The following is a 72089-nucleotide window of genomic DNA, read 5'->3' as shown; positions in this document are numbered from 1 at the left end:
CTGTGTGGGGTCTTCTGGTCCTGGGCATTGAATTTGGGACCTGAATGCTGTCCTAGAGCTTTTTTCTTAGGGCTAGCACTCTTCCTCTTGATTCACAGCTTCATTTCTGACTTTGTGATGGTTGATTGAGATAGTTTTTGGGACTCTTCTGTCTGGACTGGCTTTAAACTATGATCTTCATAGCTCAGTCTCATGAGCAAGTAGGAGTATAGATGTCAGCCTCTTGTAGCTTGCTAAGAAACTAGATGTGTTTGTGTGTGTATGGTGTATGTGTGTGAGTGTGAGTGTGTGTGTGTGTGTGTGTGTGTGTGTGTGTGTGTGTGTGTGTGTGTGTGTGTGTATGTGCATGTTGGAGAAACTTTTTCAGAAACTTGCCAAGGCTGGTATTAAATTTGGAATCTTCCAACTCAATTCTTGAGTAGCTTCAATTTCTATTGGCATGTTATTAAAAGCCACCAATTTGGCTTGTTTTTGAATGAATTTCTTCCCAGTACTTGCTGACAGGATATATATGTAAAATGTATGTGAAAAGCAATAACCTGCAGGAATTGCCAGTATTTAAGCAGTCATCATGTGTCTTGAGAGTTGAACAAAAATGGTTTTGAAGTTAATCACCTCTGTCTTCTTACACCTGGGATGCTGAGTTTCAGGAATCATTATTTCATGGTGTTTGAGACCAGTTTGGGCAAAAGAGCATAAACACAAATAGTAAGGGAAATACATGAAAAACACAAACAGGGCTTGGTGGTGGTGGCTCATGCCTGCAATCCTAGCTATTGGGGAGGCTGAGACTTGAGGGTTGTGGTTCAAAGCCAGCCTGGACAAAAATGTCTGTGAGATTCATCTCCTTTGAACCACCAGAAAACATAAGTGACCCTGTGTTTCCAAGTGGTAGAACTCTATCTAGCCTTGAGCAAAAGTGGTCAGGCACAGTACCCATGTCTTGAGTTCAAGGCTCAGGCTTGACAGGAAAAACCACATCCAAATCAAAGTAAAACAAAGTATCAAACAAGGTAAAATGGCATGGTAGACATCAAATCAATACATTTAAACTCATCCTGTCATTATATTTCTTTAAATATCTCATAATGTTATAGAGCTTGTTATAGATGTTAATTGTCCTAAAAAGGCAATTTAATTTATATACACATAGTAGAAAATGCTTAGAAAGAGTCTGACAGTTTCCATATTCATTTTCAAATGTTAGCTCATATCTTCAACACTTAAGAACTATCATCACAATAGTCTTAAAAGTAATAACCATTACAATCCAATTATATCATTTTAGTATTACTATTACTGTTATCATTATTATCATCATCATGAATACCTGTATTGAAGAGGTAACTAACACTTTGTATATATTATGCCTGAGCTGTGACAAAGAGGTACATCCCCAGACCCAAACAGTTCTTTTACATGTAGAAAACTCAACTGCCAAAGCTAATTTAGATAACTACAGAAGTAGAGATATGGAGATGGTATTTTGCTTTTTATACTTTTTTGTTTCTGAGTTTTAGTGTATAAACAACTGACTCTTAGTAACAATGTGTTGTATTAGCCGAGAAATTATTATAAAGATAAAATGCATCTGTTAGTTGAAATCTATTTCTAAAGAAACAGACTACTTGGTGAAAAAAAATTGATGTGGGTCTTTTTAGTATCATAACTATGATCCTAGGTGTTCAGGAGGCTAAGATCTCTGGGTTGCAATTCAAAGCCAACCAGGCTAGGAGAGTCCCAGAAACACTGATCTCCAATTTCCTACTGAGAATCTGGAGGAAGAGCTGTGGATCAAGTGGTAGATTGCTAACCTTGAACTCAAAAGTTCAGGGGCAGCAACTAGACCCCTCAGGTGGACCTGTTGCAACAATGAGAAGTACAAATTGTCATGTCAAAAAGGAGCTTTACAATGTCGGTGGGGGGGGGAGGGGGGGAGGATTGGGTGGGGGTGGAGGGGGAGGCTGGGAAGGGATGTGAAGGGTAAACAAAGGAGGAGGCTGCAATGCTTGGTAAGAAATGTATGCATTATCTTGCCCATGTAATTGTAACCCCTCTGTACAGTATGTTAACAAATAAAATAAAATTAAAAAAAAAGACTCAAAACTGACATAACAGAAAATCCATGAAGTTTAAAAATCAGAATAAAATAGAACAAGGAGAGTGCTGTTTCACAGCTCTCTGTATACTTCTTTTCTTAGCATGTATATGTTAGAATTCCTTCCAAAATTTAATTTCTTATTCAGAACTGTTAAGGCAAGGCTCAGTAGCTGTAAACCTAACTACTAGGGCAAAGAGAGTATTTGAGGCCATCTCACCTAGATGTGAGACCTCATCTGAATGAAATGAATCCCATGTAGTGGATCAGCCTTGACATCCCAGATACAAGGGGAGCATTAGTAGGTGGATCAAGATTCAAGGGTAGCCTGAGCTAAAATTCCTTAACAAAATAACTGACAGAGAAAAGGCTAAGGACTTGGCTTCAACTTTTGCCATGCTCTGATACCCAGGTATGAACTGAGCTATGAACAAAGGAACTGTCAGCATCATCTGTAACTGAAAATGTCCACAACAAAGCCAACTGACCAACACCAACCCCTTGTCTGAAACTGCTCTTAATAATGCTCTGTTATACCCTTAGTTTTCTTTCTAGTCCATGAATGTAATCTTTGGCTCAAACTAACTTCATTGTGTTTCCTCTAAGTAGACTTCACAATATGCTTTCTTATTGTTTTAAAAATCTTTGGTTCTCTTCAACATTCCATTTCAAACCATTGCTTTCTTTAAAAAATGTCTCCATGCTGTTCATCCCTTAGGTTCTTTCCTCATGTATCCTTATCTGTTACTTTTCTGTCTCCCTTCCCTTTCTGTTGAATGCTTTCTTCTAGTATATCTGCCTATCTTCTCTCCTTTCTCCCTATCTTGCATTTTCTGTTGATTTAGAGATGAATCAAAATAAAAAATATTTACAGAGACATCAAAAGTATTTTTGAAACAGTCATACATGTGAAGCCTTTTGTGGACATATTAGTGGAAACAGACAATTTCAGATGAAGTACATCATCTTGCCCACATAGGTTTCTTTCTCAACTAATTTGGTTAAAATGACACTGGGAAGAATTCCATGGTCTCCTTCTGTCTTTTTTTATTGTGAAAATATCATATAGAGGGGATACCATTACATGGGCAAGGTGGTCTCCTTCTCTTTACCCACAAACCTTTCAAGACTACGTATTAGAAATATGAAAGGATCAGAGTATAGGCACATCTTTCTCCTCATGTGGCCTGTGAAGCAATGTATTTTGTGAGAGACTGAATCTACTGGATATGTCACCTACATAGTATACATCACAGCCAGAAATGAGGTAGTTGTCCAGAACTCAAATCAGGATCTCTTTTTGTTACCAGAAACTGGATTCTTCTACTAAATCAAGGGAACAGGAACATCTGAGGGGAAACCTTCATGAGTTTCCCTTCATACCTGACATTGTGAAAGAAGAGATCACATAAGGGATGAGGAGGAGATTTCAGGAGAGGAAGTGTGGGTACCCCAAGCAAGGAGAGCACTTGTCAAGTAGGAAGCTCACTGATGCTCCTTGCTTTCTACTGGTTACTTGCAATGATCCAAGTTTGTTTACAGACAACTCTGTGGAAACCCCAAGATTCTACTAGGTGGTGATAGGCTAGGTGGGAGAATGATGTCATCTGTTAGAGCAGTTTAAGGGCATGAAGTAGCCAATCACAAGATGTGATTGTGAACCAGAAAAGGGGATTGGGTAAGACCTCTAACAGCTCCTGAGTGGTTGAGCACTGGGGAATTGAGGTCTACAAGTCAGATATGGCATATACTTTCCAATCAATTCTTAGGTTGAGGACATCATCTGATTCTTTCGTGTTTGTGAATAAAATTTTTATACGTTGTTCAATATATTGTACATCCTTATAGTGAATATTACAATTAGATCTTCCATATGCAATTAATATTGTTGGGGAAGAAGGAGAGGGACTTTGAGATTGAAAATAACTAATAAGAATAATGAAACTTTAAAAATAAGTCTGTGTCTCTATTAAGAAAATTTCAGCATGTGCCAAGGAGCCCTAGAGCTTCTCCTATTCATTTCTGTAATGTTTTCATGGTGTCTGCTTTGACTTCGTGGTCGTTGATCCATTTGGAGTTTCTTCTGGTGCAGGGTGGTTTATAAGGATCTGGCTTAAGTTTTCTACAGGCGTTTAACCAATTTTGCCAGCACCATATACTGAAGAGGCTGTCTTTCCTTCAGGGTATGTTTTTAGCTTCTTTATCGAAGAGTTGGTGGGTATAGGTGTGTGGGTTCATTGGGTCTTCAGTTATTCCATTTTTCCTCAGGTCTGTTCTTATGCCAGTACCAAGCTATTTTGTTTACTATGGCTTTGTAGTGGAGTTTGAAATTTGGCATTTATATTTCTCAAGAACTGCTCTTTCTGCTAAGGATCGTTTTTGCTATTGGGGTCTTTATTGTTCCATATGCATTTTTGGATTGTTTTGAAATTTTCTTAATTGAGGCCCAGAAACATAAGAAATCAAAGAAACGTTGGACAAATGGGATTACCTGAAACTACAGAGCTTCTGCCTGACAAAGGACATAGCTAGCAAGATCAATAGAAAGCCCACGGATTTGAAGATCTTCACTAGCCATACAATGGAAGAGGGTCTCATATCTAAAATATACTTAGAAACTAAAAATTAAATACCCCAAAAACAAATCTCCAAAGAAACAAATGCCTGATAAATAAGTGGGCTAAAGACCTAAAGAGAAACTTCAACATTTCTTTTACATCCAAAACAACTTCCTTTTTTTCTTTCTTCTGTTTTTTAAATGTTTTTTTTTTTCTTACAACAATAGTGTTCAGATAAACCTCTGAACACTACAGCTACAAGAGTAAGGTAATGTGTACATTTTGTATCAAGTGTTGTTACCTCCTTTGTTTATCCTCTTACATCCATCCTCTCTCCACCTCCCCAATTCCTACCAACCTCCCAATGTGTAAAATTAATTTTCAACATAGTCTTATACATCTCATTGTTCCAATGGGTAAGCCTGTATTTTATTGCAGCCTTTTGTTATTTCCCTTCTTCTGCCCAAATTAGTAAAATGTATGTAGAGGAGGAAGGGCACCAACATCAAATACAGGGGTTATACAGTGGGGGTAGCACATACAAAAGAAGCACAAAAAATCATATAGTTCATGTTCACAATAGCTAGGATATGGAAGCAACCAGATGCCCCACCACAGATGAATTGATCCAAAAATTGTGGTATCTATACACAATGGAATATTATGCAGCCATTAGAAATGACAAAACAATGGCATTTGCAGGGAAATTGATGGAGCTAGAAGAAATCATGTTGAGCAAGGTAAACCAAGAGCAAAGAGACAAACGGTACATGGTCTCCCTGATAAGTGGATGTTAAATCCAAAATGTTAGGTGATATGACAAAATTAACAGGACTTAGGAAACAAAGAATTTCCACTCATCTGGTCAAACCACTGCTAAATAACCCCATGCTGCTGATCACATGTATGGTGTATATGTGTACACCATTATGTGTTATAGACCATGATAGACAATTTGCTCCAGGACAGTTAGAATGAGTTTGTGACTTTAAATAAGCATCATTATCCCACAATACTGTGAAATTTGGGAAATTATGTGATCACTTAATCACACACATACACACACACACCACCACCACCACCACCACCACCACCACCACCACCAGCAGAAAACTAGAAGTGGCACTATGGCTCAAGTGGTAGAGCATGAGCCTTGAGCTGAATTGCTCAGGGATAGCTCCCAGGCCTAGAGCTCAAGCCCCATGACTGACAGAGAGAGAGAGAGAGGGAGGGAGACAGAGACAGGGAGACAGAGAGAGAGATCTTTCATGTGATTGTTTCTAAAATATTTATAAGATTATGTCTTTGTTGCTTTGTATGTCCTTCCCCCATGGTATAACCTCTGCTTTCACTATATATGATGTTGGTATATGTGGAGGGGAAGAGAAAAAACAAATAGTTAAAACAGGGATACAGGAGGACCCATTGCAACAATGAGATGTACAAATCGTTATGTCGAAAAATGAACTTTACAACTTTGGTGGGGGGGAGGGGGTGGGGGGAGGATACGAAGGGATGGGAAGGGAAAAGGAGGCTACAATGCTTGATAAGAAATGTACTCATTATCTTATCCATGTAATTGTAACTCCTCTGTACAGTATTTTCACATCAAAAATAATTTAAAAATTATATAGTTCAATTGAAATACAGTAAAAACAATAGCAAGAAAGAAAAAAGAGTTCTTTCCTTTTCTTGGGTTCATTTCACTTAACATAAGCTTATATGGCCATATGTACATAGCTTTTGACCTTTTCTGCTTGTTCAAGACTTATACTAGTTATTGCAAATAAGGGAAACCATGAGACCTATGTTTCTTTGGGCCTGGCTTACTTCACTTATAACTCTCTTTTGTATTAAAAATTGTACAGTTTAGCCCTTTTGTTCTGAAACGTCTATCCACTGTATACATTTAAAGGATAAAAGTCACACAAATGAATATTTAAAGACTTTCTTATGTCAAAAATCTCATTTATGCCATTGGTTAGTATGCTTGTCTTGTATAGATTGTTTTTCAGAGGTTCTATTTTGTCTATGCACTTTGTTTTATTTTTATAGAATCCAAAACTATTGAATCATAGTGTGTGAAAGGGTGTATTTATAAATATAATAGATATAAAATGTATCTATATATAGTTTTGCATAGTTATATGTACAGTTATATACAGTAGTTACAAGATAGATAGATAGATAATAGATAAATAGATAGATAGATACCTCTACATAGTGTCATAACAAATTTTGGCTGAGAACTACATTTTAATTTACAACTCTCTTTGGGAGACATGGTCATAAAAGTGCCATGGACTTGGTTGCTGGTCTGGCTTTGGACTTTTGTCCTGGTATCTTAGCCCCCTGTGTAGGTAGCAATATAGGCATTTCCAATTGTGATCTGTAAAACTTCGCATTTTGGTGGAGTGATTTAACCAGGTTTGAACTGGCATCTTAGCACTGATGCTTAGATATTTTGTTTGCTTTCTTTTTATTGTGAAAATACCGTACAGAGAGGTTACAATTACATGGGCAAGGTAATGAGTCATATCTTATGCTGTTTTATACCCCTTGAGCAATAGCTACACTTCCAATGACATGTGACTATTAGTTTGTATTTTCATATTTATATTATCTTTAAGTAGTTGTACAAAGGACTTGCCATTCATCAAAGCAATGTTTGCAGAATGATTAACAAACTTTGCTTCTTTCCTATTCTGCTACTAATTTTATAAGAAAAAAACAGTAAAAAATAGGCAAAAAGAAAAATAAATGTCTTTCAGCACAGACACTTTTTGAGATGGTGCTGTATCAAAAGGGTAAGGAACACATTTTGTGTCTAGCCCACCTCTGTCAGGATTGTGTGTGCTACTGGTTACTACTTCTCCTGTGACTTCTCTTCACACCTTGGACTGTGATAAAGTGAGTGAGTTTCAGATCATTTGAGTAAGAGCAACAATGTTTGGAAGAAATCTTTTCTGCTCAGTAGTATGGCAGCAAGAGCTGAACACAGGAAGCATTTACCAGATGTTGGCTACAGGATAGGAATCCATGAGTGATTTCTAAAAGTGATGACAGAGGGACATGCAAGGCAGGAGGCCAATTCTGATGCCCCAGATATTTTCTTTAGCCTTGCCCCTAAGACCATAGAGCATCATATCCCAAGTTAAGAGGGTAGAGTGTCCCAACATAGGAAGGAAGACCTGACACATACTCAGAGCTGCAGGATGTTTAGTGGCCATTGGGTTGAGTCTTTTCCTGGCTTTACTTGTCTCAGTGGATAAAATAGTAATGGTCCCTGTCTGTCTATCACAGTTGCACATATTGTATCTGAATGCTCTACTTGCAAGTAGATGTGCTATGGTTACCAGTCAAGCACCAAGTTAATTATTTTTCTTTATACTTATAGCCTCTGAATTCTAGGCTGCAGTCTCACCTATTGTGAGGTATTTCTGTGTGTTTGCATGTGCTCCCTCAGGTACTAGAGTATGGATTGGGAACATGAGCTCTCTGGATTGAGTCTACTGCTGCAGTTGTGGAACCATATCTGTATTCTACTGGGATGCCCTTCTGTATTTCATTTTCATCAGAGCACCTGGGACTTACCTTGGTATCACTTAAGCAGACTTTCTATTCTGGAGGGCCTCTCTTCTTTTAGGATTTTGTTTGCTTGTTGGTTTGATTTGTGACAGACTTGTGGTTTCAAGTTCTGGGTCTTGTCCCTGAATTGGTTTTCTTAAGACTAGTGCTTTGACATTTGAGCCACAGTTCCAATGCCTGGTATTTGCTGGTTCTTTGGAGATCAATGTCTCATGGACTTACCTGCACACACAGACTCTGTTGGAATAGTGATCCTCAGATCTTAGGCTCCTGTTCAGCTGTGATGATATAGGTGAGTCCTTGCCCACTCCTCCTCCAATGCCTCACTTTTATGTTTCAAGACAAGTGACCCTTAATCCCTATGGTATTGGACCCTATGCTATGGGTCCTTATAACAACAAAGGACTGATTGCTGTAAGCTCTGTGTTTCTTTAAAAATACTGTCTTCTTGATTTTCCTGTCAGTATATTACTATGTCCTTTTGAAGGAATTCTATTCTTTTTTATACTGGACCTGGGTCTTGAACTCAGGACGTGGTTAATGTCCCTAAGGTTTCTTTTCAAGCCAGTGCTCTACCACGTGTGCCACAGCTCTACTTCTGGCTGTTTTCAGTGCTTGGTTGGTGCTAAGTCTAGGGATTTTCCTGGCCAGCCTTTCTTCACACAGGAATCCCCAAATCTCAGTACATACTGAGTACATAGTATTACAGATATGCGTCACCAAAGCCTGGCTGTGCAAGCATTCTTTTAACTCTCAGTAGAGCTGCTCCCATACAAAGTCCTGCACACTGCCATACCCTGTAGAAATTTGCTTCTGTTCTTATGTAGATTCTCTAGTTTTAAATATAACTGAGTTTGCTCTCATCCCAAGTTAGTGATTTGATAGGAAATTTGAAATGCAAGACAAATTTAGGTTTTGGTTTTCTGGACTATTCATGTCCCTATTCATATCCATTCAGACCTCTTTGTAAACTGGAGCACTTTGTACCTATCCAATATTTTCCTACATTTCAAAAGATTTATGATTTAAATTCAAACTAAATTTACATGATTATAAGTTGTCAAACTATGTTATGATAATTCTGTGTGTTCCTTTTCTCATTAGCAATTTCCAATAGTAGCCTTTTGCAATTAAGGATGAATTTTCATAGTTGTTCATGTGTGTTCATGGAAGATTGCTTGGAATATGACTTTGTTCATTCTGTTAATGTTCATAGTCTGCCTATGGGCCCCTTCACTGATTCCTTGGTTCATTATTCAAAGCTCTGATTTTTCTATTAGTTCATGGAGTGGTAAAAATCTTTGTGCACACTCCTGATGGTGACTCTGAGGTCATTCAGAAGTGAGAAAGGTGTTAGGCACTGGCAGCCCATGGTTGTAGGACAAGCTCCTCAGGAGGCTGACACCTAGGGATCACCATGTATGTCAGGTTCATAAAGAAATCCCCGAGACTCCCATCTCCAATTAAGCAGCTAAAAGAATGGAGTGAAACTGTAGTTAAGCACAAGTGTAATGTTCTTGTGTAGGATTGCTAAAGGCCAGAACATTGGTGCTGAGTTCAGGCTGCTACAAGCACAACAATGTAAAGAAGAGAGGTGTTCTCTTGAAGCAACTAATCTATGATAGCTAACACTGAATTGTATCCCTCAAAGGGTGAATTTGATCAATAGTATCTCAAAAATATTTTTAAATGTAATTTGTTATATTTTGGACAATGTCCTTCCACCCTAACTGTATCTCCTTCTCCTCCTACTTTCCTGACTATTCTTAGTACTTCCCACCCAGTATTCCTTCACCTGCACCTTGAACTTGCAGCAAAGCTCAGGTCTGACCTCTGCAAATTGAGCGTGACCAACTGCACCAGCATGGATGCTACACAACATGGGTGGGAATGGCACTGGAAGAAGATTTTTTTTCCCTGTGCTCTATAACGAGGAATGGTGAGAAGGCAGATTCTGCCTCGAATTGTCTATCAGCCCCTTGGGATGTTAGATGGTTTCCACACACAAGTCTGATTACTCAGAAGGACTGGATGGACATCAGGGGCATTTGTAATCTTTGACATCTTTAGAGTCTGGTGCCTCTAATGGACACTGTGAGTTGTTGCCTCTCCTGGGATCCCAGCCGACTGCTGACTTCCTCTAGACAGGTAGAGGGGTAATATAGCCTTCTATGTTTGTAGTGTATCTTACTGACATGGACATGGGTGTTGAGGAAACGAATGGTCTTTCATGGTCAGTCCACATTTTGGCTGGAGTTCATGCTGCTGTGGTTCAAGGGGCCAGGCCTCAGGTTAGCCATTGCTGTCAGCATAACCTGGAATCCTTGTCTCCTCTGTGTGAAATTTCTACCACAGTATATATTTGCCTCTCCCATGAATCATTTTAGATATGTCCCAACTATAGGAGTTGTGTACTGAATCACATGTGTGTGTGTGGTGAGTGGGTGAGTGGACGGGGTTGTGGATGTGTGTGTGCCAGTAGTGGGGATAGAAGCCAGGAATAATGTACTCTCACTTACCTTTTTCACTCAAGGCTGAGGCTTTAATACTTGAGTCACAAGTCTACTTCTGGGTTTTGGCTGGTTAACTTCACATAAGTGTAACAAGATTTACTCTATTCAACCTGGCAAAGAGCGGGATCCTGTTTTCAGCCTTCTATGTAGCTGGGATTCTCTAGGTAAACTGTCAGTGTGTCTCCTACAGGCGTTGAGCTGGTGATGCTATTCTGTATAGGAGAATGGTTTACACTTCTCAAGATACACTAAGCCCTCCTTCCAACTGATTTAACTGATGATCTTCGAACTTGGATTTCATATTTCATTTCCTCCTTCTGTTGAGAGGCGCACTCACGATTCTTCTACAAAGCCTATAGACTTTCTGCTTTGTGGCCTTGTTTTCCTTGATGAATCTTTTCCTTCCTATGGGTTAGTTCTGCTGCCTGTTCCTTGTTCTCCCACAGAACACAGTTTTCCTTTTGCCAGCACAGCTTTTGATCCCTAACAATACACGAAAAAACACAAGTTTAGATGTATGTGAAAATAGAAATGGTTCCTTTATTGATCATCTATTAATTCTACAATGTTCCATTGTTCATTTTGAAGAATTATTAAAATATAGAAAAAGAGAATTTTACTGTTTTTTAACCATGAAGCTATATGAATATATCTATATATTTCCATAAGTTTTTGTACTTTATATAACTCTTATCTTACACAAGGGATTAAAGAAACAAGCAGGTAGTGAAAATGGGACTCATAGTCTTAAATATATTATATGGTATAGCCATAGTATTGGGCAATCTCCATGTCTATTTGTCTCGTGAAAAAAAAAGGGATTTTCCCCACAAAGGTGTTTTTGGCAGCCTTGTCACGCTCTTGCTGAGCCTGCCTTTTCATGGCTTCGCGCTCTGGCCTCTGCTCCTTGATGATGGGATCTGACATTACTAGCCCAGGAACATGGGATTTCCTCCATGGAATGGGTTACAAGCTGAAGTCTTGCAGGAGATATTGGTGTGGAGGCTTAGGTATTGAACTGAGCTTGGTGGCAGTAGTAGAAAGGGGATTGTACCACAGAGATGTGAAGGATGAGGTTTTGTAGGGTGCAGGCCTCCTAGAAAGAGCATTCTGGGGAGGGTGGTTGATTGCCCCCAGAGTGGAATTGCTGAAAATAGGCTGAGGTGGTTTGGTTGGAGCCCTCAGACATGAGTTTTCAGTAGCTGGTTGGGCTGCATTGACTGGAACAGGCTGGGCTGTGTTAGGAAGTGGCCGGGTAGAGTAAGCTCCAGTGGGTCTCCTGGAGGCCAGAGACTGTGGCCTGCGAGAAACAGGTCGAACTCGAGGCTTCTCTGGGGAGAGAAAAGGCAAAGGCACCAACTTGACCTTCCCAGGTGGAGGCAGCAGCTCACTCTGGCTTGGGGAGGGACACTGGTTTTCTGCACTGCTCCTTTGTTTTGTTTACTCGAAATTTCTGAGGACTTTTAGAATGCAGCCTTGAGTATCTGTTGAAAATCTGGTGTCTTTGGAATTGTTGGCCTTTCCCAAGGCCCTGGAGGTAGGCAGCCCTGTTTTCTTCCCACTCTTGTCACCCAGTGAATGAACAACCTGCACTGACTCCATCATATGCATGGCTAGGTTGCTTCGAGGCTTTCTTAAGTCCTGTTGGGAAGGCTCAGGTTGGTTTCTCTTGCGCCTTTCCTTTGTAGTGCTTGTCTTCTGTGTTTGCACTTGGTTCTCTGACTGTTTGGTTGTTCCAATTCTCTTCCTATTGTTTTCTCTATCCTGTTCTTTTGCTGCCCCTGGGTCTTAGTTTTGTTGACGTTGTTGGGTGGTGGTTTTGGACATTTTTTGGTAGAAGGCCTGCATAGATTTTCAGTGTTACTGGGTGGGAGAGTGCACACTACTGCTTGTTCCTCCAAGCGCTTCTCTGGGTTCTGGCGCTGGACTTTGGCCTTGGGAGCATCATCAACAAGCTCAAGTGCTTCATGCTTGTTCTTTTCTGGTTCAACTGAGGAACCTTTGCTGACACTTCAGTTCCTATTTTGCAGGGCCGTATGGAGGCTTCCCACATTTTGGGATTGGGTTATTGTGTCGACTATCAGTTGCATAAGATCTGTTAATGAATTAAAAATTAAAGTGTATTGACACTAACAGTCAGTGTAGATTAAAGTGAATCAAAGTAGTGTGATTACCCTCCCCCTGCATAGCAATGTCAGCAAGAATAGTGATCCATTCACTTCCCTTTTCAAGATGCTTGGATCTTCAAGGCTCAGGCTCCACTTTTCCAAAATGACCAAATCACAAGACTGTATTCATTGGCCCAACTGAGTCATGCATTCCAGTCATTGGGGAATGTCATGGATTATTAAAGGAAGTTGTGAAGATCCTGCCATTCTACAGAGATCTGAGAGACATGCAAAGGCTTTGAACTATTGGTTTGACTTTCTCCTAAACATTTACCTTCCTTTTGTTTCTGGCTTAGAACTGGAAGCAAGGCCTAGAAAATGGGCGTGATTTGGACTGGAATTACGATTGAAATGTGACAAAGCTAGGTGGATTGTTGCTTTCTGTGGATTCAGCACGTACCTTCCTGTATGCCTTGGCATACTCTGGAACGTCTGGCAGATTTAAAGTTAAGATGGGAAACCTCCATGCTAGGGATGTGTCCATCTCCTAGAGAGTCTCCATGAATTCCAAGAAATGAAGGAAAAGATATTCCCCTGCAAGTGAGATGCCCCACCTTCTCACCAACCAGTGAAGCAGGTCTGTGCCAACACTGTGCATGTGCTCCTGTGGGCCCACCTTTGGACCCCAGGCAAGACATTGTGTTTCAGATGGGTTCTGAATGATATAGCTGTCAATGGTGAAAGTGTGATGCTATTGTTTCTTTCCATCTTTTACTTTAGACATTCATTATCAGGAATATAAAAGTAAAAGTGATTGAAAGAACATGAAACACTTCAGAAGAGGGGTGTGACTCAATGTTTGAACATCTGTTTGCCATTCTCTTGGCTCTAGGTTCAAACGCAGTCATCCCCCATGGAGGCAAGCAAAGAAAGTAGAGGAAAGCCAAGCATTCTCTTAGAGGCTAGTCAGTTCTTGTTACAACCTGTGAGTAATACCTGCTTTATATTGTAACTTTGTATAGTACGGAATTTTTTGAATATTCTTTTTGAATTTTTCACTGTATGTATGTGTAGGTTTGTGTGTTTCTTGGTTTGTGTGTGTGTGTGAGTATATGTAACTATATATGAACTTAGATTTTTAGGATTCCTTTTGTAATCACACTCTGTGTCTTAGCCCTTTTCCTCTAGTTTTGGTGCTCTTAACCACTTGGAACAATCCTCTATTTTTACTTTTTGGCTTATTAACTGACAACAAGAATCACAAGGACCTGTGTGTTAGGGTTAGCTTTATGAATGCTCAGATCTTAGCCTCCTGAGTATGTAGGTTTCCAGGTATTAGCTACTGACTCCCAATAAGGAAAGACTTTACGTGCTCAAAAAGGAGATATCCTGAGCTTTGTTGCATTTAATTACTTCTCTGAACAAGGAAAATATAACTGTCACTCACCTAAAATTGTTGAGGTAATTTCCAAACTATCCATATTGACAGATCAATGAATGGGAGTATTTCCAGTGTGTTGTTTTGTCAAGGAGAGATAAAAGCATAACCTCCATGTATATGCCTGTGATCTTCTCCTAAGTGCAGCTCAAATGGCCATGATTATTTCCTTATTACTTCGTTTAATAATTAATTGATCAATTTTGTGTTGGTATTGATCTGTGCATCCAGGACACTGTGTTTCTAGGTCAATGCTGCAACCCTTGAGCCATGTGTTTAGTCCTCACTGCCTCAGTTGGAGTGTACAGTTTGAGAGAATGTAGTGAAAGTAGTGGTTGTGGCTCAGGAGTCCAATCAACCTGTGTGTGTAATTATCCTTGCTCAGCTACAGAATCGGTTTTGCCAAGTTTACTCTTCTTGTCTCTCTTTACTCACCTGGAACATTTGTGTCTTTGACAGGTTCAGTAGTCTCTGAGTAGTACATTCATAAGGTGCTGAATGGTGCTAAAACATTGATGGGATGAACACCCTCGAGGTCCATCCCTATGTCTGATTGAGGGGTATAGGGCCTTCTCCCCATGTTGGACATACAGCCAGGAGGATGCAGGCAGGGACCAAGTTCTCCAGAGAACAGGATCCCTAGTGGGTGTGTGTGTATGACAGAAACAGCCCTGGCTTCTTTCCCAGTAGTTAGGGAACAGGCTATCCTCTTCAGGTCCCATGGGAGGGGCCAGGGTTCCCTGAACCAGACTGGGAGACAGTGATAGATGAGAGACTATGTCTCTCTCATGTGTACATGTCCTGTAATGGCTGGTCAAAATTGTTGAAGAGATCACTGTGCCTTTGTGAGTGAGAATCACAGTGTTGTGGCCTAGCATGTCTCATTCCCAAATCCTGGAATAGGAGGCAGCTGAGGTGGAGATGTGGCTGTGTTCAGCCTGCCCTGCCCACATGGTTGTGATAGAATATTGGCACGGGTAGGCACTCCCCAAAAGTGGGTGGAAAGAGGAGGCTGAGGGTGATGGCAGTGGCCATGCTGAAGTGAAGACTGGAGCCTGGAGTCTGGAGAAGTTGTAGGCACTTGCTGCTATATAAGTGGCATCACTTCCCATAGGAAGAAAGAGCTGCCCAGAGTTTGCAGCTCCCTGGACTTATGGATTGCAGAAATCATCTGGAAAAAGCAAGAGTGTGATTTCAAAACTCATGAGATGGACGGAAGTTTCCTGTGATCAGGAACCCTCTCATCCCAACCATCACATCATGTCAACATTCATGTTAGCATGGGGAGAAGTGGTTGGAGTAATTTGGTGTTGTTCTGAAGAACTTTCCCAAGCCATGCTGGCAACCTAAAGACACCAAGTGTTCTGGCTAGGTACTGCTGCCTGGGCTAAAGCTGGCATGTCATTCTTGTTATTTCTTCCCCTGAGTCAGCAGTTGGAGTAATTGGTGAATGTCCTAGCAGGGATGTGTTTTACTAGGATATCCCTAGGGAAGCTGTAACCTCATTTTAGGAGTGAGGAAATGGAGAGGTGAGAGGTAAACCTGATCCTTGAGCCTGACTCCTATGCTAGGATTCTGTGTTCTGAGCAAGGATCAGAACTTGGTAGAAATACCAATTTGCATACAGGGCAATTGATGTTGTTCATGAGAAAGCAGAGAGCGTTGGATTTGCTTGCCTAAACCTTTAGCTATATGTGGACTGAGATCTGAGTATCTTTTCACATAGAAAGATCCATGAAACACTTATCTCCAATTAAGCATCAAAATGCCAGGAGTAGAGCCGTGGTGAAAGAGGTAGAATGTTAATCATGAATAAAGTACTAAGAAACCTATGGGTTTACCTCAGGAATTCTGTCCTGAGTTCAAGATACTGGTCTGGCACTCACAGTGACACACACATGAAAAAAGGAACCTGTGTTGATTGTTTTATTGGCTTTCTTGTGCTTTCTCCTACCTTGTGCAATTCACATGCCATATCAACAGCTCACTTGCATATGGTTACATGCATTCAGAACCATTTCTTATCCAAAGTTATGACTCCCTGAGAGGTAGGTTCTGAAGCAATGCATTTTGCAAGAAAAATGTACAATTTTCTGAGCTTATAGTTACCAATCAGTAATAGAGGCAAAATGATAAGAGTAATACTGATAATAATAACTGAGAATGAATACAAGTGGCATAATGTACAGGCTGATGTAGGAATATATGGTACAAAGGTATTCCAAAATGCAAAATATGACCCTGAAAATAATTTGAAAATATGTACATGTGCTAAGCCCAAAGTGAAGTATATTTACTAATGAAGTTAGGTTATCACACTTACCATATTCTGAAGAATGCATATTATCAAGTTCCTTTTAGCACCAAACAAGCACAGGATAGAAGGTGACTGTGAATTAATAACATTTGTGGTTGTGTGCTGGTTCTGGGACTTGAACTCAAGGCCTGAATGTTTTTGCTCACTCTAGTGCTCAGTTCTATTTCTTGTTTTTTTTTGGTAGTTAAGTGAGAAAGAATCACATGTTGATTCCTGCCCAGGCTGACTTTGAAATTGGATTTTCAGATCTCAACCTCCTGATTAACTTGCATTACAGAACTGAGCCACCAATGCCTTGCTAAAACATGTTTTTGTGAATAAGTTGCCAAGGCTGGCATCAAACTGTTAATCTTCCACCTCTACCTTTAGAGTAGCCAGAGTTCTGAGCATTTTAGGATCATAAGTCACCCATTTGACTTGATTTTGAGCCAGTTTCTTGCTAGTAGATACTGATGGGAAAACTCTTTCTGTAACTAGTATGTGACAGGCAGCTCAATGCAGTAAATGCTAGTTTGTTCTTTTTTTTTTTTTTTTTTGCTTTTTGCTTATGTGGTGCTGAGGAATCGAACCCAGGGCCTCAGGCATGCAAGGCAAGCGCTCTACCACTGAGCCACCTTCCCAGCCTGTAAATGCTAGTTTGTAAGCAGTCATAATTTGTGTAGGGCAATATTCCAATGAAAGTGGTTAAGAAGCTGCACCTTTCTGCATTTCTAGCATGGGGGATGTAGAAGTTGGAGCACCAATGATATCACTATCTCTGAGACGAGTTTCAGCAATATAGCATTAAAACACAAAATATTCAAAGCAGGAAAATGTAAAACAAGCCAAAATGATACGATTCACAGGAACTTAATAAATATAAAAGAATCCTTTTAGTTGACCCAATCATATTTCCTTTACCTTACTGACCAAGTAACAAATATTAATCTTTTTATATATTTTAATTAATACAGCCATAAACACAAACTACAACTAAACTCTAAAACATAACTTTCCTCATTTTCAAACTTACCTTATATTCCTCTTCAGCTTGAGCAAAATATCACTCCAAAAATATGAACAATAACTAGTGTTAGACTCCAATTAATTCAGCTTTATTCTAATTATTATTCTTATGATCAATTTTGGGGACATGAGCAAGGCCTTCTGTGTATTCAGGGTGAACTAGGACACTGAAGTATAACCCAAGTCCCAACAAAAATTTTAAATTTAGAAATCCCCAACTGACATAAAACTTGATTTAGATAAAAATCAAATTTAAATTGGAAAATAACATTAGATTTTTGTTCTTCAATTATCTACATTGTTTTTCATCTAAAATCCATGAGTTTTAGTAAGCATGCATTTTTCTGAAAAGTATTAAAATATTGTAAAAGGACAAACAAAACTGGGCCTGGCTCCAGACATGCCTATAATCCTAGCTACATGGAGGCTGAGATCTCAGGATTACAGTTCAAAGCCAGCTAGCCCTGGGATAATCTGTGAGTCATATCTCCAGTTCACCACCCCAAAGACAGATATGAGGTTGTGACAAAAGAAGTAGAGCCCAAGCTTTGAACACAAAAGTTAATGGAAAGCATTCAGGCCACCAGTTTGAGCCACATGAAAGGCATTATAAAAATGGAAACAGGGCTGATATTTGCATAGGCATTGTTGGGATCTCACCCTGTCCAAGTCACCTACCATTTTGTACAGTTCTGCTGAAGTGCTTACAAGATGATTACTAAAGGGGTATTTGACCCACTCCAGGTCTGACTTATGATTCTAAGTTACAATGACTCCCTGAAAGTGAGTTACTCCACACTCAACGTTCTGAACTTCTAGTACCTGATCAGTGATGGGTGAATGTAATAGTAGTGATAGTGAAGAAAGAAAACCACAGATAATGTATAAAAGTATCATTTATTTCAGGACTGATATGTAGAGAGATAAAATAAGTTCTGTAACATTAGACCAATAATCTGAAATATGACATATCAGAACTAAAATCATAAAGGTATAAATGAAAATTTGGATATGTGTCCAGCATTCTAGTATTCTATATTTACTAATAAATGTATATATGACACTTGCCATCTTATGAAAAGGGACATATCTACTTTATTTTAATAACAACCAAAAAACCCCAGGATTCAAGTAGTGAGTAACTGTAACTTAAGAATAGTTTGTGTTGGGTGTTCTGGCTTGGGCATTGAACTTGGATCCTGAGTGCTCTCCCAGAGCTTTTTTCTTAAGACTAGCATTCTTCCCCTTGATTCACAGCTTCATATCTGGCTTTGTGATGGTTGATTGTACATAATGTTTTTGGGACTCTCCAGCCTGGACTGGCTTTAAATTGTGATCTTCATGTCTCAGAAGCATGAGCAAGTAGGATTACAGATGTCAGCCTCTTGTAGCTTGATTAGAAGGGATATGTGTGTGTGTGGGGGGTTGGGTATTCGTGTGTGTGTGTGTGTGTGTGTGTGTGTGTGTGTGTGTGTGTGTGTGTGTGTGTGTGTGTGTGTGTGTATGAGTGTGTGCATTCTGGAGGGACTTTTACAGAAACTTTCCAGGGCTGGCATTGATTTTGTAATTTTCCAACTCAATTCTTGTGTAGCTCCAATTCCAATTAGCATGGAATTACAAGCCACCCTCTTGGCTAGTTTGTGAATGAATTTCTTGCCAGTACATACTGATAGGATATATGTATAAAATGTATGTGAAAAGCAGTAACCTGAAGGAATTGCCAGTATTTAAGTATTCATATTTTATGTATCATGATACTTGAACAAAAATGGTTTGGAAATTAATCTACCTCGGTCTTCCTAACACCTGGGTTGTTGAGTTTTAGGAATCATTTCATGGTGTTTGAGACCAGTTTGGGCAAAAGAGCATAAACACAAATAGTAAGGGAAGTATATTGAAAATACAAACAGGCCTGGGTACTGGTGGCTCATGCCTGCAATCCTAGCTACTGAGGAGGCTGAGACATGAGGGTTGTCGTTCAAAGCCAGCCCAGGCAAAAAAGTCTTTGAGACTCTAATCTCTTTTGGACCACTAGAAAACAGAAGTGACCCTGTGGTTCCAAGTGGTAGAACTCTCGCCTTGAGCAAAAGTGCTTAGGCACAGCACCCATGTCTTGAGTTCTAGGATCAGGATTGACAGAAAAACCACATCCAAACCAAAGCAAAATAAAGTATAAAAACAAGGTAAAATGGCATGGTAGACATCAAATCAATACATTTAAACAAATGCTGTCATTGTATATATTATCTCATAATGTTATAGACTAAGTTACAGTTGTTTATTTTCCTAGAAAGGCATTTTCATTTATATATCCATAAATGAAAGTAGTAGATAATCTTCAGAAAGAGCTTGACAGTTTCCATATTCATTTTCAAAACCTGTCTTATATCTTCAACATTTAATAATTATCATCTCAATAGTCTTGACAATAATAACCATCAAAATCCAATTATACAATTTTATTGTTATTCCTATTCCCATCATTGTCATGACTATTTGTATTGAGGAGGGAACCAAGGCTTTGTATACATTATGCATGAACTATGACACCAAACTACATCCCCAGACCCAAACAGTTCTTTTACATGCTCAAACTAATTTAGATAACTATAGAAGTAGACCTATGGAGATGGATTTTTGTTTTTATCCTTTTTTTTCCTGAGTTTTGGTCTAAAATGACTGACTCTTAGCAACAATGTGTTGTTTTAGGTGAGAAATTATTATAAAAATTAAAAAGCAGCAGTTAGTTGAAACCTATTTTTACAGATACAGACTACTTGATGAAGAAAATTGATGTGGGTCTCTGCAGTATCATAGCCGTGATCCTAGGTACTCAGGAGGCTAAGAACTCTTGATTGCAATGGAAAGCCAATCAGGCTAGGCAAGTCCCAGAAACATTGATCTCCAATTACCCATTGAGAATCTGGAGATAGAGCTGTGGATCATGCCGTAGAATGCTACCCTTGAACTCAAAAGTTCAGGGACTGAAACTAGACCCCGACATCAAGACCCAAGACTGGCATAACAGAAAATTCATGAAATTTAAAATAAAATAAAACGGGGAGAGTGCTGGATCCCAGCCCTCTGGATATTTCTTTTCTTAGCATGTGTATGTTAGAATTCCTTCAAAAATACGTATCTAAAAATTTCTTATTCAAAACTGTTAAGGCAAGGCTCAGTAGCTGTCATCCTAACTACTTGGGAAAAAAAAGCATTTGAGGCCATTCTTGCCTAGATGTGAGCAAGACCTAATCTGAATGAAATGAACCTCATGTAGTGGATCATCCTTGAGGTCCCAGATACAAGGGGAACATTGATAGGTAGATCAAGTTTCAAGGGTGGACTGAGCTAAAATTACTGACAGAGAAAAGGCCAAGAACTTGGCTTCAACTTTCGCCATGCTCTAACACCCAGGTGTGAAATGGGTTATGAACAAAGGAACTTTCAGCATCATCTGTAACTGAAAATTTCCACAACAAAGCCAACGTACAGAACAACGCCAACCCCTTGTCTGAAACTGCTCTTAATAATGCTCTGCTCTACCCTTAGTTTTGTTCCTAGTCCATTAATGTAAGATTTGACTCAAACTAACTTCATTGTGCTTGCTCTAAGTAGAGTTCACTCTATGATTTCTGTGTATTGATTTAAAAATCTTTATCTTCAACATTCCATTCCAAACCATCACTTTCTTTAAAGAAATGTCTCCATGCTGTTCATCCCTTGGGTTCTTTCCTCATGTATCCATATCTTTTACTTTTCTGTTGCCCTTCCCTTCCTGTTGAATGCTTTCTTCTAGGATATCTGCCTATCATCCCTCCTTTCTCTCAGTCTTGCCTTTTCTGTTGATTTACAGATAAATCACAATAAAAAAAAATTACAGTGTTCAAAAGTATTATTTTTTGGAACAGTATTATGTGTGGAATCCTTATATGGACATATTAATGGAAAGAGACCTTTTTAGATGACATATATTTTCTCTCCCACATAGGTTTTTTTCTCAACTAATTTGGTTAAAATGACACTGGGGAGAACCACATGGTCTCCCTCTCTTTATCCAGAAACCTTTAAAGACTCAGTATAAGAATTATGAATGGACCAGCGGTTGGACAGTTATTTCGCCTCATGTGATAGGTGAATTAATTGATTTTGTGTGAGAGAGAACCTACTGGATACGTTACCTATATAGTAAACATCACAGCCAAAAGTGAAGGTAGTTGTTCAGAATTCACATCAATACTACCTTGGTTACCTGAAGCTGTTTGTCTTCTTCTAGTAAATTAAGTGAACAGGAACCTCTGATGGGTAACCTTAAGGAGTTTCCCTTCCTACCTGACATTATGAGAGAAGAGATCAAATGGAGATAGAAGGGATGAGGCGATATCAGGATTAGAAGTGTGGATAGCTGAAGTTAAGAGAACACGTGTCCAATAGGAAGCTCACTGGATACTGCTTGCTGTCCACTGGTCACTTGCGATGATCTATGTTTGTTTACAGACAACTCCATGGAAACCCCAAGATTCTACTAGGTGTGATAGACTAGGTGGGAGAATGATGTCATCTGTTAGAGCAGTTTAAGGGCATGAAGTAGCCAACTGCAAGCTAGGATTGTGAACCAGAAAACAGGATTGGGTAAGACCTCTAACAGCTCCTGAGTGGTTGAGGTTGGGGAATTGATGTCTACAATTCAGATATGGCATCGGCTTTCCCATCACTTCTGAGGTTAAGGACATCGTCTCATTGTTTCTTTTGTGTTTGTGAATAAAGTTTTTATACGTTGTTCAATATATTGTATATCCTCATAGTAAATATTATAATTAGATCTTCTCTATGTAGTTAATATACTTGGGAAAGAAGGACAGGGACTTTGATTGAAAACAGTTGTGGTAATTTCACTAAATCACTGAACTTTGATGAACTTTCAAACTCCAAAGGAAGAATTAAAAAGCTCTTATGGCTTGGCTGAAGAGTAGAGTGCATTTCACTGGAGGCACCTTGTAGTAAATGTTGTGTTGTGAGCACGTCCCATGCCGATTTTTCTACTTGAGATGTCTGAGCAGGGCTTGACTGTTCCAGTTTGTACTTGGACCTCTCTTCTCATCTTTTTCTCTACCAAGGTTTAGTAATTTTCTCAGACACACATTCGGTTTGTATTATTTCTTATTATTTTGATTTTTGTTGGTCCTATGCCTTGAACTGTGGACTTGGGCACTGTTCTAGGACTTTTTTTGCTCAGGGATTGACCTTTAATACTTTAGTAACTGCTTCAATATCTTTTGTTTGGTTGTTAATTGGAGTTAAATGTGTCACGTGGAACTGAGTGTTATTGATGTGCTCTTAAAATGTTTTGTTAGTTGGAACTTTGGTGCAACTAGTAAGAATAATGAAACTTAAAAAAAAAGTCTCACAGACTTTCCTGCTTTGCCTGATTTGCAACTAATATCTTCAGATCAGAGTCTCCAGCATATTGGTGATTATAGATGTCAGTTCTATGTTTCCTGGTGTTATTGCTTTGTTAGGTTTCTGGATGTCAACTGCTTCAAGCAGCACCTTTTGCAGCACTCTCATGCTTTGAAAAATGATCTCTGCTCATTAGAATAAACACCGGAGAGGGCAAAGGTCCAGGTGCTCCAGAACTTTCTTATTCCTGTCTTTGGACACATATCTTTTTTAAAAATTGTTTTTATTGTGAAAATTTACTGTACAGAGGAGTTACAATTACATGGGCAAGATAATGAGTACATTTCTTATCAAGCATTGTAGCCTCCTCCTTCGTTTCCCCTTCCCATCCCCTCCTTCTCCCGCCCCCTCACCCAACCCTCCTCCCCCTCCCCCTACCAAAGTTGTAAAGTTTGTTTTCGACATAGGACTTGTACCTCTCATTGTTGCAATGGGTCCACCTGTATCCCTATTTAAACGATTTGTTTTTTCCCTTCCCCTCCACAAATTATAATATCAAATACAGTGTAAGCAGGGGTTGTACAGTGGGGGAGGGACATACAAAGCAACAAAGAAATAATCTTATAAATGTGTTAGAAACAATCGCAAGAAAGAATAAAACATTTGAATACATATCTTAGGGTTCATTTCCCTGAACTTTTCTGCTTGACTCAGACATATACTAGTTATTGCAAATAAGGGAAACCATGGGACCTATGTTTCTTTGGGCCTAGCTTATTTCACTTAATATAATTTTTTCCAAGTCTTTCCATTTCCTAACAAATGGGGCAATGTCATTCTTTCTGATGGAGGCATAGAATTCCATTGTGTATATATACCACATTTTCTTGATCCATTCATCTACTGAGGGGCATCTGGGTTGGTTCCGTATCTTAGCTATGGTAAATAAGGCTGCAATAAACATAGTCGTGCTGGTAGCTTTAGTGTGGTCTTGTTTGTGAACATTTGGGTAAATGCCCAAAAGTGGGATTGCTGGATCATAGGGGAGCTCTATGTGGAGTCTTTTGAGGAACCTCCATACTACTTTCCAAAGTGGTTGAACAAGTTTACACTCCCACCAACAATGCAGTAGGGTTCCCTTCTGTCCACATCCCCTCCAGCATCTATTGTTATTAGAGTTCTTGATTATAGCCATTCTAACTGGGGTGAGGTGTTATCTCAATGTTGTTTTGATTTGCATTTCTTTTATGGCTAGGGAGGTTGAGCATTTCTTCATGTGTCTATTGGCCATCCTTCTTTCCTCTTTAGAGAAGTTTCTCTTTAAGTCTTTAGCCCACCTATTTATTGGACAGTTGTTTCTTTGAGGATTTGTTGTTGGGTGGTTTAATTTTTTGAGTTCCAAGTATATTTTAGATATGAGACCCTTGTCTGTTGTATGGATAGTGAAGATCTTCTCCCAATCCGTGGGCTTTCTATTGATCTTGCTAGCTCTGTCCTTTGATATGCAGAAGCTCTGCAATTTCATGCAATCCCATTTGTCCAACCTTTCTTTGATTTGTTTGGATACATTTCTTTACAACCATTTCCACCTGTGATGCTGGGCCATGCAGACAACCCACCTTCTGGGACTATGATATTCCAGAAGCCTAATGGAAAATTTGTTTCTTCTTCTAAATATGAAATCAGCGTGGCAGTTATCATAGCGTTCTTGCTTTATTAACATCCACTATGGAATCTTAGGCCTCTTACATTCTTCCCGGCCCAGGTAGAAAGTCAGGAAAAATGGAGAGTAAAATGGAGACACTACTCACTGGAGGAACACAGGGAGAGTGAGGGGGTAAGAGAAAAGAAATTTGTGTGGAGGTTAATTTTAGCTTTTTTCAAATTTTCTTTTAAATTCAAAACAACTTTTTTCCTTTTTTCTACCATTTTTAATGATATTTTAAAAATATTGTACTGTGGGATTACAATTACAAGAATAAGGTAATGAGTACATTTCTTACTGAGTGTTGTTACCTCCTCCTTTGTTTATCCTCTGCCATCCCTCCTCTCTCCACCTCCCCAACTCCAACCTCCCTCCTAAGCTATAAAGTTCATTTTCAACATAGAGTCTTGTACATCCTATTGTTCCAATGGGTAAGCCTGAATCCTTATTTTAGCATTTTGTTATTTCCATTCCCTGCCCATTCCTTGTATATACAAGAAGCAGGGCACTGACATCAAATACAGTGAAAACAGGGGTTATACCGTGGGGGAGGAACATACAAAAGAAGCACAAAAAGTCATATAGTACAATTTAAGTAAGATAAAAACAATAGGAAGAAAGAAAAAATGAGTTGTTTCCATTTCTTGGGGTTCAGTTCACTTAACATCAGCTTATAGGTTCATATGTACATAGTTTTTGAGCTTTTCTGCTTGTTGTAGATTTATACTAGTTAGTGCAAATAAGGGATACCATGAGACTTATATTTCTTTGGGCCTGGCTTACTCCACTTACCATTGTCTTTTGAATTAAAAAGTATACAATTCAGCCCTTTTGTTCTGAAACTTTTATCCACTGTATACACTTAAAGGATGAAAGTCCAAAAATGAATATTTAAAGACTTTCTTATGTAAAAAATCTCATTTATGCCATTGGATAGTATGCTTGTCTTCTATGGATTGTTTTTCAGATGTTCTGTTTTGTCTATGCATTTTGCTTTATTTTTATAGAATCCAACACCATTCATAGTGTGTGAAAGGGTGTGTTTATATCTATTACTAGATACATGATGTATATATATATATATATAGTTTTACATAGCTACATATACAATTATATATAGATAGTAGTTACTATATATAAGTATATTGATGTAGAGCTATATAAAGTGATCCCACACATTTTGGCTGACAACTACATTTTAATTTACAACTCTCTTTGGGAGACATGGTCAATTGTTTATTAGAGTGCCATGGACTTGGTTGCTGGTATGGCTTTGGACTTTTGTCCTGGTGTCTTAGCCCCTTGTGTAGATAGCCATATAGGCATTTCTCGTTGCCATCTGAAAAACTCTCATTTTGATGGGGTGTTTTAACTGGGTATGAACTGACATCCTAGTACTGATGCTTAGATTTTGTTTGTTTTTGAAATACTGTTTTCTACCACTTGAGCCATAGCTACACTTCCAATGACATGTAACTGTTAGTTTGTGTTTTCACATTGATATTATCTTTAAGTAGTTGTACAAAAGACTTCCCATTCATCCAAGCAGTAGTTGAAGAACGGTGAACAAACTCTGCCACTTTCTGATCCTGACACTAATTTTAATAGAGAAAACATTTAAAAAATAGACAAAAAGAAAGAAAAGTTGATTTTATTTAAGAGAAACAACAACCTATCACTAAGACTTTGAGTACAGGCACTGTTTGAGGTATTGTTGTACAAACAAGGGTAAGGAACACATTTTGTGTCCAATCCACCTCTGTCAGGATTGTGTGTGCTTTCCATGCCCTGGTTACTACTTCTCCTGTGACTTTTCTTCTTACTAGTTAATAGTAAGGGCTGTGATAAAGTGAGTGAGTTTCTGATCATTTGTATGAGTAAGAGCAAGGCTGTATGGAAGAAACCTTTTGTGCTCAATAGTAGGGCACCAAGAGCTGTGCAGAGGAAGCATATAACAGATGTTGGCTATAGGATAAGAATCCATGAGTGATTTCTAAAAGTGATGACAGAGGGACATACAATACAGGAGGCCAACTCTGATGCCCCAGATATTTTCTTTAGGCTTGACCCCACGACCATAGAGCAACATATCCCAAAGTGATCAACTTAGGAGGGTAGAGTGTCCTAGCACAGGAAGAAAGACCTGACCCACACTCAGAGATGCAGGATGCTTAACGGCCATTGGGTTGACACTTTTCCTGGCATTACTAGTCCAAGAGGAGAAAAAGTAATGGTCCCTGTATGTCTATCACAGTTGCACATATTGTATCTGAATGCACAACTTGCAACTAGATGTGCATTGGTTACCAGTCAAGCATGAAGTTAATTCCTTTTCTTTATGCTTATAGCCTCTGAATTCTAGGCTGCAGTCTCACCTACTGTGCGGTATTTCTGTGTGTTTGCATGTGCTCCCTCAGGTACTAGTGTATGGATTGGGAACATGGGCTATGTCCTTGAGCTTTCTGGATCAAGCTTCTATCACTGGAGCCACACCTCTGTTTCACTTGGATGCACTTCTGTATTTCATTTTCATCAGAGCACCTGGGACTTACCTTGGCATCACTTAAGCAGACTTTCTATTCCTGAGGACATCAATTCTTTTTTAGGATTTTGTTTGCTTATTGGTTGGATTTGTGACAGGCTTGTAGCTGCAGTTCAAGTTCTGGGTCTTGTCCCTGAATTGTTTTTCTCAAGACTAGTGCTTTGATATTTGAGCCTAGTATTTGCTGGTTCTTTGGAGATCAATGTCTTATGGACTTACCTGCACACATGGACTCTCTTGGAATAGTGATCCTCAGATCTTAGGCTCCTGTTCAGCTGTGATGACATAGGTGGGTCATCACCCACTCCTCCTCCAATCCCTCTCATTTAAGTTTCAAGACAAGTATGGTCCCTATGGTTTGGGATCCCCATGCTATGGATCCTTCTAACAACAATAGACTGATTTTATTGTTGTAAGCTATGTGAGCCTTTCCCACTTTAAAAATGCTTGCTTCTGATTTTCCAGTCAGTATATTACTATGTCTTTAGAAGGAATTCTATCTTTCTTTATCATGGACCTGGGTCTTGAACTCAGGACATGGGCAATGTCTGTAAGGTTTATTTTTAAGCCAGTGTTCTACCACTTGTGCCACAGCTCCACTTCTGGTTGTTTTCAGTGCTTAGTTGGGGTTAAGTTTAGAGACTTTCCTGGCCAGCCTTGCTTCACACAGCAATCCCCAAATCTCAGCCTTCTGAGTACGTAGTATTATAGATATGCGCCACCAAACCTTGGCTATGAAAACATTCTTTTACCTCTCAGTAGACCTGCTTCCACACAAAGTGCTGCACTTTCCTATACCCTGTGGAAATTTGCTTGTGTTGTCATGTAGATTCTGCATTGTTTAACATAACTGAGTTTGTTCTCATCCCAAGTAAGTGATTTGATAGCAAATTTGAAATGCAAGCCAAATTTAGGTTTTTTCTTTTCTGGACTATTCATGACCTGCTTCATGTCCATTCAGACCTCTGTGTAAACTGGGGCACTATGAGCCTATCCAATATTTTCCTATATTCCAAAAGACTTATGATACAAATTCAAGCTAAATATGCTTGATTATAAGTTGTCAAACTGTTATGATAACTCTATCTGTTCCTTTTCTCATGAGCAATTTCCACTACTAACCTTTTGCAATTAGGGATGAATTTTCATAGTTGTTCATGTGTGTTCATGGAAGATTGTTTGGTATATGACTTTGTTCATTTTGTTAAAGTTCATAGTCTGTCTATGGGCCCCTGCATTGATTCCTTGGTTCATTATTCAAAGCTCTGATGTTTCCATTACTTTATGGAGTAGTAAAAATCTTTGTGGACACTCCTGATGGTGACTCTGAGGTCATTCAGAAGTGAGAAAGGTGTTAGGCAATGGCAGCCCGTGGTTGTAGGTCAAGCTCCTTAGGAGGCTGACACCTAGGGATCACCATCTATGTCAGGTTCATAAAGAAATCCCTGAAACTCTTATCTCCAATTAAGTAGCTAAAAGCAAATAGTGAAACTGCAGCTTAAGCAGAAGAACACTGGCCTTGTGTAGAACTGCTAAATGCCATAGCCTTGGTGCTGAGTTCAGGCCCCTACAAGCACAACAATGTAAAGAAGAGAGGTGTTTTCTTGAAGGAAATAATATCTGATAGCTGATCACACTGAATTGTATCCCTCAAAGGGGGAATTTGTTCAATAGTATCTCAAGAAATATTTTTAAATGTAATTTGTTATATTTTGGACAATGTCCTTCCACCCTAACTCTATCTCCTTCTCCTCCCACTTTCCTAACTCTTCTTAGTACTGCCCACCCAGCATTCATTCACCTGTACCTTGAATTTGCAGAAAGGCTCAGGCCAGTCTTCTACATCGTGGAGTGTGACCAAATGCACCAGAGTGGATGTTACACAACATGGGTGGGAATGGCACTGGAGGAAGATTTATCTCCTGTGCTTTATAACTAGGAATGGTTGGGAAGGTAGACTCCACCTCGTTTTGTCTCTCAGCCCCTTGTGATATTTGATCGTGTCCACCCGCAAAGGTCTGATTGCTTTGCCCAGAAGGATTGGTTGGACACCAGGGGCATTTGTAATCTCTGACATCTTCAGAGTCCGGTCCCTCTAATGCACATTGTGAGTCTTTGCCTCTACTGGGATCCCAGCCGACTGCTGACTCTCTCTGGACAAGTAGAGGGGTGATATTGCCTTGTGTATTGTAGTTTAATTGAAGTAGTGCACTTGCTGATGGGCATAGGTGTTGCGCAAATGAATGGTACTTGGTCAGTCCACATTTTGGCTGGAGTTCACGCTGCTCTAGTTCACTGGGCCAGGCCTTAGCTTGGCCATTGGTGTCAGTATAACCTGGAATCCCTGCCTCCTCTGTGTGAAGTTTTTAACACAGTTATATATATGACTCTCCCATGAATCATTTTTGATAACTCACAGCTAAAAGAGTTGTGTACTGAATCACATGTGTGTGTGTGTGGGGAAATGGGTGAGTGGAGGGTGTTGTGGATATTGTGTTCTAGTAGTGGGGATAGAAGCCACGTTTTTTTCACTCAAGGCTGGGGCCTTAATACTTGTCACAAGTCTACTTCTGGCTTTTGGCTGGTTAATGTCACATAAGTGTAACAAGGATGACCCTATCCAACCTGGCAAAGTCACTGATTATGTTTTCAGTCTCCTATTTACCTGGGATGCTGTAGGTGAGCTCTCAGTGTGTCTCCTACACGGGTTGAGCTGGTGATTTTTGAGACATATCGCTATTATCTACAGGAGAATGGTTTATACTTCTCAAGGTCCACTAAGCCTACCTTCCAACTGATTTAACTGTTGTTCTTTGAAGATGGACATCATATTTCATTTCCCCCTTCTGTTGTGAGGCTGACTCATGATTCTTCTACAAAACCTAGAGACATTCTCCTTTCTGGCCTCCATTTTCCTAGATGAATCTTTTCCTTCTTATGGGTTAGTCCTGCTGCCTCTTCCTTGTTCTCCCATAGCACACTATTTTCTTTTGCCATCACAGCTTTTGATGCCTAACAATACCTGAAAAGAACACAAGTTTACTTGTATGGGAAAAGAGATATGTTTTATTAATCTATTATTAATTGTACCATGTTGCATTGTTCCCTTTGAAGAACTATCAAAATATACAAAGCGAAAATTTTAGTGTACTTTAACTATGAGCTAGGTGAAAATATAAATAAATTTGTATATGTTTATGTAGTTTTTATAACTCATAATATACAAGGTATTAAAGCAAAATTGGGTAGTGGAAATGGGACTCACAGTCTTAACGATATTATATGACATAGCCATAGTATTGAGCAATCTCCATGTCTATTTGTCTCTGGTGGAAGAATGGGATTTTCCCCACAAAGGTGTTTTTGGCAGCCTTGTCACGCTCTTGCTGAGCCCGTCTTTTCATGGCTTCCCGCTCTGGCCTCAGTTCCTTGCTGATGGGATCTGACTCTACTGGCCCAGGAACATGGGATTTCCTCCATGGAATGGGTTGCAAGCTGAAGTCTTGTAGGAGATATTGGTGTGGAGGCTTAGGTATTGAGCTGAGCTTGGTGGCAGTAGGGTTCCACCGAGATGTGAAGGATGAGGTTTCATAGGGTGCAGAAAGAACAGACTGGGGACGGTTGTTGATTGCCCCCAGAGTGGAATTGCTGAAAATAGGCTGAGGTGGTTTGACTGGAGCCCTCAGACATGAATTGTCAGTAGCTGGTTGGGCTGCATTGACTGGAACAGGCTGGGCTGTGTTAGGAAGAGGCCGGGTAGAGTAAGCTCCAGTGGGTCTCCGGGATGCCAGAGACTGTGGCCTGCGAGAAACAGGTCGAACTCGAGGCTTCTCTGGGGAGAGAAAAGGCAAAGGCACCAACTTGACCTTTCCAGGTGGAGGCAGCAGCTCACTCTGGCTTGGGGAGGGACACTGGTTTTCTGCACTCCTCTTTGTTTTGTTTACTCTAAATTTCTGAGAGCCTTTAGAATACAGCTTTGATTGAGTCTCTGTTGAAAATCTGGTGTCTTTGGAAGTGTTGGCCTGTCCCAAGGCCCTGGAATTAGCCAACCCCGTTTTCTTCCCACTCTTTTCACCCAGTGCATGAAAAACCTGCACTGACTCCATCATGTGCATGGCTAGGTGGCTTCGAGGCTTTCTGAAGGCCTCTTGGGAAGGCTCAGGTTGGTTTCTCTTATGCCTTTCCTTTGTAGTGCTTGTCTTCTGTGTTTGCACTTGGTTCTCTGACCCTTTGGTTGTTGCAATGCGCTTCCTGTTGGTTTCTCTAAGCTGTTTATTCTTTTGCTGCCCCTTGGTCTTCGCTTTGCTGATGCTGCTGTGTGGTTGTTTTGGCCGTTTCTTGGTAGAAGGCCTGCATAGATTTCCAGTGTCACTGGGTGGGAGAGTGCACACTACTGCTTCTTCCTCCAAGTGCTTCTCTGGGTTCTGGCGCTGGACTTTGGCCTTGGGAGCTTCATCAGCAAGCTCAAGGGCTTCATGCTTGTTCTTTCCTGGTTGAACTGAGGGATCTTTACTGACAATTGAGTTCTTCATTTGCAGGCTCCCTTGGAGGCTTCCCATATTTTGGGGTTGGGTTGTTGTTTCCACTCTCAATTGCATAAGATCTATCAATGAATTAAAAATTAAATTGAATTGACACTAACATTCAATGTTAGATGAAAGTGAATCCAAACAGTATGATTACCCTCCCCCAGCATAGAAATGTCAGCAAGAGCAATGTTCCATTTAATTCCCTTTTCAAAGATGTCTAGTTCTTCCAGGTTCAGGCTGGTCTTTTCTAAAATGACTAAATCAGAAGCCTGTATTCCTTGGTCCAACTGACTCATGCATGCCAATCATTGGGGAATTGGTACATTGTTAAAGGAAGTTATGAAGATCCTGCCATGCTACAGAGATCTGAGAGACATCCAAAGGCTTTGAATTTCTCGTAAACATTTACCTCCCTTTTGTTTCTGGTTTAGAGGTGGAATCAAGTCCTAGAAAGTGGTACTGATTTTGGACTGGAATTATGATTGAAATGTGCCAAAGCTAGGTGGATTGTTGCTTTCTGTGGATTTAGCACTTACCCTCCTGCAGGCCTTGGCCTAGTCTGGAATATCTGGCTGATACAATGTGAGGAAAGGAGGCCTCCATGCTAGGGCCGCGTCCATCTCCTGGAGAGTCTCCATGAATTCCAAAAAATGAAGGAAAAGTTAATAACCTACAAGTGAGATGTCCCACCTTCTCACCAACGAATGAAGCAGGTCTGTGCCAACACTGTGCATGTGCTACTGTGGGCCCACCTTTGGACCATGGACAAAATTCTGCATTTCAGATGGGTTCTGAATGCTCTAGCTATCAATGGTGACAATGTGTTGACATTCTTTCTTTCCATCTTTTACTTTAGACATTCATTATAAGGAATATAAAAGTAAAAGTGATTGAAAGAACATGAAACATTTCAGCCTTGCAGTGTGAGTCAATGTTTACGCATCTTTTTGCTATTCTCTTGGCTCTGGGTTCAAACCCATTCATTCCCCAAGGAGGTAAGCAAAACAGTAGTGGAAAGCCAGGCTTTCTCTTATTGGGTAGTCAATTCTTGTCCCAACCTGTAAGTAATACCTGTTTAATATTGAAACATTGAACAGCAAGGAATGTTTTCTGTATTTTCTTTTTGCATATTTCATTGTGTACATGTGTGTGTTTGTGCGTGTGTGGGGGTGTGTTTGTGTGTAAGTATACATAACTGCACATGAACTTGGATTTTTAGGATTCATTATGGAATCTTACTCTTTCTTGACACTTTTCCTCTAGTTTTAGTGTTTCCGTGCTCTTACTCACTTGGACCAGTCCTGTATTTTTAGATTTTGGCTGGTTAAGAGACAACAAGAATCACAAGGACATGTGTGCCAGGGTTAGCTTTGATTATCAATGCTCAGATCTCAGCCTCCTGAGTATCCAGTTTTCCAGGCATTAGCCACTTGCTCCCAACAAGTAGAAACTTTACATGCACAGTAAGGATATATGCTGAGCCTTGTTGCATCTAACCGCATCTATGAGTAAGAAAAATATAACTACTACACCTGCGAATTTATTGAGGTATTTTCCAAAATACCCATATTAATAGATCAATGAACGGGTTGGTTCCCTTTCAGTGTTTTTTTCAAGGGATAACAGCATAGCCTCCGTGTATTTACCTGTGATCTTCTCCTAAATGTAGTTCAAATGGCCATGATCTTTCCATATTCCCTCCTTTAATGATTAATTGCTCAATTTTCTTTTGGTATTGAGCTGTGCATCCAGGACACTGTGTTTCTAGGTCAATGCTGTACCCGTTGAGCCATGTGTTTATGCCTCACTGCCTCAAGTGGAGGGTACAGCTTGAGAGAATATAGTGAATGTAGTGGTTGTGGCTCTGGAGTCCCATCAACCTGTGTGTGTAATTATCCTTGCTGAAATACAGAATAGGTGTGGCCAATTTTACTCATCTTGGCTCTCTTTACTCACCTGGAACATTTATGTCTTGGGCAGGTTCAGTAGTCTCTGAGTAGTACACTTCCAATGTGTAGACTGGTGGTAAATCATTGATGGGATGTATAACCTCAAAGTCCTTCCCTATGTCTGATTGAGGGCTAGAGGGCCTACTCCCCATCTCGGACACAGAGCCATGAGGCTGCAGGCAGGGACCAAATTCTCCAGAGAACAGAGGTCCCAGTGTGTGTGAGTGACAGCAACAGCCCTGGCTTCCTTCACAGTAGGGACGGGATGGGATATCCTCTTCAGTTCCCATGGGATAAGTCGGGGTTCCCTGAACCAGGCTGGGAGACAGTGATGGATATGGAGAGACTATGGCTCTGGCATGTGCACATGTTGTGTACTGGCTGGTCAAAGTTGATGAAGAGATCACTGTGCTCTGCTGAGTGAGAGTCACAGTGCTGTGGCCTAGCATGTCCCATTCCCAAATCCTGGAAGAGGAGGCAGCTGAGCTGGAGATGTGGCTGTGTACAGCCCGCCCTGCCCACATGGTTGTGGTAGAATATTGGCACAAATAGGCACTCCCCATGAGTGGGTGGAAAGAGGTGGCCAAGGGTAATGGCAGTGTCCAGGCTGAAGTGAAGACTGGAGCCTGGAGTCTGGAGATGTTGTAGGCACTTGCTGTTAGATATGTGGCATCACTCGCCATAGGAAGAAAGAGCTGCCCCGAGTTTGCAGCTCCAAGGACATATGGATTGCAGAAATTATCTGGAAAAACAAGAGTGTGATTTCAAAACTCATGAGATGGACACATTCTCATTGTATTTGGGAACAGGGCTATGTGAAGTTTGCTATGATCAGTAATCCTCTCATCACAATCAGCACTGACATGACACTATTCATGTTAGCATGGTGAGAAGCTGTAGGATTCTTTCGGTGTTCTTCTGGAGAACTTTCCCAAGCCATGCTTGGAACCCCAAGACACCCAGTGGTCTAGTTAGATATTGCTGCCTGGGCTAAAGCAGGCATGTCTTTCTCGTCCTGTCTTCGCCTCAGTCAGCAATTGGAGTAATTGCTGAATGTCCTAAGAGGAATGTGTTTTACTAGGATATCCCAAGGGAAGCTGTAACCTCATTTTAGGAGTAAAGAAATGGAGAGATGAGAGGTCAACCTGATCCTTGAGCCTGACTCCTATGTCAGGATTCTGTGTTTTGAGCAAATAACGGAACTTGGTAGAAATACCAATTTGCATAGAGTGCAGTTGTTGTTGTTCATGAGAAAGCAGAGAGCCTTTGATCTGCTTGCCTAAACCTTTAGCTATATGTGGACCGAGATCTGAGTATCTTCCCAGATAGAAAGATCCATGAGACACTTATCTTCAATTAGGTGGAGCACCAGTGATATCACTCTCTCTGAGACCAGTTTGAGCAGTATAGCATTAAAGCACAAACTAATCAAAGCAGGAAAGTGTAAAACAAGCCAAAATGATGCGATTAACGGGAACTTAATAAATATAATCCTTTAGTTGACCAATTCATATTTCTCTTTATCTTACTAACCAAGTAACAGATAGGAATGTTTTTAGATATTATAATTAATACAGCCATAAACAGAAACTACAACTAAACAAAAATATTGGGAATATTTACATAATTTTTTCAAACCTACCTAATATTCCTCTTCAGCTGAGCCAAATAGCACCCCAAAAGTATGAATAATAACTTTCATTAGCATCTATGAAAACAGCCTTGCCCTAATTATAATTCTTATGGTGGGCTTTGGGGACATAACAAGGCCCTCTGTGTATTTAGGGTGAACTAGGGGACTGAGATATAACCCAAGCACCACCAAAAATTTTAAATTTGGAAAACCTCAACTGAAATTAAACTTGATTTAGAATAAAGTCGAATTTTAGAAATGGAAATTAACTTTAGATTTTTATTCTTCACGTTATCCACATTGGTTTTCATCTAAAATCCATGACTTTTATTAACCATGCACTTTTCTGAACATTATTATACAGTTAATATTTTGCATAAGGACAAACAAAACTGTGCCTGGTTCCAGTGACATGCCTGAACTCCTAGCTACAAGGAGGCTGAGATCTGAGGATCACAGATCATTGTCAGCTAGCTCTGGATAATCTGTGAATTATATTTCCAGGTCACCAATGCAAAGCCAAATGTGAGGTTGTGACTCAAGAAGTAGAGCCCAAGCCTTGAACACAAAAGTTAATGGAAAGCATCCAGACCTGAAATTTGACCCTCATGGAAGGCATTTTAAAAATGGAAACAGGGCTGATATTTACATTGCCATTGTTGGGATCTCACCCTGTCCAAGTCACCAACGATTTTGTACAGTTCTGTTGAAGTGCTTACAAGATGATTACTAAAAGGGTATTTGATCCCCTCAGGTCTGACTTATGATTCTAAGTTACAGTGACTCTCTGAGAGTGAGTTACTCCACAAAAGCCTGTTGTATGAAAGATGTTTAACTTCCTGATCTTCTAGTAACTTATCAGTGATGGATGAATATAATAGTATTACTGAATTAAGAAAACCACGGCTAATGTGTAAAAGTGGCATTTACTTCAGGACTGACATGGAGAGAGATAAAATAAGTTCTGTATCATTAGACAAAAAATCTAAAATATGATATATGTAACTAAATTCATAAAGATATGAATGAAAATTTGGATATATGTCCAGCATTCTCATAATCTATATTTACTAACATATATATATATATATATATATATATATATATATATATATATCACACTTGCAATCTTATGAAAAGGGATGTATCTACTACATTTTAACAACAACCAAAAAGAAAAAACAGAACCATGATTCAAATAGTGAGTAACTGTGACTTAAGAATAGTTTTTGTGGAGTGTTCTGGTCCTCACCATTGAACTTAGGACCTGCTTGCTGTCCCAGAGCCTTATTTCTTAAGGCTAGCCTTCTTCCTCTTGATTCACAGCTTCATACCTGACTTTTTGATGGTTTGTTGTAGATAAGTTTTTTGGGACTCTCCTGCCTGGACTGACTTTAAAACTGTGCTCTTCATAGCTCAGTCTCATGACCAAGTAGTATTATAGATGTCAGCTCCTTGGAGCTTGCTAAGAACTTAGATGTATATGTTTGTGTGTGTGTGTGTGTGTGTGTGTGTGTGTGTGTGTGTGTGTGTGTGTGTGTGTGTGTGTGTGTGTGTGTGTGTGTGTGTGTGTATGTTGGAGAAACATTTCAGAAACTTGCCAAGACTGGCATTCAATTTGGCATCTTCCCACTCAGTTTGAGTAGCTTCAATTCCAATTAGCATGTTATTACAAGCCACCCATTTGGCTTGTTTTTGAATGAAATTGTACCCAGTACATACTGACAGTATATATCTGTAAAATGCATGTGAAAAGCAGTAACCAGCAGGTATTGCCAGTCCTTAAGTATTCATAATTTATGTATCGTGAGAGCTGAACAAAAATGGTTTTGAAGTTAATAACCTCTGTCTTCCTAGCACCTGGGATGTTGACTTTCAGGAATCATTATTTCATGGTGTTTGAGACCCGTCTGGGCTAAGAGCATAAACACAAATAGTAAGGGAAGTATATTGAAAACACAAACAGAGCTGGGTGCTTGGTGGCTCATGCCTACAATCCTAGCTACTGAGGATGCTGAGACGTGAGGGCTATAGTTCAAAGCCAGCCCGGGCAAAAAATTCTTTGAGACTCCAATCTCTTTTGGACCACTAGAAAACAGAAGTGACCCTGTGGTTCCAAGTGGTAGAACTCTCGCCTTGAGCAAAAGCGCTCAGGCACAGCACCCATTTCTTGAGTTCAAGGATCAGGACCAACAGAAAAATCACATCCAATGCAAAGCAAAACAAAGCTTAAAAACAAGGCAAAATGGCATGGTAGACATCAAATCAATACATTCAAACAAATACTGTCATTATATACATTTAGATATCTCATAATATTATAGACCAGGTTATAGATGTTACTTGTCCTATTATAACAGTTTATATACCCATAAGCAAAAGTAGTAGAAAGTCATTAGAACGAGTTTGACAGTTTCTGTATTCATTTTCAAAACTTAGCTCATATTTTCACACTTAATAACTATCATCCCAATAGTCTTCAAAATAATAACCATTAAAATCCAATGATCCCATTTCAGTATTACTATTACTGTTATCATTATTATCCTCATCATGAATGTCTGTATTGAAGTGGTAATGAAAGCTTTGTATTTATTTTGCCTGAGCTGTGACACAGAGGTACATCCCCAGAGGGAAACAGTTCTTTTACATGTAGAAAACTCAAACTGCCAAAACTAATTTAGGTAACTATAGAAGTAGAGATATGGAGATGGAATTTTGCTTTGTATACTTATGTTTTTGTTTCTGAGTTTTGGTCTATAAACAACTGACTCTTAGTAACAATATGTTGTATTAGCTTAGAAATTATTATAGAGATAAAAAGCAACTGTTAGTTGAAAGCTATTTCTAAAGAAACAGACTACTTGGTGAAAAAAATTGATGTGGGTATTGCAGTATCATAGCCTGATGCTAGGTACTCAGGGGGCTAAGATCTCTGGATTGCAATTCTAAGCCAACCAGGCTAGGAGAGTCCCAGAAAAATTGATCTCCAATTACCTACTGAGAATCTGTAGTTAGAGCTGTGGATCAAGTTGTAGAATGCTAACCTTGAACTGACAAGTTCAGGGACAGCAACTAGACCCCTACTCCAAGACCCAAGACTGGCATAACAGAAAATCCATGAAGTTTAAAAATCAGAATAAAGTAGAACAGGGAGAGTGCTGTTTCCCAACCCTCTGTGTACTTCTTTTCTTAGTATGTGAATGTTAGAATTCCTTCAAAAATATATATCTAAAAGGTTCTTATTCAGATCTGTTAAGGCAAGGCACAGTAGCTGTAATCTTAACTATAATTGGGAAAATGAGAGCATTTGTGGCCATTGTCCCCCAGATGTGAGCGAGACCTCATCTGAATGAAATGAACCCCATGTAGTGGATGATCCTTGATGTCCCACATACAAGGGAAGCATTGGTAGGTGGATCAAGGTTCAAGGGTGGTTGGTCTGAGCTAAAATTCCCCAACAAAACTGGTAAAACAACTGACAGAGAAAAGACTAAAGACTTGGCTTCAACTTTTGTCATGCTCTGATACCCAGGTATGAACTGGGCTATGAGCAAAGGAACTGTCAGCATCATCTGTAACTGAATAAAATCCACAACAAAGCCAACATACAGAACAATGCAAACGCATTGGTTGAAAGTGCTCTTAATAATGCTCTGGTGTACCCTAAGTTTTCTTTCTAGTCCATTAATGTAAGTTTGGGCTCAAACTTCACTGTGCTTGCTCTAAGAGTTCACCCCATGGTTTCTGTATATTGATTTAAAAATCTTTGGTTCTCTTCAACATTTCATTCCAAACCATCACTCTTTTTAAAAAACATCTCCATGCTGTTCATCCCTTGCGTTCTTTGCTCATGTATCCTTATCTTTTACTTTTTTGCCGCTCTTCCCTTCCTGTTCTAGTATATCTTCCTGTCTTCCCTCCTTACTCCCAATCTTTCCTTTTCCATTGATTTACAGATAAATCACAATCCAAAAAATTACAGAGATTTCAAAAGTCTTATTTTTGGAACAGTACTAGGTGTGGAATCCTTATGTGGACATATTAGTGGAAAGAGACCGTTTCAGGTGAAGTATATCTTCTCTCCCACAGGTTTCTTTCTGAATTAATTTGGTTAAAATTACACTGCGAAGAACCCCATGGTCTCCTTCTCTTTACCCACAAACCTGTCAAGACACAGTATCAGAAATATGAAAACATGGGAGTTTGGGCACTTCTTCATGTGGCCTGTGAAGAAATTGATTTTGTGAGAGATTGAACCTACTGGATATGTGACCTACATAGAAATATCCCATCCATAAGTGAAGGTAGTTGTCCATAATTCAAATCAATATTTCCCTTCTTTACCAGAATGTTTGGATTTTTCTATTAAATCAAGGGCGCAGGCACATCTGAGGGGAAACCTTGAGTTTCCCTTCCTACCTGACATTGCGAGAGAAGAGATCGCATCAAATGGAAATAGAAGGTATGAGGAGATATCAGGAGTAAAAGTGTGGGTAGCTGAAGCTAAGAGAGCAAGTTTCCAGTAGGAAGCTCACTGGATGCTGCTCACTGTCCACTGGTCACTTGCGATGATCCAAATTTGTTTACAGACAACTCCATGGAAACCCCAAGATTCTACTAGGTGGTGGTGATAGGCTAGGTGGGAGAATGATGTCATCTGTTAGAGCAGTTTAAAGGCATGAAGTAGCCAATCACAAGATCTGATTATGAACTAGAAAAGGGGATTGGGTAAGACCTCTAACAGCTCCTGAGTGGTTGAGCTCTGGGAAATTGAGGTCTGAAAGTCAGATATGGCCATCTGCTTTCCAATCAGTTCTTAAGTTGGACACATGATCTCATTGTTTCTTTTGTGTTCATGAATATATTTGTATATTTTTGAATATATTGTACATCCTTATAGTGAATATTATAATTAGATCTTCCATATGCAGTTAATATGGTTGGGGGAGAAGAACAGGGACTTTGAGATTGAAAATTGTTGTGGAAATTTTACTCTGTCACTGAACTTTGATGAACTTTGAAGCTCCAAAGGACGAATTAAAAAGCTCTTATGAATTGGTTGAAGAGTAGAGTGCATTTCAGAGGGCACCTTGTAGTGAATGTTGTGCTGTTAGCACTTCCTGTGGCGATTTTTCTGTTTGAGATGTCTGAGCAGGGCTTGACTGTTCGTTTGTACTTGGACCTCTCTTCTCATCTTTTTTTCTCTACCAACCTTTGGTAATTTTCCCAGACACACATTGGGTTTGCATTATTTCTTATTATTTTGATTTATGCTGGTTCTGTGCCTTGAACTCAGGACCTGGGCCCTGTTCTAGGTCTTTGTTTTTGCTCAGGGATTGAGATTTCATACTTTAGTAAGCATTTCAATTTCTTCTGTTTGGTTGTTAATTGTAGTTAGTGTGTCACATGGAAAGGAGTGATATTGATGTATTCATAAAATGTTTTGTTAATGGGAAGTTTGCTGCAACTAATAAGAATAATGAAAGTTAAAAAGAAAAAGGTCTCACAGACTTTCCTGCCTTGCCTGGCTTGCAACTAATATCTTCAGATCAGAATCTGTAGCATGTCCGTGATTATAGGTGTAAGTTCTATGTTTCCTGGAAGCATTGAACTATTAGGTTTATGGATGTCAACTGCTTCAAGCAGCTTCTTTTGCAGCAATCTCAGGCTTTGACAAATGGCCTCTGCTGAGAGGACAAAGGTCCAGGTGCCCTCAGAACTTTCTTCTTCCTGTCTTTGGACACATTTCTTTGCCCATCATTTCTACCTGTGATTCTTGGCCATGCAGGCACCCACCCTCTGGGACTTTGATATGCCAGGAATTAATGGAGAATGTGTCTCTTCTTCTAAATATGAAACCAGTGTGGCAATTATCCTTCCTTCTTCCTCTTATTAACATCCACTATGGAATCTTGGGCCTTTTACATTCTCTGTCTGCTGAGCCCAGGTAGAAAGTCAGGAAAAATGGAGAGTAAAATAGAGACACTACTCACTGGAGGAACACAGGGAAAAGGAGTGGTAGGAGAAGAGAAATTTATGTGCAGGTTAATTTTGGCTGTTTTCTACATTTCTTTTACATTCAAAACAACGTCCTTTTTCTCTTTCTTCTGTTTTTTAATGTTTTTCTTCTTGCAAAAGTAGTGTATAGAGGTTTACAGCTACAAGAGTAAGGTAATGAGTACAGTTCGTATCAAGTGTTGTTACCTCCTCCTTTGTTTATCCTCTAACATCCCTCCTTCCTCCGCCCTCCGACTTTCTAACTCCCTCTCAAGTTGTAAATTTCATTTTCGACATAGAGTCTTGTACATCTCATTGTTCCAATGGGTAAGCCTGTATTTTATTGCAGCATTTGATTCCCTTCTTCTGCCCAAATTAGAAAAATGTACATACAAGAGGCAGGGCACCGACATCATATACAGTGAAAACAGTGGTTATACAGTGGGGTAGCACATACAAAAGAAGCACAAAAATCATATAGTTCAATTTAAATACAGTAAAAACAATAGCAGGCCACATAAAAACAGCTGTTTCCTTTTCTTGGCCTTCATTTCACTTAACATCCACTTATACAGTAATATGTACATAGCTTTTGACCTTTTCTGCTTGTCCTTGATGTATGCTAGTTATTGCAAATAAGGGAAACCATGAGACCTATGTTTCTTTGAAGCCCGGCTTACTTCATTTACAACTGTCTTTTGTATTAAAAATTATACAATTTAGCCCTTTTGTTCTGAAACTTCTATCTACTGTATACACTTAAAGGATAAAAGTCCCACGAATGAATATTTAAAGACTGTCTTATGTCAAATATCTCATTTATGTCATTAGTTTTAGTATTCTTTTCTTGTATTGATTGTTTTTCAGAGGTTTTATTTTGTCTATGATTTTCGTTGTATTTTTATGGAATCCAACACTATTGATTCATAGTGTATTTGTTTGTTCATAGATATAATAGATACAAAATGTATTTATATATAGTTTTGCATAGGTATATGTACAGTTATATATAGTAGTTACAAGATAGATAGATAGATAGATAGATAGATAGATAGATAGATAGATAGATAGATAGATAGATAGATCTACACAGTGTCATAACAAATTTTGGCTCACATCCACATTTTAATTTACAACTCTCTTGGGGAGACATGGTCAATTGTTCATAAGAGTGCCATGGACTTGGTTGCTGGTCTTGCTTTGGACTTTTGTCCTGGCAATTTAGTTGCCTGTGTAGGTAGCAATATTGGCCTTTCTCATTGTGATCTGAAAGACACTCATTTTGCTGGAGTGTTTTAACCAGGTTTGAACTGACATTCTAGTTCTGTTGTTTAGATAGTGTGTCTGTGTGTTTGTTTGTTTTTTGTTTTTTGTGTATTTTATAATGAAAATACTTGAGCACGGTAATGAGTGCATTTCTTATGCTGTTTTCTATTCCTTGAGCCATACCTACACTTACAATGACATATTTGTATTTTCATATTTATATTATCTTTAAGTAGTTGTACAAAGGACTTGCCATTCACCAAAGCAATATTTGCCGAGTGATAAATGAACTTTGTCACTTTCCTATCTTGCTACTAATTTTAAAAGAAAAAAAACAGTAAAAAACAGACAAAAAATAAAAGTTGATTTTATTGAAAAAAAAAAAAAACCAACAACCCATCACTAAGTCTTTGAGCACAGTCACTGTTTGAGGTATTGCTGCACTCACAAGGGTAAGGAACACATTTTGTGTCCAGCCCACCTCTGTCAGGATTGTGTGTGCTTTCCATGCCCTGGTTATTACTTCTCCTGTGACTTCTCTTCTTACTACTCAGTACGTCTCTTTGGGCTGTATTAAAGTGAGTGAGTTTCTGATCATTTGTATGAGTAAGAGCAAGGCTGTATGGAAGAAACCTTTTCTGCTCAATAGTGTGGCAATAAGAGTTGAACACAGGAAGCATTTACCAGATGTTGGCTACAGGATAGGAGTCCATGATTGATTATTAAAAGTTCTGATATTGGAACATGCAAGACAGGAGGCCAACTCTGATGCCCCACATATTTCTTTTAGCCTTCTTCACCCAAAGACTATAGAGGAACATATCCCAAAGTGACCAAATTAAGAGGGTAGAATGTTCCAACATAGGAAAAAGATCTGACTCATACCTAGAGCTGTAGGATGCTTAAGGGCCTTTGGGTTGACTCTTTTCTGGGCTTTACTGATCCCCATGGATAAAATAGTAATTTTCCTTATCTGTCTATCACAGTTTCACATATTGTATCTGAATGCACTACTTGAAACTAGATGTGCTATGGTTACAAGTCAAGCATGAAGTTAATTCTTTTTCTTTATACTTATAGCCTCTGAATTCTAGGCTGCAATCTCATCTATTGTGAGGAATTTCCGTGTGTTTGCATGTGCTCCCTCAGGTACTAGTGTTTGGATTGTGAACCTTGAGCTCTATGGATGGAGCCTACTGCTCCACTTGTGGAGCCACACCTCAATTTCACAGGGATGCACTTCTGTATTTCATTTCCTCAGGCACCTGGGACTTGCCTTGGCATAACTTAAGGAGACTTTCTATTCTGGAGGGCCTCTCTTCTTCTTTTAGGATTTTGTTTGCTTGTGGATTTGATTTGTGACAGTCTTACGGCTTCAATTCTAGTTCTGAGTCTTATCCCTGAACTATGTTGCTTAACGCTATTGCTTTTGGGCTGGGAAGGTGGGTCAGTTGTAGAGCGCTTGCCTTGCATGGATGAGGCCCTGGATTTGATTCCTCCGCACCACATAAGCAGAAGGAGGAAAAAAAAACCGGCAGTGGCACTGTGGCTCAATTAGTAGAGCGCTAGCTTTGAGCTGGATAACTGAGGGACAGCACACAGGCCCACGATTAGACCCCCCCCCCAAAAAAAAGACTAGTGCTTTGACATTTGAGCCACAGTTCCACTGATTGCTATTTACTGGTTCTTTTTAGATCAGTGTCTCAAGGACTTATCTGCACACACAGAATCTCATGGAATAGTGATCATCAGATTTTAGGCTCTGTGATAACATGGTTGATTCATCATCACTCCTCCCCCATAGCCACTCTTTCAAGTTTCAAGACAAGGAATCCTCAATTCCTTTAATCCCTATATGGTTTAAGACCTTCTACCAAGAAAGGACTGATTTTTATTGGTGTAAGCTATGTGAGTGTTTAAAAATGCTGGATTCTTGATTTTCCATTCAGTATATCACTATGCACTTTTGAAGGAATTCTGTCATTTTTTTTATAGTGGGCCAGGGTCTTGAACTCAGGACATGGGAAATGTCCTGACGTATATTTCTTAGCTTGTGCTCTACCACTTGTGCCACAGTTTTAATTCTGGCTGATTTCAATGCTTGATTAGGGCTAAGTCTAGGGACTTTCCTGGCCAGGCTTGCTTCACACAGCAATCCTCAAATCTCAACCTTCTGAGTGCATAGCATTACAGGTATGTGCCACCAATGCCTCCTGTGCAAACATTCTTTTAACCCTCAGTAGACCTGCTCCCATACAAAGTCCTGCACTTTGCCATACCCTGTAGAAATTTGCTTCTGTTATCACATAGATTCTCTAGCGTTAAACATAACTGAGTTTGTTCTCATCCCAAGTTAGTGATGTGATAGCAAATTTTAAATGCAAGACAAATTTAGGTTTTTGTTTTCTGGGTTACTCATGACCCTCTTCATATGTATTCGTTGTACACTGTGGCACTATGTGTCCATCCAGTATTTTCCCACATTCCAATAGATTTCTGATATAAATTCAAGTTAAATATTCTTGATTATAAGTTGTCAAACTCTGTTATGATAACTCTATCAGTTATTTTTTCATTAGCAATTTACAAATATTATCCTTTCTCAGTTAGGGATGAATTTTCATAGTTGTTCATGTGTATTCATGGAAGATTGTTTGGAATATGACTTTGCTGATGCTGTTAAAGTTGATGGTCTGTCTATGGGTCTATGGGCCTCTTAAATGATTACTTTGTTGATTATTCAAAGCTCTGAGTTTTCTATTAGTTTATTCAGGGTAAAAATCTTTGTGCACACTCCTGATGGTGACTCATTCAGAAGTGAGCAAGTTGTTAGGCACTGGCAGCCCATGGTTGTAGGACAAGCTCCTCAGGAGGCTGAGTCCTAGGGATCACCATCTATGTCAGGTTCATAGAGAAATCCCTGAGACTCTTATCTCCAGTTAAGTAGCTAAAGGGATGTTGTGAAACTGTGGCTTAAGCGGAAGAGCATTGGCTTTGTGTAGAACTGCTAAAGGCCAGAGCCTTGGTGCTGAGTTCAGGCCCCTACAAGCACACCAGTGTAAAGAAGAGAGGTATTTTCTTGAAGGAAATAATCTCTGATTGCTGATCCTACTGAATTGTATCCCTCAAAGAATGAATTTGACCAATAGTATCTCAAGAAATATTTTTAAATGTAATTTGTTTTCTTTTGGAGTAACTGGTGATTGTCCTAGCAGGGAGGTGTTTTACTAAGATATGTCTCATTTTAGGATTGAGGAAATGGATATGTATGAGGTCAACCTGATTCTTGAGCCTGACTCCTATGCCAAGGTTTTGTGTTCTGAACCAAGACCAGAACTCGGTAGAAATACCAATTTGCATAGAGGGCAGTTGATGTTGTTCATGAGGAAGCAGAGAACTTTGGCTCTGCTTGCCTAAAGCTTTAGCTTTATGTGGACTGAGATTTGAGTATGTTTCCACAAAGAAAAATCCATGAGACACTTATCTCCAATTAGTTGGAGCCCCAATGATATCACTACTTCTGAGACCAGTTTGAGCAATGTAGCATTGAAAGAAAAACTAATAAAAGCAGGAAAATATAAAACAAGGCAAAATGATCTATTCCCTTGAACTTAATAAATATAATTCTTTAGTTGACCAACTCATATTTCTCTTTATCTTACTAACCAAGTAACTAATAGTAATTTTTCAGATAGTTTAATTAATTCATCCATTAACAGAAACTACAACTAAACTGAAAAACTTGTGAAAATTGACATAATTTTCCTCATGTTGTAGCCTACCTTGTATTCCTGTTTAGCTTGAGCAAAAGAGTACCCCAAAAGTATGAACAATAACTAGCTTTAGAGTCCAGTTAAATCCACTTTATTGTAATTATTATTCTTATGATCAGTTTTCAGGCCATGAGGAAAGCTTCTGTGTATTCTGGGTGAACTAGGATACTGAAGTATAACCCAGGCCCTATATAACAATTTTAAATTTAGAAAACCTCAACTGATATTAAACTTGATTTAGATAATCGTCGTATTTAAGAAATGTCAACTATTTTAGCTTGTAAAATTAAACTTATGTACATTGTTTTTATCTAAAATCCATGAGTTTTATTAAGCATGCATTTTTCTGAAAATTATTATACAGTTAAAATATTGCATAAGGATAAACCAAATTGTGCCTGGCTCCAGTGACATGCCTGTATTCCTAGCTACAAAGAGACTGAGATCTGAGGATCACAGTTCAAAGACACCTGGCTCTGTTAATCTGTGAGTTATATTTCCAGGTCACCACTGCAAAGCCAGGTGTGAGGTTGTGACAAAAGAATCAGAACCCAAGCCTTAACCACAAAAGGTCATGGAAGCATCCAGGCCACAAGTTGGAGCCACATGAAAGGCATTTAAAATGTAAACAGGGCTGATATTTGCATTAGCATTGTTTGGTTCTCACCTTGTCAAGTCACCCACCATTTTGCACAGTTCTGTTGAATTGCTTTACAAGATGATTACTAAAGGGGTATTTGACCCCCTTCAGGTCTGACTTATGATTTGAACTTGCAATGACTCCCTGAGAGTAAGTTACTCTTGAAAAGCCTTTTGTATGAAAGATGGTTAAATTTCTGAACCTCTAGTAACTTATCAGTGATGGGTTAATATACTAGTAACCGTGATAAAAGAAAACCACAGATAATGTATAATAGTGGGATTTACTTCAGGACTGATATGACGAGAGATAAAAATAAGTTCTGTAACATTAGACAAAAAAATCTAAACTATGAAATATCTAAATAAAATCATAAAGGTATGAATGAAAATTTGGATTTGTGTCCAGCATTCTAGTATTCCATATTTACTAATAAATATATATCACACTTGCAATCTTATGAAAAGGAACATATCTACTTCATTTTAACAACAACCAAAAAAAAAATAACAGGATTCAAGGAGTGAATAACTGTGACTTAACAATAGTTTCTATGGGGTATTCTGGTCCTGGGCATTGAACTTGGAAACTGAGTGCTGTCCCAGAGCTTTTTTTTCTTAAGGCTGGTCCTCTTACTCTTGGTTCACAGCTTCATGTCTGACTTTGTGATGGTTGATTGTAGATGAGGTTTTTGGAACTCTCCTGCCCTGACTGGCTTTAAACTGTGATCTTCATATCTCATTCTTGTGAGTAAATAGGATTACAAATGTCTGCTTGTTGTAGCTTGCTTAAAAGATAGGTGTGTGTGTGTGTGTGTGTGTGTGTGTGTGTGTGTGTGTGTGTGTGTGTGTGTGTGTGTGTGTGTGTGTGTGTGTGCATGTTGGAAAAACTTTCACAGAAACTCGCCATGCTGGCATTAAATTTGGAATTTTCCAACTCAATTTTTGAGTAGCTTCAATTCCAATTAGCATGTTATTACAAGCCACCAATTTGGCTTGTTTTTAAATGAATTTCTTCCCTGTACTTACTGACAGGATATATCTGTAAAATGTATGTGAAAAGCTTTACCTGAAGGAATTACCAGTATTTAAACAGTCATCATTTACGTATCATGAGAGTTGAACAAAAATGGTTTTGAATTAATCACTTCAGTCTTCCTAGCACATGGGATGCTGAGCTTCAGGTATCATTATTTCATAGTGTTTGAGACCAGTTTGGTCAAAAGAGCATAAACACGAATAGTAAGGGAAGTACATGAAAAACAAAACCAGGGCTTAGTGCTGGTGGCTCATGCCTGCAATCCTAGCTACTGAGGAGGCTGAGACATGAGGGTTATGGTTCAAAGCCAGCCCGGAAAAAAATGTCTGTGAGACTCATCTCTTTTGAACCACCAGAAAACAGAAGTGACCCTGTGTTTCCAAGTGGTAGAACTCTTATCTAGCCTTGAGCAAAAGCGCTCAGGCACAGTACCCATATCTTGAGTTCAAGGCTCAGGCTCGACAAAATAAACGTATCCAAACCAAAGTAAAACAAAGTATCAAACTAGGTAAAATGGCATGGTAGACATCAAATCAATACATTTAAACACATTCTGTCATTATATATCTTCAAATATCTCGCAATATTTTAGACCATGTTATAGATAACTATCATCACAATAGTCTTAAAAGTAATAATCATTACAAACCAATTATACCAATTTTAGAATTACTATTACTTTTATCATTATTATCATCAACATGAATATCTGTATTGAAGAGGTAACTAACACTTTGTATATATTATGCCTGAGCTATGACAGAGAGGTACATTCCCAGATCCAAACAGTTCTTTTACATGTAGAAAACTCAACTGCCAAAGATAATTTAGATAACTATAGAAGTAGAGATATGGAGATTGAATTTAGCTTTTTATACTTAAGTATTTGTTTCTGACTCTAAGTAACAATGTGTTGTATTAGTCGAGAAATTATTATAAAGATAAAAAGCAGCTGTTAGTTGAAAGCTATTTCTAAAGAAACAGACTACTTGGTGAAAAAAAAATTGATGTATCAGTTTCAGAGCTGTGATCCTAGGCATTCAGGAGGCTAAGATCTCTAGATTGCAATGCAAAGCAAACTAGGCTATGCGAGTCTCAGAAAAATTAATCTCCAATTACCTACTGAGAATCTGGAGGTAGAGTTGTGGACCAAGTGGTAGAATGCTAGCCTTGAACTGAAAAGTTGAAGACAGCAACTAGACCCCACCCTCCAAGACCCAAGATTGGCATAACAGATAATACATGAAGTTTAAAAATTAGAATAAAATAGAATAGGGAGAGTGCTGTTTTCCAGCCTCCTGTATACATCTTAGCATGTGTGTGTTTTATATACATATACATATATATACATATATATATGTATGTATGTATGTATAAAAGGTTCTTATTCAGAACTATTAAGGCAAGGCTCAGTAGCTGTAATCCTAACTACTTGGGAAAAAGAGAGCATTCTAGGCCATTCTCAGATGTGAGATATTACATGAATGAAATGAACCTCATGTAGTGTATCATCCTTGAGATACAAGGGAAACATTTATAGGTGGATTAACTTTCAAGGTTTTCTGAGCTAAAATTCCCCAACAAACCTCGTAAAATAACTGACAGAGAAAAGGCTATGGACTTGGCTTCAACTTTTGCCATGCTCTGATACACAGGTATGAACTGGGCTATGAAGGAACTGTCAGCATCATCTGTAACTGAAAATGTCCACAAATGCCAACATAAGATCAACACCAATACCCTTGTCTGAAATGGCTCTGAATAATGCTCTTTTCTACCATTAGTTTTCTCTCTAGTCCATTAATATATGCTTTGGCTCAAACTAACTTCATTTTGCTTGCTCTAAGTAGAGTTCACTGTATACTTTCTGTGTATTGATTTAAAAAATTGGTTCTCTGCAACATTCCATTCCAAACCATCACTTTCTTTAAGAAATGTCTCCATGCTGTTCATCCCTTGGGTTCTTTGCTCATGTATCTTTATCTGTTACTTTTCTGCTGCCCTTCGCTTCCTGTTGAATGCTTTCTTCTAGTCTTCTAGTCTTCCGTCCTTACTCCTAATCTTTCCTTTTCCATTGATTTACAGATAAATCACAATCAAAAAATTACAGAGATTTCAAAAGTCTTATTTTTGGAACAGTACTACCTATGGAATCCTTATGTGGACATATTAGTGGAAAGAGACCGTTTCAGGTGAAGTATATCTTCTCTCCCAAGTAGGTTTCTTTCTGAATTAATTTGGTTAAATTGACACTGGGAAGAAACCCCTGGTCTCCCTGTCTTTATCCAAAATCCTTTCAAGACTCAGTATTAGAATTATGAAAGGACCTGAGTTTGGGAACTTCTTTCTCCTCATGTGGCCCGTGAAGCAATCCATTTTGTGAGAGACTGAACCTACTGGATACATCACCTACATAGTAAACATCACAGCCAAAAGTGAAGGTAGTTGTCCAAAATTTACATCAATACTTCCTTTGGTTATCTGAAGCTGTTTGGTTTCTTCTACTAAATTAAGTGGACAGGAATATCTGTTGAGAAACCTTGAGGTGGTTTCGTTCCTACCTGACATTGTTGGAGAAGAGATCGCATCAAATGGAGATAGAGGGGATGAGTATATATCAGAAGAGGAAGTGTGGGTAACTGAAGTTGAGAGCAAGTTTCCAGTAGGAAGCTCACTGGATGCTGCTCGCTGTCCACTGGTCACTTGCGATGATCCAAGTTTGTTTACAGACAACTCCATGGAAACCCCAAGATTCTACTAGGTGGTGATAAGCTAAGTGGGAGAATGATGTCATCTGTTTGGGCAGTTTAAGGGCATGAAGTAGCCAACTGCAAGATTGGATTGTGAACCAGAAAATTGTATTGGGTAAGAGCTCTAACAGCTCCTGAGTGGTTGAGCTCTGGGGAATTGAGGTCTGAAAGTCAGATTTGGCATCTGCTTTCCCATCAGTTCATAGGTTGTGGACCGCATTTCATTGTTTCTTTCATGTTTGTGAATAAAATTTGTATAAACTTTTCAATATATTGTACATCCTCATAGTGAATATTATCATTAGATTTTCCATGTACAGTTAATATGTTTGAGGAAGAAGGATAGGAACTTTGAGATTGTAAATAGTTGTGATAATTTTACTCAATCACTGAACTTTGATGAACTTTCAAACTCTGAGCAAGAATTAAAAAGCTCTTGTGGTTTGGGTGCAGAGTAGAGTGCATTTCACTGAGGACACCTTGTAGTGAATGTTGTGAGCACTTCCCGTGTCGATTTTTCTACTTGAGATGTCTGAGCAAGGCTTGACACTTCGAGGTGGTACTTGGACATTTCTTCTCATCTTTTTGGTAATTTTCTCAGACACACATTGGGTTTTCATTATTTCTTATTATTTTGAGTTTTGCTTGTCCTATGCCTTGAACTCAGGACCTGGGCACTTTTCTAGGACTTTGTTTTTGCTAAGGGATTGAGCTTTCATACTTTAATAACCGTTTCAATTTCTTCTGTTTGGTTGTTAATTGTAGTTAAGTGTGTCACATGGAAAGGAGTGATATTGATGTATTCATAAAATGTTTTGTTAGTGGGAACTTGTTTGCAACTAATAAGAATTATGAAAGTTAAAAAAAGTCGTACAGAATTTCCTGCCTTGCCACTAATATCTTTAGATAAGAATCTCTAGCATGTTGGTCATTATAAGTGTCAGTTCTATGTTTCCTGGTATTATTGCATTGTTAGATTTATGGCTGTCAACTGCTTCATGCAGCACCTTTTGCAGCACTCTCAGGCATTGAAAAATGATCTCTGCTCATTAGAATAAAAAGCTGAGAGGCCAAAGGTCCAGGTGCCCTCAGAACTTTCTTCTTCCTGTCTTTGGACACATTTCTTTGCCCAACATTTCTACCTGTGATTCTGGGCCATGCAGACACCCACCCTCTGGGACTTTGACATATCAGAATCCTAATGGACAATTTGTTTCTTCATCTAAATATGAAACGAATGTGGCATTTATCGTAGCCTTCTTCCTCTTAATAACATCCACTATGGAATCTGGGGCCTCTTACATTCTTCCGGGCCCAGAAAGAAAGTCAGGTAAAATGGAGAGTAAAATAGAGACACTACTCACTGGAACACAGGGAAAGTGAAGGGGTAGGAGAAAAGAGATTTCTGTGGAGGTTAATTTTGGGGTTTTTCAAATTGTCTTTTCAAAACAACTTCTTTTTTTTCTTTTGTCAACCTTTTGTAATGATATTTTTAAAAAATAGTGTACAGTGGGGTTACAGTTACAAGAGTAAAGTAATGAGTACATTTCCTATTGAGCATTGTTACCTCCTCCTTGGTTTATCCTCTACCATCCCTCCTCTTTCCACCTCCCCAACTCTAGCCTCCTTCCCAAGGTGTAAATTTCAGTTTCAACATAGAGTCTTGTACATCTCATTGTTACAATGGGTAAGCCTGTATGCTTATTTCAGCATTTTGTTATTTCCCTTCCCTTGTAGCTAGCCATATTGGCTGTTCTCATTGCCATCTGTAAACTCTCATTTTGGTGGCATGTTTTAACTGGGGTTGAACTGACTCCTAGAACTGATGCTTAGATTTTGTGTGTTTACTTTTTAAAAAGCTGTTTTCTATCACTTGAGCCATAACGACACTTCCAATGACATGTAATTGTTAGTTTGTATTTTCATATTTCATATTTCATAGTTTGTATTTTCATATTTACATTGTAGTTGTACAAAGGACTTCCCATTCATCAAAGTAATATTTGAAGAACGGTGAACAAACTTTGCCACTTTCTTATCCTGCCACTAATTTTAAAAGAAAAAAAAATTTAAAAAACAGACAAAAAGAAACAAAGGTTGATTTTGTGAAGAGAAACAAAAGCCATCACTAAGTCTTCGTGTACAGGCACTGTTTGAGGAGGTGGTATACACACAAGGGTAAGGAAGACATTTTGTGTCCAGCCCACCGCTGTCAGGATTGTGTGTGATTTCCATCCCCTGGTTACTACTTCTCCTGTGATTTCTCTTCTTACTATTCAATAGTAAGGCCAGGAATAAAGTGAGAGAGTTTGTGATCATTTGTATGAGTAAGAGGAAGGTTATATGGAAGAAATCTTTTCTGCTTGATAGTATGGCAGCAAGAGCTGAGCACAGGAAGCATTTACCAGATCTTGGCTACAGGATAGAAATCCGTGAGTGGTTTCTAAAAGTGATGACAGAGGGACATGCAAGACAGGAGGCCAACTCTGATGCCCCAGATATTTTCTTTAGCCTTGACCCCAAGACAATAGAGCATTATATCCCAAAGTGACCAAGTTAGGAGGGTACAGTGTCCCAACATAGGAAGAAAGACCTGACAAAACTCAGAGCTGAAGGATGCTTAATGTCCATTGGGTTGACTCTTTTCATGGCTTTACTGGTCCCAATGGGTAAAATAGTAATGGTCCCTGTCTGTCTATCACAGGTACACCTATTGTATCTGAATGCACTACTTGGAACTAGATGTATGGTTACCAGTTAAGCACCAAGTTACTTCTTTTTTTTATACTTATAAGCTCTGAATTCTATGCTGCAGTCTCATCGATTGTGAGGTGTTTCAATGTGTTTGCATATGCTCCTTCAGATTCTAGAGTATGGATTGGAAACATGGGCTGTGTCCTTGTGCTCTATTTATTGAGCCTACTGCTCTACTTATGAAGCCACACCTCTATTTCACAGGGATGCTCTTCTGTATTTCATTTTCATCAGAGCACCTGGAACTTGCCTGGGCATAAGTTAAGCAGATTTTCTATTCCTGAGGTCCTCTCTTCTTCTTTTAGGATTTTGTTTGCTTTTTATTTTGATTTGTGACAGACTTGTGGCTTCAATTCAAGTTCTGGATCTCGTCCCTAAATTGTTTTGCTTAAGACTAGTGCTCTGACATTTGAGCCACAGTTCCATTGCCTGCCATTTGCTGATTCTTTGGAGATCAATGTCTCATGGACTTACCTGCACACACAGACTCTGTTGGAATACTGATCCTGAGATCTTAGGCTCCTGTTCAGCTGTGATGACATGGGTGAGTCAATGCCCACTCCACCTCCAATCCCTTTCTTTTACATTTCAAGAAAAGTAACCTTTAATCCCTATGGTATGGAACCCTATCCTATTGGTCTTCCTAACAACAAAGACTGAGTGGTGTAAGCTATGAGAGTGTTTCTTACTTTAAAAATGCTGGCTTCATGATTTTCCATTCAGTATATTACTATGTCTTTTTGAAGGAATTCTATCTTTTTTTATAGTGAACTTTGGTCTTGAACTCAAGACATGGACAATGTCCCTGAGGTTTATTTTTAAGCCAGTGATCTACCACTTGTGCCACAGCTCTACAGCTGGCTGTTTTCAGTGCTTAGTTGGGGCTGTCTAGGGACTTTCCTGGCCAGACTTGCTTCACACAGTAAACTCCAAATCTAGCCTTCTGAGTACATAGCATTACAGGTATGTGCCACTAAAGCCTGGCTGTGCAAACGTTCTTTTACCTCTCAGTAGTACTTCTCCCTTACAAAGTCCTGCACTTTGCCATACCCTGTAGAAATTTGCTTCTGTAGAAATTTGCTTCTGTTCTCATATAGATTCTCTAGTTTTAAACATAACTGAGTTTGTTCTCATCCCAAGTTAGTGATCGCACAGCAAGACAAAGTTAGGTTTTTGCTTTTCTGGACTGTTCATTACCCTCTTCATATCCATTCAGACCACTTTGTAAACTGGAGCACTATGTGCCTAACCAATATTTTGCTACATTCCAAAAGTTTTGATATAAATTCAAACTAAATATGCTTGATTATATATTGTCAAACTCTGTTATGATAACTATCTGTTCCTTTTCTCATTAGCAATTTCCAAATATTAGCCTTCCTCAATTGAGCATGAATTTTCGGAATTGTAGATGTTTGTTCATGGAAGATGGTTTGGAATACGATTCTGTTAAAGATCATAGTCTGCCTATGAGCCCCTTCATTGATTTCTTGGTTCATTATTCAAAGCTCTAAGTTTTCTATTAGTTTATCCAGTGGTAAAAATCTTTTTGCACTCTTCTGATGGTGACTCTGCGGTCATTGAGAAGTTAGAAAGTTGTTAGGCACTGGCAGCCCATGTTTTAAGGACAATCTCCTCAGGAGGATAAGACCTAGGTATCACCATCTATGTCAGGTTCATAAAGAAATCCCTGAGAATCTTATCTCCAGTTAAGTAGCTAAAAGCAAAGAGTGAAACTGTAGCGTAATCAGAAGTGTAATGTTCTTGTGTAGGAGTGCTAAATGACATAGACTTGGTGCTGAGTTCAGGCCACTACAAGCACAACAATGTAAAGGAGAGAGGTGGTTTTTTTGAAGGCAGTAATCTCTGATTGCTGATCACCCTGAATTGTATCCCTCAAAGGATGCATTTGATCAATAGTATCTCAAAAATATTTTTAAATGTAATTTATTTTTTGCACAATGTCCTTCCACCCTAACTCTCCTAACCTCTCCTCCCACTTTTCTGACTATTCTTAGTACTGCCCACCCAGCATTCCTCCACCTACACCTTGAGCCTTTCTGGCTCAGGCTTGTCCTCTGCAAATGCAGGGTACCCAAATACACAAACATGGATGCTACACAACATGGGTGGGAAGAGCACTGGAGAAAGATTTTTCCTGTGTTCTATAAATAGGACTGGTGGGAAGGCAGATCCCCCCTGTAATTGTCTATCAGCCCCTCGGGATGTTTAATGATTTCCACACACAAGTGTGATTACTCTACTCAGAAGAACTGGATGGACACCAGAGCATTTGTAATCTTTGACTTTTTCGGAGTCTGGTGCCTCTTATACACACTGTGAATCTTTGCCTCTCCTGGGATCCCAGCAGACTAATAACTTTTGCTAGACAAGTAGAAGGGTGTTACAGCCTTGTGTGTTTGTAGTTTCATTGAAGTAGTGTATCTTGCTGAAGTGGGCATGGTGTTGAGGGAACCAATTGATTGTCAGTCCACTTTTTGGATGGAGTTCATGGTTCACGGGGCCATGTGGCATGTTAACCTTTGCTGTCAGGATAACCTGGAGTCCTTGCCTCCTCTGTGTGAAGTTTCCACCACAGTATATATTTGCCTTTCCCATGAATCATTTTAGATACCTTACAACTATAGGAGTTGTGTACTGAATCACATGTGTGTGTGTGTCGGCAGTGGGGGAGTGGACGGGGTTGTGGACGTGTGTGTGCCAGTAGTGGGGTAGAAGCCAGGAATAATGTACTCTCACTTACCATTTTCACTCAAGGCTGAGGCTTTAATACCTGAGTCACAAGTCTACTTCTAGCTTTTGGCTAACTAGCCTTGTTACACATAAGTGTAACAAGGATTTCTCTATTCAACCTAGCAAAGAGCCAAATCCTGTTTTCAGATTCCTGTGTAGCTGGGATTCTCTAGGTAAGCTATCAGTGTGTCTCCTACAGGGGTTGAGTTGGTAATTCATTAGATATATGGCTATTCTCTATAGGAGAATGGTTTACACTTCCCAAGATACACTAAGCCCATCTTCCAACGGATTTATCTGTTGTTCTTTGAACTTGGACATCACATTTCATTTCCCCCTTCTGTTGTGAGGTTCACTCATGATTCTTCTACAAAGACTATAGACTTTCTCCTTGTGGACTTATTTTCCTTGATGAATCTTTTCCTTCCTATGACTTAGTTCTGCTGTCTCTTCCTTGTTCTCCCACAGAACACTGTTTTCCTTTTGCCAGCACAGCTTTTGATCCCTAACAATACCCAAAAAGAACAAAAGTTTAGCTGCATGTGAAAACAGAAATGGTTCCTTTAGTAATCATCTATTAATTTTACAATGTTCCATTGTTCACTTTGAAGAATTATTAAAATATAGAAAGAGAATTTTAGTGTACTTTAACCATGAAGCTATAAGAATATATATATATTTCTATAATTTTTGTAGTTTGTATAACTTATCTTACAAAAGCGATTAAAGAAAAAGCAGATAGTGAAAATGGGACTCACAGTCATAAAGATATTATACGGCATAGCCATTGTATTGAGAAATCTGCATTTCTATTTGTCTCTGGTGGAAAAATAGGTTCTCCCCACAAAGGTGTTTTTCACAGCCTTGTCACACTCTTGCTGAGCCCACCTTTTCATGGCTTCAAGCTCTGGGCCCTGCTCCTTGCTGATGGAATCTGACTCTACTGGCCCAGGAAGATGGGATTTCCTCAATGGAATGGGTTGCAAGCTGAAGTCTTACAGGAGATATTGGTGTGGAGACTTAGAAATTGAGCTGAGCTTGGTGGCAGTAGTGGAAAGGGGATTGTGCCACACAATTGTGAAGGATAAGGTTGGGTAGGGTGCAGGCCTCCTAGAAAGAACAGACTGGGGAGGGTGGTTGATTGCCCCCAGACTGATATTACTGAAAGTAGGCCAAGTGGTTTGATTGGAGCCATCAGACATGAGTTGTCAGTAGCTGGCTGGGCAGCATTGACTGGAACAGGCTGGGCTGTGTTAGGAGGAGGCCGGGCAGGGTCAGCTCCAGTGGGTCTGCGGGAGGCCAGAGACTGTGGCCTATGAGAAACAGGTCGAGCTGGAGGCTTCTCTGGGGAGAGAAAAGGCAAAGGCACCAACTTGACCTTCCCTGGTGGAGGTAGCAGTTCACTTTGGCTTGTGGAGGGACAGTGGTTTTCTACATTGCTCTTTGTTTTGTTTACCTGAAATTTCTGAAGACGTTTAGAATGCAGCCTTATGTGAGTAGCTGTGGAATATCTGGTGTCTTTGGAATTGTTGTCCTTTCCCAAGGCCCTGGAGGTAGGCAGCCCCGTTTTCTTCCCACTCTTGTCACCCAGTGCATGAACAACCTGCACTGACTCCATCATATGCATGGCTAAGTGGCTTCGAGGCTTTCTCAAGGCCTCTTGGAAAGGCTCAGGTTGGTTTCTCTTGAGCCTTTCCTTTGTAGTTCTTGTCTTCTGTGTTTGCATTTGGTTCTCTGACTGTTTTGTTGTTCCAGTTCTCTTCCTGTTGTTTTCTCTACCTCGTGTGTTGTTTTCCTGACCCTGGGTCTTAATTTTGCTGACACTGTTGGGTGGGGGTTTGGTATGTTTGTTGGTGGAAGGCCTGAAGAGATTTGCATTGGCACTGGGTGGGAGAGTGCACACTACTGCTTATTCTTCCATTTGCTTCTCTGGGTTCTGGCGCTGGACTTTGGCCTTGGGAGCTTCATCAACAAGTTCACGTGCTTCATGCTTGTTCTTTCCTCGTTCAACTGAGGGACCTTTGCTGGCACTTGAGCTCCTATTTTGCAGGGCCACATAGAGTCTTCCCCTATTTCAGGGTTTGGTTGTTGTGTCAACTCTCAATGGCATAAGGTCTGTCAATGAATTAAAAATTAAAGTGAATTGCCAATAACATTCAATGTACATTGAAGTGAATCAAAGTAGCATGATTACCCTCCCCCAGCATAGCAATGTCAGCAAGAACTGTGTTCCATTGTATTCCCTTTTCAAGATGAGTAGGTCTTCAAGGCTCAGGCTGACCTTTTCCAAAATGACCAAATCACAGGACTTTATACCTTGGCCCAATTCACTCATGCTTGCCAATCATTGGAGAATGTGGTGAATTGTTACAGCAAGTTGTGAAGATCCTGCCATTCTACAGAAGCTTTCAAAGCCAGAGGCTTTGAACACTTGGTTTTAATTTCTCCTAAACATTTACCTTCCTTTTGTTTCTGGCTTAGACATGGAAGCAAGGCCTAGAATATGGGATTGATTTTGGACTGGAATTATGATTGAAATGTCCAGAAGCTAGGTGGATTGTTGCTTTCTGTGGATTCAGCATTTACCTTCTTGCAGGCCTTAGGGTACACTGGAATGTGTGACGGACACAGTATCAGGAATGGAGGCCTCCATGCCAGGGACGCGTCCATCTCCTGGAGAGTGTCCATGAATTCCAAGAAATGAAGAAAAAAGTTAGTCCCCTCCAAGTGAGATGTCCCACCTTTTCACCAGCCAATGAAGCAGGTCTGTGCCAACACTGGGCATGTGCTTCTGTGGGCCTACCTTTGGACTGCCGGCAGGACACTGTGTTTCAGGTGCATTCTAAATGCTCTAGCTATCAATGGTGACAATGTGATATCATTGTTTCTTTCCATGTTTTACTTTAGACTTACATTATGAGGAATATAAAAGTAAAAGTGATTGAAAGAACATTAAACATTTCAGCCTTGGGGTGTGAGTCAATGTGTGAGCATATGTTTGCTATTCTCTTGGCTCTTTCTCTTAGAATTTTTGTCCCCGTCTCGTGAGTAATACGTGTTTTTTATTGAAACATTTAGCAACAAGGAATGTTTTCTGTATTCTCTTTTTAGATTTTTCACTGTGGATGTGTGTGTGTATTTGTTTGTGTGGATGTGTGTGTGTGTGTGAGAGAGAGAGTATATGTAACTCTACATGAACTTAGATTTTTTAAGATTCCTTTTGTAATCTTACTTTGTGGCTTGGCCCTTTGCCTCTACTCTTGTTTATCTTAAGCACTTGGACCAATCCTCTATTTTTACTTTTTTGCTGGTTAACTGACAACAAGAATCACAAGGATATGCATGCTAGAGTTAGCTTTATGAATGTTCAGATCTCAGCCTCCTGAGTATGTAAGGTTTCCAGGCATTAGCCACTGACTCCCAGCAAGGAAAGACTTTACATGCACAGAAAGGACATATCCTGAGACTTGTTGCATTTAACCACATGTCTGAAGAAGGAAAATGTGGGGCACACAGGCAGCAAAGTTGGCCTGAGAGGAAGTTGAGTGGGCAGAGCCCGATTTGTTTGTATCCAGTGCTTAAACAGCTCCTGGAAGCTTAGGGGCATGGTTGGGTGTGACCTTTACAGTGACTGGTTGGTTCCATTTTCTCCCTTCCCATGCAGTCTTTTGCTTTAAAAGGGTTTGCATTGTGGTAATAAATGAGTTCTTGCTTGACTTGACTCCTTGCTGCCTCTGATTGTCTCCTGGGCTAAGGGAGGTTGGGGAACTGGTGAGCTGCCACACTTAACTTTCCTGTGAACTGTCCATCTTTTGTGGGATGGATGAAGACTTGACAGGAAAATGTCACTTGCCTAAAATAATTGAGCTACTGTCCAAAGAGATCAATGAAAGCAAGTAGTTCCAGTGTGCTGTTTTCTCAAGGAGAGATAAAGGTGTAACTTCCATGTATGTGCTGGTGATCTTCTTTTAAATGCAGCTAAAATGTCCACGATCTTTCCATATTCCTTCATTTAATAATTATTTGATCAATTTTGTGTTGTTAGTGAACTGTGCATCTAGGACACTGTCTTTCTAGGTCAGAGGTGTACCCCTTGAACCGTGTCTTTAGCCCTCACTGCCTCAAATGGAGTGTACACTTTGAGAGAATGTAGTGAAAATAGTGGTTGTGGGTCAGGAGTCCAATCAACCTGTGTGTGTAATTATCCTTGCTCAGCTACAGAATCGGTTTTGCAAAGTTTACTCTTCTTGTCTTTCTTTACTCACCTGGAACATTTGTGTCTTGGACAGGTTCCGTAGCCTCTGACTAGTACATTCCCAAAGTGCAGACTAGTGGTAAACCACTGATGGGATGAACACCCTCCATCCCTATGTCTGATTGAGAGTTAGAGGGCCTACTCCTGATGTTGGACTCAGAGCCATGAGGCTGCAGGTAGGGACCAAGTTGTCCAGAGAACAGGGGCCCCAGTGTGTGTGTGTGTGACAGCAACAGCCCTGGCCTCCTTCCCAGTAGGGACGGGATGGGATATCCTCTTCAAATCCCATGGGAGAAGCCGGGGTCCCCTGAGTCAGGCTGGGAGACAGTGATGGATATGGAGAGACTATGCCTCTAGTATTTGCACATGTCGTGTACTGGCCGGTCGAAGTGGAGGAAGAGATCACTGTGCTGTGGTGAGTGAGAGTCAAAGTGCTGTATCCTAGCATGTCCCATTCCCAAATCCTGGAATAGGAGGCAGCTGAGCTGGAGATGTGGCTGTGTGCAGCCTGCACTGCCCATGTGGTTGTGGTAGAATATTGGCACAGGTAGGCAATCCCCATGAGTGGGTGGAAAGAGGTCACTGAGTGTGATGGCCGTGGCCACTCTGAAGTGAAGGCTAGATCCTGGAGTTTGGAGATGTTGTAGGCACTTGTTATATAGTGGCATTGCACTCCACAGGAAGAAAGAGCTGCCCTGAGTTTGCAGCTCCAAGGATATATAGAATGCAGAAATCATCTGGAAAAAGCAAGACTGTGATTTCAAAACTCTTGAGATGGAAGGATTCTCATTGTATTTGAGGAACAGGTTTATTTGAAGTTTCCTGTGATCAGGAACCCTCTCATCCCAACCATCACGTCATGTCAACATTCATGTTAGCATGGTGAGAAGTGGTTGGAGTAAGTTGGTGTTCTTCTGAAGAACTTTCCCAAGCCTTGCTGGGAGCCTCAAGACACTAAGTGTTCTGATTAGGTACTGCTGCCTGGGCTAAAACAGGCATGTCATTCTTGTTCTTTCTTCCCCTGAGTCAGCAGTTGGAGTAATTGGTAAATGACCTAGCAGGGATGTGTTTTACTAGGATATTCCTAGGGAAGCTGTAACCTCATTTAAGAGTGAAGAAATGGAGAGGTGAATGGTTAACCTGATCCTTGTGCCTTACTCCTATGCCAGGATTCTGTGTTCTGAGCAAGGACCAGAACTTGGTAGTTTGCATAGAGGTCAGTTGATGTTGTTCATGAGAAAGCAGAGAGTGTTGGATCCGTTTGCCTAAACCTTTAGCTATATTATGGACTGGGATGTGAGAATCTTGCCAGATAGAAAGATCCATGAAACACTTATCTCCAATTAAGCATGAAAACGCCAGTCGTCGAGCTGTGCTAAAGGGGTAGAATGTTATCCATGAATGAAATACTTAGGAATATATGGCTTTACCTCAGGAATTCTGTCCTGACTTCAAGATACTGGCCTGGTATTCACAGAGACACACATATGAAAAAAGGAACCTGTGTGGTTTCATTGTTTTTGTGCTCTCTCTAATCTTGTTCAATTCACATGCCATATCAACAGCTCACTTACATATGGTTACATGCATTCAGAAACATTTCTTATCCAAAGTAGGTAGGTTCTGAAGCAATGCATTTGGCAAGAAAAATGTGCAATTTTCTAAGCTTGTGGTTACCAATCAGTAATAGAGGCAAAATGATAAGAGTAATGCTGGTAATGATAACTGATCATGAATACAAGTGGTATAATATACAGGGCTGATGTAGGAATAGATATGGTACAAAGGTATTCCACAATGCAAAATATGACCCTGAAAATAATTTGAAAATATGCATATATGCTAAGCCAGTATCCAAAGACAAGAACATTTACTAACGATGTTTGGTTATCACACTTACCATATTCTGAAGAATGCATATTATCAAGTTCCTTTTAGCACCAAACAAGTACAGGGTAGAAGGTGACTGTGAATTAACAACTTTTGTGATTGTTTGCTGGTTCTGGGACTTGAACTGAAGGCCTGACTGTTGTTCCTCACTCTACTGCTCCGTTCTATTTCTTGCTGTTTGATGGTTAAGTGAGAAAGAATCACATGTGGATTTCTGCCCAGGCTGATTTTGAAACTGAATCTTCAGATCTCACCCTCCTGATTAATCTGAATTACAGAATTGAACCACCAATGCCTTGCTAAGACATGTTTTTGTAAATAAGTTGCCAAGGCTGGCATTAAACTGTTAATCTTCTACCATTAGAGTAGCCAGAGTTCTGAGCATCTTAGGATCATAAGTCACCCATTTGGCTTGATTTTGAGCCAGTTTCTTGCCAATAGATACTGATGGGAAAACTCTTCCTGTAACTAGTTTGTGAAAGGCAGCCCAGTGCAGTAAACGCTAGTTTGTAATCAGTCATAATTTGTGTAGAGCAATATTCCAATAAAAATGGTTAAGAAGCTGCACCTTTCTGCATTTCTGCATGGGGGGATGTAGAAGTTGGAGCACCAATGATGTCACTATCTCTGAGATGAGTTTCAGCAATATAGCATTAAAACACAAATATTCAAAGCAGGAAAATGTAAAACAAGCCAAAATGATACCATTCACAGGAACTTAATACATACAAAAGAATCCTTTTAGTTGACCCAATCATGTTTCTCTTTACCTTATGGACCAAGTAACAAATATTCATTTTTTAGATACTTTAATTAATACAGCCATAAACACAAACTACAACTAAGCTCTAAAAGATAACTTTCCTCATTTTCAAACCTACTCTATATTCCTCTTCAGCTTGAGCAAAATAGCATCCCAAAAGCATGAACAATAAGTCGTGTTACACTCCAATTAAATCAGTTTTATTCTAATGATTCTTATCAGTTTTAGGGACATGAGCAAGGGCTTTTGTGTATTCAGAGTGAACTAGGACCCTGAGGTATAACCCAAGCCGCAACAAAAATTTTAAATTTAGAAATCCTCAACTGACATAAAACTTGATTTAGATAAAAATCAAATTTTTAAAAATGCAAAATAAATTTAGGTTTTTATTGTTCAATTATCTACATTGTTTTTCTTCTGCAATCCATGAGTTTTAGTAGCATGCAGTTTTCTGAAAATTATACAGTTAATATATTGCATAAGGTTAAACAAAACTGTGCCTGGCTCCAGTGACACGCTTGAACTCCTAGCTACAAGGAGCTGAGATCGGAGGATCACAGTTCAAAGACACCTGGATCTGGATAATCAGTGAGTCATATCTCCAGATCACCACTGAAAAGCCAAATATGAGGTTGTGACTCAAGAAGTAGAGTCAACGCCTTGAATACAAACATTCATCGAAAGCATGAGCGACATGAAAGACATTGTAAAATGCAAAGAAGGCTGATATTTGCATTGCCATTGTTGTGATCTCACCCTGTCGAAGGCACCCACCATTTTGTACAGTTCTGCTGAAGTGCTTAGAAGATGATTACTAAAGGGGTATTTGATCCCCTCAGGTCTGACTTACGATTCTAAGTTAAAATGACTCTGGGAGTGAGTTACTCCAGAAAAGACTTTTGTATGAAAGATGTTTTACTTTCTGAACTTCTAGTACCTGCTCAGTGATGGGTGAATGTAATAATAGTAATAGTGAAGAAAGAAAACCACGGATAATGTATAAAAGTGGCATGTACTTCAGGACTGATATGGAGAGAGATAAAATAAGTTCTGTAACATTAGCCAAGAACATAAAATATGACATATGGAACTAAAATGATAAAGATATAAATGAAAATTTGGATATATGTCCAGCATTCTAGTATTCTATATTTACTAATAAATATATATCACACTTGCCATCTTATGAAAAGGAACATATCTACTTCTTTTTAACAACAACCAAAAAAAAAAAAAACTAGGATTCAAGGAGTGTGTAACTGTGACTTAAGTCTAGTTTGTGTTAGGTGTTCTGGCCTGGGTATTGAACTTGGAACATGAGTGCTGTCCCAGAGCTTTTTTCTTAAAGCTAGCAGTCTTCCCCTTGATTCACAGCTTCTTATCTGGCTTTGGTGATGGTTGATAAGGGTTTTGGGACTCTCTAGACTGGACTGGCTTTAAACTGTGATCTTCATGTCTCAGAATCGTGAGCAAGTAAGGTCACAGATGTCAGCCTCTTGTAGCTTGCTAAGAAGGGAGATGTGTGTGTGGGGAGTTGCTAGGTATTTGCGTGTGTTCATATGTGCTTGTGTGTATCAGTGTGTGCATTCTGGAGAGATTTCACAGAAATTTGCCAAGGCTGCCATTGATTTTGTTATGTTCCTACTCAATTCTAGAGTAGCTTCAATTCCAATTAGTATGTAAGTATAGACACCCACTTTGCTTGTTTTTGAATGAATTTCTTCCCAGTACATACTGATAAGATCTATCTGTAAAATGTATGTGAAAAGCATAACCTGAAGGAATTGCCAGCATTTAGGCTGTCGTTATTTATGTATCATGAGAGTTGAACAAAAATGGTTTGGAAGTTAATCACCTCAGTCTTCCTAGCACCTGGAATGTTGAGTGTTAGGAATCATTATTTCATGGTGTTTGAGACCAGTTTGGGCAAAATAGTATAAACATAAATAGTAAGCGAAGTACATGAAAAACACAAACTGGGCTGGGTGCTGGTGGCTCATGCCTGCAATCCTAGCTACCGAGGAGGCTGAGATGTGACGGTCACCATTCAAAGCCAGCCCAGACAAAAATGTCTGTGAGACTCATATCTCTTTTGAACCACCAGAAAACAGAAGTGACCCTGTGTTTCCAAGTGGTAGAACTCTCACCTTGAGCAAACTCACTCAGGCACAGCACCCATGTCTTGAGTTGAAGGCTCAGGGTCGACAGAAAAAACACATACAAACCAAAGTGAAACAAAGTATCAAAATAAGGTAAAATGGAATGTTAGACATCAAATCAACACATTTAAACAAATACTGTCATTATATAAATTCAGATATCTCATAATGTTATAGACTAAGTTAAAGATGTTTATTATCCTAGAAAGGCATTTTAATTTATATATGTAAAACAAAAGTAGTAAATCATCTTTATAAATAGCTTGACAGTTTCCAGATTCTTTTTCAAAACCTACCTTATATCTTCAACACCTAATAACTCTTATCCCAATAGTCTTAAAACTAATAACCATCACAATCCAATTATACCAATTTTATTGTTATCCCCATTTCTATTATTATTATTATTGTCATTGTCATGACTGTCTATATTGAGGAGGGAACCCAGGCTTTGTATATGTTATGCATGAACTACGACAGCAAACTACATCCCCAGACCCATATGGTTTTTTCACATGTAGTAAACTCAAACTGCCCAAACTAATTTAGATAACTATAGAAGTGGAGATATGGAGATGCCATTTTGCTTTTAATTCTTAAGTTTATGTTTCTCAATGTTTGTCTAAAATGACTGACTCTTAGCAACAATGTTTGTTTTAGGTGAGAAATTATTTTTTAATTTATTTTTATTGTGAAAATACTGTACAGAGGGGTTACAATTACATGGGCAAGATAATGAGTACATTTCTTATCAAGAATTGTAGCCTCCTCCTTTGTTTCCTCTTCCCTTCTTTTCCGAGCCTCTCCCTGCCCCCCTAACAATACTCCCCACACCACCAAAGTTGTAAAGTTCGTTTTCAACATGACAACTTGTACTTCTCATTGTTGCAACGGGTCCACCTGTATCCTTATTGAAACGACTTGTTTTTCCCGTTCCCCTCCGACATCAAATAGAGTGAAAACAGGGGTTATACTGTGGGGGAGGGACATACAAAGCAACTACGAAACAATCTTATAAATATATTAGAAACAAATGCATGAAAGAATAAAAACATTTAAATTCATAGCTTAGGGTTCATTTTCCTAACATCACCTTTTCTGATCTTTTCTGCTTGACTCATACATATACTAGATATTGCAAATAGGGGAAACCATGGGACCTATGTTTTTTTGGGCTTGGCTTACTTCACTTAATATAATTTTTTCCAAGTCTTTCCATTTTCTAACAAATGGGGCAATGTCATTCTTTCTGATGGAGACATACAATTCCATTGTGTATATATACCACACTTTCTTGATCCATTCATCTACTGAGGGGTATCTGGGTTGGTTCCATATCTTAGCTATAGTAAATAATGCTGCAATAAACATAGTTGTGCTGGTAGCTTAAGTGTTGGTCTTGTTTGTAAACATTTGGGTAAATGCCCAAAAGTGGGATTGCTGGGTCATAGGGGAGCTCTATGTGGAGTCTTTTGAGGAACCTCCATACTAGTTCTGAGAAATTATTATAAAGATAAAAAGCAGCTATTAGTTGAAACCTACTTCTAAGGATACAGAATACTTGATGAAGAAAATTGATGTGGGTCTCTGCAGTATCATAGCATGATCCTATGTACAAAGGAGGCTAAGATCTCTGAATTGCAATGCAAAGCGAACCAGGTTAGGAGAGTCCTAGAAACATTGATCTCCAATTTCATACTGAGAATCTGGAAGTAGAGGTGTGGATCAAGTGCTACATTGCTACCCTTGAACTCAAAAGTTCAGGGACGGCAACTAGATCCTGACATCAAGACCCAAGACTGGCATAACATACAATCTATGAAGTTCAAAAATGAGAATCAAATAGAACGGGCAGAATGCTGGTTCCCAGCCCTCTGCATACTTGTTTTCTAAGCATGTGTATGTTAAAATTCCTTCAAAAATATATATCTAGAAGTTTCTTATTCAAAACTATTAAGACAAGGTTCAGTAGCTATAATCCTAACTACTTGGGAAAAAGAGAGCATTTGAGGCCATTCTCTAAGATGTGAGCAAGACCTCATCTGAATGAAATGTAGTGGATCATCCTTGAGGTCCCAGATACAAGGGGAGCATTGATAGGTAGATCAAGTTTGAAGGGTGGCCTGAGATAAAATTCCCCAACAAACCTGGTAAAACAACTGACTGACAAAAGGCTAAGGACTTGGCTTCAGCTTTTGCCATGCTCTGATACCCAGGTCTGAACTGGGCTAAGAACAAACTAACTGTCAGCATCCTCTGTAACTGAAAAAGTCCACAACAAAGCCAACTTCCATTAATGTAAGCTTTGGCTCTAACTTCATTGTGCTTGCTCTCAGTGGAGTTCACTCTATGCTTTCTGTGTATTGATTTAAAAATCTTTGGTTCTCTTCACCATTCCATTCCAAACCATCAATTTCTTTAAAAAAATCTCCATCTTGTTCATCCCATGGGTTCTTTCCTCATGTATAAATATCTTTTACTTTTTGCCGCCCTTCCCTTCCTGTTGAATGCTTTCTTTTAGGATATCTGCCTGTCATTCCTCCTTTCTCCCAATCTTGCCTTTTCCATTGATTTACAGATAAATCACAATCAAAAAAATTACAGAGAGTTCAAAAGTATTATTTTTGGGAGAGTACTAAGTGTGGAATCCTTATGTGGACATATTAGTGGAAAGAGACCGTTTCAGATTACATATATCTTCTCTCCCACATAGGTTTCTTTCTGAATTAATTTGGTTAAAATGACACTGGGGAGAACCCCATGGTATCCCTCTCTATTCAGAAAACATTCAAGACTCAATATTAGAAATATGAACAAACCAGAGTTTGGACACTTATTTCTCCTCATGTGGCCTGTGAAGCAATCAATTTTGTGAGAAACTGAACCTACTGGATACCGCACCTACATCACAGCCAACAGTGAAGTTAGCTGTTCAGAGTACATATCAGTGCTTCCCTTGGTTACCTGAAGCTATTTGGACTCTTCTACTAAATTAAATGGACAGGAACATCTGATGGGAAACCTTAAGGAGTTTCCCATCCTACCTGACATTTTGAGAGAAGGGATCACATCAAATTGAGATAGAAGGGATGAGGCAATATCAGGAGTGCAAGTGTGTGTAGCTGAAGCTAAGAGAGCACGTGTCCAGTAGGAAGCTCACTGGATGCTGCTCACTGTCACTGGTCACTTGCGATGATCCAAGTTTATTTACAGACAACTCCATGGAAACCCCAAGATTCTAGGAGGTAGTGGTAGAATAGGTGGGAAAAGGATGTCATCTGTTAGAGCAGTTTAAGGGAATGATAGCCAACCACAAGCTCAGATTGTGAAACAGAGAACAGGATTGGGGAAGACCTCTAAGAGCTCCTGAGTGGTTGAGCTTGGGGAATTGATATCTACAAGTCAGATATGGCATCTGCTTTCCCTTCAGGTCTAACGTTGAGGACATCATCTCATTGTTTCTTTTGTGTTTGTGAATAAAGTTATACATCCTCATAGTAAATATTATAATTAGACTTTATGCAGTTAATATACTTGGGGAAGAAGGACAGGGACTTTGATTGAAAATAGTTGTGATAACCTCGCTCAATCACTGAACTTTGATCAACTTTCAAACTCCAAAGGAAAAATCAAAAAGCTCTTATGGCTTGGGTGAACAGTAGACTGCATTTCACTGAGGACACCTTGTAGTGAATGTTGTGCTGTGAGCAGTCTCCATGGCGATTTTTCTACTTGAGATGTCTGAGCAGGGCTTGACTGTTCCAGTTTGTACTTGGACCTCTCTTCTCATCTTTTTTCTCTACCAACCTCTCGTAATCTTCTCAGACACACATTGGTTTGCATTATTTCTTATTATTTTGATGTTTGCTGGTCCTATGCCTTGAACTGTGATTTGGGCACTGTTCTAGGACATTTTTTGCTCAGGGATTAACCTTTAATACTTTAGTAACCATTTCAATTTCTTCTGTTTGGTTGTTAATTGAAGTTAAGCGTGTCACGTGGAAATGATTGACATGTAAAATGTTTTATTTGTGGGAACTTCAGTGCAACTAATAAGAATAATAAAAGTTAAAACAAAGTCTCACAAACTTCCCTGCCTTGCCTGACTTGCAAACATTATCTTCAGATCAGAGTCTCCAGCATGTCGTTGATTATAGGTGTCAGTTCTATGTTTCCTGGTAGTATTGCATTGTTCGGTTTATGGATGTCAACTGCTTCAAGCAGCATCTTTTGCAGTACTCTCAGGCTTTGAAAAATGGTCTCTGCTCAATAGAATAAACACCAGAGAGGGCGAAGGTCCAAGGGCCCTCAGAACTTTCTTCTTACTGGGTTTGGACACATTTCTTTGCCCACCATTTCTACCTGTGAGTCTGGGCCATGCAGACACCCATCCTCTGGGACTTTGATATGCCAGAAGCCTAATGGACAGTTTGTTTCTTCTTCTAAATATGAAACGAGTGTGGCAGTCATCATAGCCTTCTTCCACTTATTAACATCCACTATGCAATCTTGGGACTCTTTCATTCTCTGTCTGCCAGGCCTACAAAGGAAGTCAGGAAATAATGGAGAGTAACATAGAGACACTACTCACTGGAGGAACACAGGGAAAGTGAGGGGTAGGAGAAGAGATATTTCTGTAGAGGTTAATTTTGACTTTAATCAAATTTTCTTTTACTTTCAAAACAACTTTTTTCCCTTTTTCTACATTTTTAATGATTTTTCTTTTAAACATAGTGTACAGAGGGTTTACAGTTAGAAGACCAAGGTCATGAGTACATTTCCTATAGAGTGTTGTAACCTCCTCCTTTGTTTATCCTCTACCATCCCTCCTCTCTCCAGCTCCCCGACTCCAACCTCCCTCTCAAGTTGTAAAGTTCATTTTCAAAATAGAGTCTTGTACATCTCATTGTTACAATGGGTAATCCTGTATCCTTATTTCAGCATTTTGTTATTTCCCTTCCCCTCCCCAACTTATAAAAATGTATATATAAGAGGAAGGGCACGACATCAAATAAGGTAAAAACAAGGTTTATACAATGGGGAAATCACATACAAAAGAAGCACAATTTAAATAAGCTAAAAACAATAGCAAGAAAGAAAAAATGAGTTGTTTCCATTTCTTGAGGTTCATTTCACTTATATGTTCATATGTACTTAGCATTGACCCTTTTTGCTTGTCCTAGACTTATACTAGTTATTGCAAATAAGGGAAACCATCAGACCTATGTTTCTTTGGGCCTGGCCCATTTCTCTTACAAGTGTCTTTTGTATTAAAAATTATACAATTCAGCCCTTTTGTTCTGAAACTTCTATCCACTGTAAACACTTAAGGGGTAAAAGTCCCCAAAATGAATATTTAAAAACTTTGTTATGTCAAAAATCTTATTTATGCCATTGGTTAGTATGCTTGTCTTCTCTGGATTGCTTTGAAGAGGTTATATATATATGTATGTATGTATGTATGTATATATGGATACATATATACATATATTTTTTTTAGTGATTGCAAATTGATGACTATAATTCCAGTCATTCCAATAACCAAGGCCATAAGTCACAAGGCAAAGTCCTTATCCCAAATCTTCCCATCAAAAAAGCAAGTTAGTGAAATAGCAATTACAGTCTTTATGAGCAAAGGAATAAGTCCTCAAAGCAATAAACCCCTCTCCAAATTTCTTATTTATCACACCCCCAAACCAAACCACTTTCCAAGTTTTCTGGCTCTTTCCGAGTTTCACTGTTTTTTTTTTTATTGTGAACATACTGTACAGAGGGGTTACAATTACATGGGCAAGATAATGAGTACATTTCTTATCAAGCATTGCAGCCTCCTCCTTTGTTTACCCTTCAAATCTCTTCCCAGCCTCCCAGGTTGTATGCTTGTCTTCTATGGATTGCTTTTAAGAGGTTATATTTTGTCTATGCATTTTGTTTCATATTTATGTAATCCAACACTATTCATTCATAGTGAGTGAAAGGGTATGTTTATATCTATTATTATATAAATAATGTATATTTACATAGTTTTGCATAGCTATATATACAATTATATATGTATAGTAGTTATTATATATGTATACATGTATATCTATATAAAGTGTCACAACAAATTTCGGGTCACAACTACAGTGTAATTTACACCTTTCTTTGGGAGACATGTTCAATTGTTTATAAGAGTGCCATGGACTTGGTTGCTGGTTTGGCTTTTGGACTTTTGTCCTGGTGCCTTAGGCCCCTGTGTAGCTAGCCATATAGGCTTTTCTCATTGTTTTAACCAGGTTTGAACTGACATCATAGCAGTGATGCTTAGATTTTCTGTTATTTTTTTTGAAATGCTGTTTTCAACCTCTTGAACCACAGATACACTTCCAATGACATGTGACTGTTAGCTTGAGTTTTCATATTTATGGTATCTTTAAATAGTTGTACAAAGAACCTGCCATTCATCAAAGAAATAATTGAAGAGCGGAGAACAAACTTTGCCACTTTCCTATCCTGCCACTAACTTTAAAAGAAAAAAAATTTATAAAACAGACAAAAAGAAAGAAAAGTTGATTTTATTGAAAAGAAACAATAACCCATCACTAAGTCTTTGAGCACAGGCACTGTTTGAGGTGGTGCTGTACACACAAGGGTAAGGAACACATTTTGCTTCCAGCCCACCACT

General features: G+C 39.3%; 1 protein-coding gene across 1 annotated transcript; it reads right to left on the bottom strand.

The window, feature by feature from the left end:
* Positions 1-30547: 30547 nt before the first annotated feature.
* Positions 30548-57982, bottom strand: LOC138810895 (uncharacterized protein C2orf78-like). The gene is made up of 4 exons (XM_069998309.1): positions 57556-57982; positions 49684-49794; positions 33755-34489; positions 30548-31872 (listed from the first exon to the last, which is right to left on the bottom strand). Exons 1-4 carry the CDS (start codon positions 57980-57982, stop codon positions 30548-30550), a joined length of 2598 nt encoding a protein of 865 aa, XP_069854410.1.
* Between the last annotated feature and the right edge of the window lie 14107 nt (positions 57983-72089).

Source organism: Dipodomys merriami, unplaced genomic scaffold (assembly GCF_024711535.1).
Source record: "Dipodomys merriami isolate MVZ:Mamm:240054 unplaced genomic scaffold, mDipMer1.0.p SCAF_51, whole genome shotgun sequence".
NCBI lineage: Eukaryota > Metazoa > Chordata > Mammalia > Rodentia > Heteromyidae > Dipodomys > Dipodomys merriami.
Note: the sequence above shows the minus strand (reverse complement) of the source record. Positions and strands in the feature narration are given on the sequence as shown.

Coding starts and splice junctions, on each gene's coding strand:
- LOC138810895 (XM_069998309.1), bottom strand. CDS start 57,982: ATGCATATGATGGAGTCAGTGCAGGTTGTTCATGCACTGGGTGACAAG. Junction 34,490..49,683: donor TCTGTCAGTTATTTTACGAG/GTTTGTTGGGGA, acceptor TTGTTTTTCCAG/ATAATTTCTGCAATCCATAT. Junction 31,873..33,754: donor CCAAGACATAAATGTTCCAG/GTGAGTAAAGAG, acceptor ATTCATTGATAG/ATCTTATGCAATTGAGAGTG.